The sequence below is a fragment of the Scyliorhinus canicula genome, chromosome 10 (genome assembly GCF_902713615.1).
Source record: "Scyliorhinus canicula chromosome 10, sScyCan1.1, whole genome shotgun sequence".
Classification (NCBI taxonomy): Eukaryota; Metazoa; Chordata; class Chondrichthyes; order Carcharhiniformes; family Scyliorhinidae; genus Scyliorhinus; species Scyliorhinus canicula.
The window spans coordinates 187,442,437-187,514,525 of NC_052155.1; the positions used below are offsets into that span (position 1 = coordinate 187,442,437).

At 46.9% G+C, this 72,089-nt stretch overlaps 1 protein-coding gene across 2 annotated transcripts; it reads left to right on the top strand.

The window, feature by feature from the left end:
* The first annotated feature begins 1,741 nt into the window (after positions 1–1,741).
* Positions 1,742–36,142, top strand: cnot10 (CCR4-NOT transcription complex, subunit 10). 2 transcript variants are annotated; one of them, XM_038810358.1, is made up of 18 exons: positions 1,742–1,891; positions 3,801–3,962; positions 6,079–6,229; positions 8,324–8,469; positions 9,111–9,185; positions 9,455–9,538; positions 12,605–12,722; positions 14,257–14,406; positions 16,124–16,326; positions 16,431–16,552; positions 17,463–17,639; positions 18,523–18,606; positions 19,868–19,981; positions 22,337–22,467; positions 26,148–26,183; positions 27,630–27,757; positions 32,107–32,182; positions 34,638–36,142. In XM_038810358.1, exons 1-18 carry the CDS (start codon positions 1,757–1,759, stop codon positions 34,784–34,786), a joined length of 2,241 nt encoding a protein of 746 aa, XP_038666286.1. In that variant the 5' UTR covers positions 1,742–1,756; the 3' UTR covers positions 34,787–36,142. The 2 variants fall into 2 exon arrangements, with proteins under 2 accessions (XP_038666286.1, XP_038666287.1); XM_038810359.1 differs by having other exon boundaries at positions 8,327–8,469.
* Positions 36,143–72,089: the final 35,947 nt, after the last annotated feature.

The following is a 72,089-nucleotide window of genomic DNA, read 5'->3' on the forward strand; positions in this document are numbered from 1 at the left end:
GGAAGAAGGGATATGGGGGGTTTGAGGGGAGGGGGAAGAAGGGATGAGGGTGGGGGGGAAGAAGGGATGAGGGGAGGGGGGAAGAAGGGATGAGGGGAGGGGGGAAGAAGGGATGAGGGGAGGGCAGGATGAGGGGTGGGCGGGGATGAGGAGTGGGGGAAGAAGGGATGAGGGGTGTGGAGGAAGAAGGGATGAGGGGAGGGGGAAGAAGGGATGAGGGGAGGGGGGGGAAGAAGGGATATGGGGGGGTTGAGGGGAGGGGGAAGAAGGGATGAGGGGTGGGGGGGAAGAAGGGATGAGGGGAGGGAGGGGGGGGAGAAGGGATGAGGGGAGGGGGGAAGAAGGGATGAGGGGAGGCAGGAAAAGGGGGGGAGGAAAGGATGGGGGGAGGGGAGAAGAAATGAGGGGAGGGGGAAAGGATGCGAGGAGGGGGGAAAGGATGAGGGAAGGGGGGAGGGAGGGGAAAGGATGAGGGGAGGGGGGAAAGGATGGGGGGAAGGGATGAGGGGAGGGGGAAAGGATGTGTGGATGGGGGGAAGGGAAGAGGGGGAAGGGAGGGGGCTGGCAGGGATGAGGGGTTGGATACGAGAGGGGGCTGGCGGGGAGGAGGAGGGGGGGCTGTGCTGGCACTGGCAAGGATGGAGGGGCTGGCGGCCCTGTGGTGATTCGGAGGTGCCCACGCAGCATGACTGGATGTTCATGGTGTGGGTGTTCCAGATGGGATGTGAAGCTCTGGGAGGATGTATGCAGCCTCTGAGCCCTGGAGGGGTGTGCAGTTGGGTTGTTTTGCCTCCACAGAACATCACTTAAAACTGGCAGGAATCAGCAACTGAATTAGGAAGACTCGCGTTTTGGGGAGATTTGATTGTCTTTCACTTAGAACCTGGTGTTCACCGTGTGTTCACCCAGGGAGTGGATGGGTCTGGACCTCACTGCCTGAAAGGGTGTTGGAGGCAGAGACCCACAAAACATTTAGAAAGTGCTCAGATATTTGAAGTGCCGGGACCTATAGGGCCACAAACCCAGAGCTGTAAAGTTGGTTAGGCTGGGTAACTCCTCTTGCTGGCACAGACATGACGTACTGTAGATTGTTTGGTGTTGGAATAATTGACTGATGGATCATCAGGGTAATGCTGTTCCATTTGCTCCGTGACGAGAGCAATCAACACTTGATGGTGCATTAAAAATGGGCTGTTGAGGTAGTTTGAGACTTTTAACTGAAATTAAATTTTACACAAAATATGGTTGGATGCACAAGTCGCAATAATTCCATAGAATCCCTACAGTGCAGAAAGAGGCCACTGACCCTCTGAAATAGCACCCTAACTGTTCCCTATCCCCGTAAGCCCACCTACCCTGCACATCTTTGGACTGTGGAAGAAACCGGAGCACCCGGAGGAAACCCACGCAGGCAAGGGGAGAACGTGCAGACTCCACACAGTCACCCGAGGCTGGAATTGAACCTGGGACCCTGGCATTGCGAGGCAGCAGTGCCACCATGTCTCCAGGTAGATGCGGGGGAGTTTAGGACTGGGGGCGCGGACAGAGTGTCAGAGTAAGGATCAGCCATTTACGACTGATGAGGAAAAATACCTTCACTCAGAACAAATCACAGAAGATTCTGGAGGCAATTGCGGCTCTGTGCTTTCCTTTTGTCGAAACGTAAGGCTGATTTAGGTGTATTTCTGTGATTAGTTTTAGAAATCTGCACGTCCGTCTGAATGCGAAGAAAATGCTGCCATGTGAGTGGTACTCGATGGATATGCTGAATAATTGTTTTTGCTTTGTTGTAGACCAAGGTATTGACGGGAAAACAGAGACTAATTCTCTTTCTTCGGGAGTTGCTGACCATGTAAAGGAGCTTGCAAACAATGCCTATCAGGCTTACACAGTACGTATAACCTTGTAGAGAGTGACTGAAATACAGAGCTTACTATAGGACCAGGACAGCTGGGCATTTCTTTTCCTTTTCTTCCATTCCATTCAAATTAATTCTCATTAATTCGGCTCCATGACCAGTTCACGGCTGCTGCTGTGTTGGTTGTGACAATTGGATCTGTCTCCTACTTATTTGTATCAACAGGAAACGTGCAGTTTCCATTTAAAAAAAACTTGTGTCTTCGGTAATCTGAAACATAATGCCTGAAGTGTGTGACATGAAAAGGAATTACACGCCCCAATTATCGTAGTCATGGAGCTTTACAGCAGAGATGGAGGCCCTTCGGTCCATTGTGTGTGCACCAGCCCATTGTGTCTGAGCCGGCCACCAAGCTCCTGTCTATTCTAGTTCCATTTTCCATCACTTGGCCCGTATGCTGTGGTGTTTCAAATGCTCATCTAAATGCTTCTTACATGTTCAGGGTTCCTGCCTCTGCCACCCTTTCAGGCAGTGAGTTCCAGATTCCCACCCCCATCTGGGTGAAAATCCTCTGTCAATCTCCTGCCCCTTACCTTAAATCTATGTCCCCTGGTTATCGACCCCGCTACGAAGGGGAAAAGTTCCTTCCAATCTTTGTCCCTCATAATTTTGCACACCTTGATCAGGTCGCCCCCCCCTCAGACTTCTCTGTTCTAAAGAAAACAACCCCAGCCTAACCAGCCTCTCTGCATAGCTGAAATGCTCCAACCCAGGCAACTCCCTGGTGAATCGCCTCTGCACCCTTTCTAGTGCAATCCTTCCTATCCTTTTCACCATCAAATATCAAGTAGGTTATCGACTGAGTTCCCTCATCTGGTGCAAAACACAGACAGAAACATTTGTGATAAAATCAGCAATGTAATTTATTTAGAAGGCAAATAATACCGAAGGAAATGAGCACACTGTCGTAATAGCACAGGATTTGTAATCAAGTCTTGGAATGCTTATTCAGAATCTTTTAACCAAGGTGAGTATGTTGGGATTTTCCTGCTGTATGTAGTTGCCCTTGTTGCAATAGGGGAAGAGGGGACAGGAAAATACACATTCTCTCTTCTCGTCCATTTTAAATTAACAATATAAGGGCGATTGTTCAAGTTAGCTTAGCCAAAGCTTCAATGGAAAAAGTTACAAGAATTTACAGTTTAAGGTGTGATAGAACTTTCCATCTATCAGAAGGAATGGCAGATGTGTACTGGTTTCTTGTTGTCTCCTGTAAGACCAATTGATGTCCATTCACTCTTTCACTCGGTTGATTTCGGACTTGAGAGGATTGGCTTATGAGGAGAGACTGAGGAGATTGGGGCAAAGTCATTGGAATTTAGAAGTATCTTATAGATACACATCAAATTATGAAGGGAATAGATAAGATAGAAGTAGGGAGGTTGTTTCCACTGGTGGGTTAAACTTAGAACTAGGGGGCATAGCCTCAAAATAAGGGGGAGCAGATTTAGGACTGAGTTGAGGAGGAACGTCTTCACCCAAAGGGTTGTGATCTGTGGAATTCCCTGCCTAGTGAAGCTGTTGAGGCTACCTCGTTAAATATTTTTAAGGCAAAGTTAGATTTGTAAACAGTAAAGGAATAAAGGGTTATGGTGAGTGGGTGGGCAAATGGAGTTGAGTCCACAAAAATATCAGCCACGATCATCTCATTGAATGGCGGTGTGGGCTCGAGGGGCCAGAGGGCCTCTGCTGCTCCTACTTCTTATGTTCTTTTCCCCCCATCTCCTCTGGTACCATTGCTGGTTTGCCTCTCAGTCCTGCGCACTATGTTTTATTAAAACTGCATCAACATCTAATCTGAGTACTTGCTATGAAGTTTCAGAAAATTGGTTGCCACAGACAGCAATTGTGTTGACCTACATTTTCTTACATTTTGCCACAGTCAGGACAGTTTGATACTTGTCTGCAGTATTTGGGTCATCTGCAAGAGCTAAACAAAGATGATTACAAAATATCTCTGAATAAAGCAGTGGTGGAGTTCTACAAAAATGGACAGACTTTGACGGATACCTTGAGGCAGACTCTCAACCTGCTGAAAAATCAGGTAAGAATAAAGAACACAAATAGTGGTTTGTAGCACAAAAATTAGGAACAGGCCATTCTGCCCCTCGGGCCTGCTCTGCATTTATGTGTTCTGTATAAAGTTTTGGGAAAGATTGTGACTTGAGGCAGATCATTGCGACACTTGAAACGCCAGAGGTGAGGTGAGAGTGACTGCCCTTGACATCAAGGCAGCATTTGACCAAGTGTGGTATCAAGGATCCCGAGCAAAACTGGAGTCAATGGGGATCGGGAGAGGGAGAGAGAGAGACCTCCCCGCCGGTTGGAGTCTTGTTTGGCACAAAGGAAGACGGTTGTGGTTGTTGGAGGTCAGTCATTTCAGTCCGGGCATCACTGCAGGAGTTCCTCAGGGTAGTGATTTGGGCCCAACTATCTTCAGCTTCTTCATCAATGACCTTCCTTCCAACATAAGGTCAGATTTGGGGATGTTTGCACAATGTTCAGCACCATCCACGGCTCCTCAGACACTGAAGCAGTCCACGTGCAAATGAAGCAAGACATGGACAATATCCAGGCTTGGGCTGACAAGTGGCAAATAACATTCGTGCCATACAAGTGCCAGGCAATGACCATCTCCAATAAGAGAATCAAACCATCACAACTTGACATTCAATGGCATTACCATCACAAATCACCCATTATCACATCCTGGGGGTTACCATTGACTAGAAACTGAACTGGACCCAGCCATATTACAAGGCACAGGTCAGGAGTGTAATGGAATACTCCCCACGTGACTGTATGAGTGCAGCTCTAACAACACTCAAGAAGCTCGACACCATCCAGGACAAAGCAGCCCACTTGATTGGCACCCCTTCCACAAGCATTCAAACCCTCCACCACCGATGCACCGTAGCAGCCGAGTGTACCACCTACAAGGTGCACTGCAGGAATTCACCAATACTCCTGAGGCAGCACCCTCCAAACTCACCACCATTATCATCTAAAAGGACGAGAGAAGCAGATACCCAAGAACCCCACCACCTGGAGGTTCCCCTCGGAGTCACTCACCACCCTGACTTGGAAATATATCGCCGTTCCTTCACTGTTGTTGGATAAATACCCTGGAACTCCCTCCCTACCAGCACAGTGGGAGTACCTATACCACATGACTGCAGCTCACCACCACCTTCTCGCAGGTAATTAGAGATAGGCAACAAATGCGGCCATCTAGCGATGCCCATATCCTGTAAAAATATATTTGGAAAAAAACCCTTCTCCAGTCACTCTTTCCCTAATGACTGTCGGAAAAACCTTTCACTGGCTGTCCTTTCTGAAGTAGGTTGTAGTTGTTAGCGAGAGAATGAAGGTTCATTGAAAATGAGTTGCATTTATACAGGAAGCTGTACTGCCAATGAAGTCACTGGTAATGTAGGAAATGTGACATCTGATCAGACGGGTGTCACCTCCAACAGCTCAGCATTTTCTCAATACTGCACTGGGGTGGGACTTGGACATTGAACCTTCTGACCCAGAGGTGAGGGTTATAGACCCATATAGACACAGCTGGTATTTATCAAGATTTAAAATGACTTAACCAAAAAATAATTTATTCCATCTGATAAAAACAGAAAATGTTGGAAATATTCAGAAGGTTAGGCAGCATGTATGGAGAGGAAAACTTGAGATAATGTTTCAAGTCTTTTTAAATTTAGAGTGCTCAATTATTTTTTTCCCAATTAAGGGGCAATTTAGCGTGGCCAATCCACCTACCCTGCACATCTTTGTGTTGTGGGGGTGAGACCCATGCAGACACGAGGAGAATGTGCAAACTCCGCACAGACAGTGACCCGGGGCCGGGATCGAACCCGGGTCCTCAGCGCTGTGAGGCAGCAGCGCTAACCACTGCGCCACCGTGCTGCCCTCGAGTTAATGTTTCAAGTCGATGACCTTTCCTCAGAATCAGAAAGGTCATCGCGGAGTGTTGGGCAGGGAGTGGGAGGATGAAGGGAAAGTGGAATGGTGAATGAAGAAGGGAAAAGGATGGTGCAGGAGGTTTTTCAATACGTCAGGATTACTTTCTTTGGAAGCAAGCTGAAAATGGGTGAATTGCCGTTAAATGCCCCATAGGTAACAGCAAACTATTGTCTTTGTTTTAGGTTCATTCCACGGTGGAAGAAATGGATGGACTGGATGATGTTGAGAACAGCATGCTTTATTACAACCAAGCAATCATTCTTTACCATCTCCGCCAGCACACTGAAGCTATATCAATTGGTGAAAAACTCTATCAGTTCATAGAGCCTTTTGGTAGGTAGTTTTTGTTCCACTCTGATTACGTTCTAGTCAATTATCTATTCTATTATATTGATTCATTTGCAGTATTTCAATGTCAGTGCCTGGTCTGTTAAATGCTTTTACTGTTATATGAAAACCTGACGGCTGAACTGTTGGACTGGGAAAAGGCACTACAGTCCCCGTGTTAAAGAAACATTCCCTAATTCCTGTTTCTCCCAAAACAGTATCAGCATGTTCCTGCACCACCCCCCCCCCCCCCCCAACCCCCACCCTGCTCATTCTAAACTAGCTTTTCATCCTCCCTCTTGTAAGTTGCAGCTCATGTCCTTTCTAAATCAAAACTGATTAAAGACATTGAGACATTGATGTTTATCTTGTCTGCTACTTTAGGATCCTCCAGTTTTGTCCTGCCCATTCCTAATAGTCCCAGTTTCTTGGGCGCTTAATCTCTGCCCTCTGATGAGTTGCCCCATCCTGATGCACCCTCTCCAATGATTCGATCTCTATCCTTGTAGGTGACCACAGCATACCAGGTAGGACTGGACCAGACATCTTTACGAAGTCTGCAATTTGTGCTCCAATTCTCTACCTATGCAAACCAAGATGTTATTTTTTACTTACTGCTTTCCACATGCTCCACTGTTGGCTTCAATAATCTATCTGTGCTTCAGCCTCCAAATCCCTTTCTTTTCTGGTGATACCATTTTGCTCACTTTATCCCTTTACTGTTCTTTCCATATGTGACTTTGCACTTCCACTGTTTTTAATGCAGCTCCCCAATCTTTATATAATTGAGCAGGTTGCTTGCTGTCGCTCCCAGTTTGCTATCATTTGGAAAGGCCTGTACTGTGCGCAGGATCCATATAAGAGAACAGATGAGGATGCATGTGGAATTCTGTACAAAAAAATAAATAAAATCAGCCTCAAGTCATTCATTTTCAGTCCAGCATTATTGAGATGTGGAGGGAAAGGAAGTTGCATGGGGCCTGTACGTTGATGTTCCACAACTGGTGCCTTGCCCTCCTTGTGGAACATCAAGTAAATGTTTACTAAACAGTTGTTTGATAGTGAAGAACTTGAATAATGCTGAAAAGGGAGATATGTTGAAGCTTTTCATCTTGCTCTCATTAGAACTAACACAAGAATGCCAAATTTCAAGCAGTCACAATTTATCCGATCAGCATCCTGTTCTCCTGTGGTCTGAATTATTGTGATGGGGCAAAATCTAAATCTTAATTCCAGAGACCCACGGCAGTTGCACAGTAATAGTGACCGTGAAACTATCCTCGATTGTCGTAAAAGCCCGTCTGGTTCACTTAATTTCCTTTAGGAAAGGAAATCTGCCGTCCGTACCCGGTCCCCAGACCCACGCAGCAATATGGTTGGTGGTTGGCAGCACGGTAGCATTGTGGATAGCACAATCGCTTCACAGCTCCAGGGTCCCAGGTTCGATTCCCGGCTTGGGTCACTGTCTGTGCGGAGTCTGCACATCCTCCCCGTGTGTACGTGGGTTTACTCCGGGTGCTCCGGTTTCCTCCCGCAGTCCAAAGATGTGCAGGTTAGGTGGATTGGCCATGATAAATTGCCCTTAGTGTCCAAAATTGCCCTTAGTGTTGGGTGGGGTTACTGGGTTATGGGGATAGGGTGGAGGTGTTAACCTTGGGTGGGGTGCTCTTTCCAGGAGCCGGTGCAGATTCGATGGGCCGAATGGCCTCCTTCTGCACTGTAAATTCTATGTTAACTGCCCTCTGAAATGATCTGGCAAGCCACCCAGTTCAAGGGCAGTTAGGCCTGGGCAACAAATTCTGGCCTTGCCAGCGATGCCTACATCCCGTGGAAGAACAAAGAAAAGATTGTTTGAAATTTGGCATTCTAGTGTTTGTCCTGATGGGTGCAAGATGAAAATATTCAGCAACATGTCTCTCGTTCCAGCTGTATAAATGTGAAACTGAAAATAAACTAACCCAAATCTTTCCTTTCCACAAAATCTGGATACCACAAAAGCACGACTATGTGACTGACAAAGTTGGTCCCATCGATTTAGGCTTAAGATGCTTGGTGTTCAGATCATTAAAATTTGATTTGTTTCTGTCTCCGATCTTTAAGCAGAAGAGAAATTCGCCCACGCTGTGTGTTTCCTGCTTGTCGACCTTTACCTGTTGACGTACCAGCCTGAGAAAGCTTTGTTGCTGCTCGCAGTTCTGGAGAAAATGATTTTGCAAGGAAACAATAAAAATGGCAAGTCCAATGAGGTCAGTATGTTTGAACTGTTTGGAGTTTTGATGGTGGCTCCCTGCGGAGAGACAAACGCCGAGATTTAATGATTAGGAGAGGTCAGAACGGTCTTGTAAAGCAGAGTGAATCCTGACAACCGCCGCCAATCTGGATTGGTGTTTGACTCCAGACGAGGTGTCAATTGCTATTTATTGTATAGTACATTAACTAATGTTGCTAGGGGGGAAATCGTGGCTCACTGATAATGCCACTGGGCTGGCAATCCAGAGGCCGGGGGGTTCAAACCCCACCTGAGCATTTGCTGGAATTTAAAGACATGAAATGTAGTTGCCGGACCGAATGAAGTCCCGTATGTCAGTGATTGGTTTTGCTGTCTATTTGATGGCCTCTTGAGATGTTGAGTGGAGAAATCGGGTGCATTCTGTAACCGATCTCAATGGGGAGATTGATGCAATGCCTTCCACTGTGGAGTAGGTGGCCACAGCATCGCTATCCTGCGATGATTCAGTTCCAGCCACCTGGATAGGATGTTGGATCAGCTGCTGTCTTGCTGAAACTATTCGCATCTTATCCATACTGTGTGTTCATTAAGCTTACGGCGTACAGCAGCGGGAAATGTTAATACTCGAGTAATTTCTCTCTCGTAATTTCGTCAAAGGCTTATAAAGATGCCACAAATCAGAAGGCTGATGCTGGAGTTATGGTGGAAGCTACAAAGTCCAAAATTCATCAGGTATGTGGATAATTTATCTCCACTTGTGTCGCAGTTCTTTGAGCAGAGAAGGTTGAAGCGTGATTTAGTAGAGGTGTTGAAAATGATGAGATGGTTTGATGGAGGAAATGAGGATGTACAGGAATGTAAACAGCTGCACATGGGCTGAAATAAAAAGTAAAATATTAAAACTTTAGGTGTAAATGGATTTCACGGTATTTGCAAGCTTTTTGTTGATGGTATAAATGATCTTGTTCTCTTTGCATGACTTGTCCACGTTATGTTCACAGTGTAAAGTGAGAGCTTATGTCCAGATGAAATCTTTGAAAGCCTGCAAACGGGAAATCAAATCTGTCATGAATACAGCTGGAAATGTAAGTAAAGTACCTGAAAACTGCGCTCCCTCCCATACGAATCAGAACTAAATGTTAGGAACCTCTCGCTCACGCACTCTATCTCCATCTTCTTCCCTTCCCCACCTCACTACCGTCTGACGTTAATGTTTCCGGTGATGATTTTGAAGTATGATACAGCACGAAAGGAGATCATTCGGTTCATCATGCCTGTACTGTGTTGGTGCTCTGAGAGAGCTGGCCGATTACAATGATTTTAATAAAGAAACTAAATTGGCAGTTGAAGGAAATAAACTTGCAGGGCGATGGGGATCGATCGAGCAGGTGGGTGGGTGGGACTTCCCTGGATTGCTCCACCAGGAGCTGGCTGGACTTGACGTGCCGGATAGCCGCTTCCCGAGGTATAAACATAAATCTCTGTCCCAAACCCAGACAATTGTTTTCCTTTTTCAAACATGCCTCCAATCCTTCTTTGAAAGTTGCAGTTAAATCAGCACTCACTGTCCTTTCCAGGCAGCTCTGTGTAACAATAATTCTCCTCCTCTACCCTTTGGTTGTTTAAATCTGTGACCTTGTGTTACCAGGATACCCACTCGTGGACATTCTTTCTCTGCTCATTGCAGCTTCCTCTGAAATTGGGAGATATTGCTGTAATGCAACATATGGAATTCAATTCACCCTATTGCTGGAAAACCATTAATACCTCTTGTTTGCAGAATAATCTGTCTCTCTCACCACAGATGCCTTTAGTTTGTTTGCTCTTTTCGGCACTGTTCCAATCCCCGGGTATTGTTGTAGGACAGCGACCAGAATTGTACCTAGTCCTCCAAATGTTGGCATGCCAGTGCTTTGTGCAGCCTGTGTCGCCTGCTGGAATCTATGCTCTATCAGTCTGGCTTCAGATCAGTTTAAATCTGCCACTGGATTGCAGCTAGGAGTGTTTTGACAGTACCAGTTTGGGAGTGGGGCGGGAGAGGATCGGCAGGTATTCATTCTCAGTGTATTTTCCCCTCAAGTCCGTGATGTGCCCTGTCATCATCTTTGTGTTCAACAAAGACAGGCCCTACATCTCTATAGCACCTTTCACAACCACAACGCCTCGCAACCAATGAAGCACGTTTAAAATGTAATGGCTGTCGTAATATAGGAAAGGCAACAGCCTGTGTGCACAGTAAGATCCCACAAATAACGTAAGAGAAATGATTTGATCATTTAAAAAAATGTTGGGGGAAGAATATTGATCGGGAGACCGAGAAGAACCATGTTATTCTTCTTCGAATAATGTCATGGGATATTTTGCATTCACTTGAGGTCCTCCAGTTTAATGGGGTGCTCCACAGTACTGCATTGGGAGTGTCAGTCTGGAATTTGTGCTGAAGTCTAGAGTGGGACTTAAAACCTATGATCTTCTGACTTGGACAAGAGTGCTACGCACTGAGCCAAGACTGACATTAAACTAGTGCTCCCATAAAGACACATTTTGCACATATATGTAGATTTAAAAAAAATAAATTTAGCGTACCCAATTTTTTTCCCAATGGAGGGGCAATTTAGGGTGGCCATACACCTACCCTGCACATCTTTGGGTTGTGGGGTGAAACCGACGCAGATACGGGGAGAATGTGCAAACTCCACACAGACAGTGTCTGGATCGAACACCAGGTCCTTGGCGCCACGAGGCAGCAATGCTGACCACTGCGTCACCCTGCCGCCCTAACACACATATCTAGATCTGAGGGATATAGTCATTCATCCTTGCGTGAATGAAAATCAATGATCAATTGAGGTTTACCAGAATGGTTTCGCAGAATTGGGGCTTTTGATACAAGGTTAGGCTGAAAAGCTGGGACTGTTCTTGAAGCAAAGGAGACTGAGGGAAGACTTGATCGAGATGTACAAGATTATGATAGGTTTGCATAGATAGAATTTACAGTGCAGAAGGAGGCCATTCGGCCCATTGAGTCTGCACCGGCTCCCGGAAGGAGCACCCTACCCAAGGATAACACCTCCACCCTATCCCCATAACCCAGCAACCCTATCCCCATCTACCCAACACTAAGGGCAATTTTGGACACTAAGGGGAATTTATCACAGCCAATCCACCTAACCTGCACATCTTTGGACTGTGGGAGGATGTGCAGACTCCGCACACACGGGGAGGATGTGCAGACTCCGCACAGACAGTGACCCAAGCCGGAATCGAACCTGGGACCCTGGAGCTGTGAAGCATTTGTGCGATCCACAATGCTACCGTGCTGCCCGTTTAGATAAGGTAGATGAGGAAATCCTGCTCCCTTTATCTGATGGTACAAGGACCAGGGGACACAAGATGTAGAGCAATGTGAGGAAGAACATTTAGTGACCTGGAGCTCGTTCCCCAAGGATGGTGGAAACAGGAACAATCAACGATCTCAAAAAGCAAATTGAATGGACGCTTGAAGGAAATAAACCTGCATGGCTGCAGAGATGGTGGAGGATTTGGACTGATTGGAGAGCCAGAATGGGGTGGGGTTGATGTAGTGGTTTTGTCACTGGATTAGTAAGCCGGAGACCCAGGGTAATGCTCTGGGGGTTCGAATCCCTTCATGGTAGAGGGTGAACTTTGAATTAAATTATTAAAAGATCTGGAATTAAGGGAACTGGTGACCATCAAACCATTGTCAATCGTCTTAAAAACCCATCTGGTTCACTAATATTTTTCAGGGAAGGAAATCTGCCATCCCTACCCGGTCTGGCCTACATGTGACTCCAGATCCACAGCGATGCGGTTGACTCTTAACTGTCCCTCACTGAAATGGCCGAGCGAGACACTCAGTTCAAGGGCAATTGGGGATGGGCAACAAATGCTGGGCCAGCCCAGCGACGCCCACAATGTACTCGAAGGGCCACATGGCCTCCAGGACAATCAATAACTCTGACTCTATGTCTATAATGACTCTTTCATTATAGAACCGTTGTTTTTGCACTCCGATTATAATTTCAGTAAATGATTTTAAATTTTTTGCTGCTGTGAATGGACTTGTCTATCTGTTGTAAATGGTACCTACATGCTCACACCTCTTCACTGTTTTTTTTTTTGTTATGTAGTCTGCTCCCTCACTATTTCTCAAGAGCAATTTTGAGTATTTGAGGGGGAATTATCGGAAAGCGGTGAAGCTATTGAACAGTGCAAACATCACGGATCATCCTGGGTTCCTGAGCACAGGTACGAATCTTTAAAAGATGGCCACGGTTTGTGGTTTACTGCAGACGATTCATTGGAGACCAGTAGATATTTCACCGCGATCAATATATTTTGTAGATCGGAGCGCCAATAAGCATGAGTTTAGTTTGGGGGGGGGGGGGTGGGGGGGGAGTATCCCTTTGTTTATCTGTATTTAAATCTTTGTCTTTCTAATTTCCTTCAAATCACAGCGGTCTTCATTGCAATGCTCTTGTGCCCGTGGCAATATTGTGTCAGTTCCTTGTACCTCTTTCTGCTAAATCGGTTTTGTGTCCACTTTCAGAAGCTTTTCTTTCTCGCCAGTTAATTTTGTATTTTAATTATAGAAAGGATCGATGCTCTAATCATAACTTGCCTCTTCTGGGGCAAAAAACATGGTTTCAGTTTGATTTGCCGGGTGCCAACTGTTGGAGTGGGTTGACAAGCCCCACCCACACTTCCAGTTGAGGGCAATTGAATTTCTTCAGTTCTTGCAAAACTAGTCTTTGCCTTCCATTTGATCAGTGATGCAGAAAGAACATGAGAATAACTCTTTTATTCATTCTTTCTCTTTTTTTACGTAACTGGTCGATGCCATACAAGTTTTTTTGCTGGTTCTGGTCTCTGTACAATGTGCTGGAGTAATTTCCTTGCATGACCTTCTTCCCATGACCAACATTTGCTCATCCAAGTGGGAAAAATCCCCTTACTGGTTACTTATTGCATCTTATTGTCCAGACAGATGTGAAACATTGAAATAAATATTCCGTTTACCGTCAAGTTCCATCTCTCAAATTTTGCACTGGCTGTCGGTCTTCATTTGATTTGACAATGCCGAGTTCCAGTGGGTTTCAGTTAATGCACAATTTTCACAGATCTCACCATGGGAAACACTAATTGATAGAATCCTCCAGTCCAGAAGGCGCCATTCGGCCCAGAGTGCTTGTACTGGCTTTTTTGAACGAACTGTCCCATTATTCCCACTGCCCTGCTCTTCCTCCCATAGCCCTGCAAATGTCTCCCTTTTCAGGTATTTACCCAGTCCTCTTTCGAAATTAACTTTTGAATCTGCTTCCACCACCCTTGCAGGCAGCACCTTCCAGGTCATCGTAACCTGTGCATAAAAACAAATCTTCCATCTCCAAAGTCCCCTTTAAAATGTTGTTGTGCTGTGTGCCCCATTTTGTTTAGTATGGATTTATTTTACTTTTTTTTTGTGTAGCTGTGCGCATGTTTTATTGATCGAGGAGCTGGTTCTGTCTGGGACCTTGCAGATTTCTGCGTGCCTGCACAGCTCAGCAGCAACTCTCCCCTCGTTTTTTTTTTTTAACCAATTGCTGTCAATCTGCGCCCTCTGATTATTGCCTCTCCTGCCAGTGGAGACGGTTTCTCCTTATCTACTCTTATCAAATTAACCACCTTTAGCTTGAAATCAAACCCCCTCAAATCTGAAATCTTGCCGTCTATCACTCTTGGCATTTTCTACGTGGTAATGAAGTTGTTTAAAAATCTTTCTTGACTTTTCTCCTCCAAACAGGTGAATGTATTAGATGTATGTTCTGGAATAACCTTGGGTGCATCCATTTTGCCATGGGGAAACACAATCTTGGAATTTTCTACTTTAAAAAGGCCTTACAGGAGAATGATGCTGCTTGCGTGCAGTTAACGGGAACAAGCACAGACCAAGGTGGGCTGTATGTGGTCAAATACTCAACAGACCTATTGTTGTGATAATGGGGTGAAATTAAATGTTGCTTGAGTGCATGTTGCTTATTGAATTCTTGATTATAAAACGCAGTTGCTAATGTTTCAAGTTCCTATTTTGTGAATTCTGGTAATCAGCTTGGTGGTGTCTGCCTTGGCCCAAGGGGGGGGGGGTATTCTCGCTGGAGAGGGAAAGGTTGTGGATTTGTGTTTTTTGCCCTTGCCCACCCCTTGTCAGCCCACCGCCCTTACTCCAGAGACCTCAGTACAAAATCTGGGCTAACATTGCTGCGGGGGGCGGGGGGTGCTTTTGGAAGTGATGTTAACCAAGGCCCTGCTGGTGTCTCAGGCAGACAAAAAGCACACTGGCACTATTTCAAGGAAAGGCTGGGGGTGCTTTGCCTGGTTTCTGTGGTCAATATTCATTGTTTAGTCAATATCACTAAAACGCTTTGTCCAGTCGTTATTGCATTGCTATTTGTGGGGCCTTGGTGTGTCACATAAGCCAGGTTTTCTACATTGGAACAAGCTATACTTCAAAAAAAAAACGTACCTAATTGCCTGTGCAGCCCTTAGGGACAGTCTGATGTAGCTTCGGCCGTAACTCAATTGTTCTAAAAACACTTCCAAGCACACTTCCCTGAAACTGACTCGCATTTTTCACTTACAGTTTAGTTGCTGCAAAGCAAACGACTGTTTTTTTCATTTAAAAGAAAAGGCATTACTTACATAAATGTTCATGAGGTTTCACTTCAGTCAATTTGTTTGAAAGCTGACATGAAAATGTGTGTCTGATTAACTTCTCTCTGATGTGATAGTCACAGAGTCTACAGCACAGAAAAGGCTCTTTGGCCCATCACGTCTGTACCGGTCAACCACCTCACCATTCTAATCCCATTTCCCAGCACTTGGCCCATAGCCGTGTCTGCCCCGGCATTGTAAGTGCACATCTAAATATTTCTTAAATGTTCTGAGGCCTCCACCTCCCTTTCAGACAGCAAGTTCCAGACTCCCACCACCCTCACCTCACATCCCCTCTAAACCTCCTGCCCCTCACCTTAAACCTCTCGCCCCCTGGTCACTGATCCCTCCACCAAGGTGAAAATTGTCCTCCTGTCTACTCTATCTGTGCCCCTCATAATTTTATACACCTCAATCATGTCCCCCCTCAGTCTCCTCTGCTCCAAGGGAAACAACCTCCGTGTATCCAATCTCTCTTCATAACTAACACTCTCCAGCCCAGGCAACATCCTGGTAAATCTCCTCTGTACCCTTTCCAGCGCTATCACACACTACTCTCACTGTGGCCTATGTATCTTAAGACCTTGTCCATCACTGTCCACCACGGAACAGGGAGGAATATATAATCCCATGGGCATCTGCCATCTGATCAGAGCAGTAGTTCTACAGACCAGATATGTTCTATGCTGCCACAATATATATAGGACCATTTTCAAATAAAGAACCCATATTATTGTCCTTCTAAATCCGTTTTTGATTTGGAATGTTTGCGCTAGACAGAAAAACACAATGCATTTCATTGGATAGTTGGAGGCAGAGACAGGTTGGGTAGACTATTTTCCTCTAATCTGTGGCTTTTTCAAATGGTTTTTAATTGAACAGTTTCAATTTCTGCTTGTCGCTGTTTAAATATTAGGAGTTTTATTAATTTTCCGGCTTTTTTTTAAATGAACCTCTAGGGAAGAGGTTTTCGGGCCGACCTATGAGCACATTGCTCACAAACAAACGGTATGAACTGTTGCACAACTGTGGGATCCAGCTACTGCACATCGGCAGACCACTGGCGGCCTTTGAGTGTCTGATGGAGGCAGTCCAGGTATATCACGCCAACCCACGCCTTTGGTTAAGGCTGGCAGAATGTTGCATTGCCGCCAACAAGGGGGTGAGTGGACTTGTTCCTGCATAGACTCCTTTTCCGTTTGTTCCCAGTTGGTTTTTTTCTCCCCCAGACCCGTCATGTTGAATCTCGGCATTGTTTTCCTTCAGACGTCAGAACAAGAGACCAGAGGGCTGCCAAGCAAAAAAGGGATTGTCCAATCAATTCTGGGTCAAGGCTACCACCAAAAGATAGTCTTGGCATCGCAGTCCATGCAGAACACCGTGTATAAGTGAGTGAGCTCCATGGTGAGGGGGGTGAACAGGACAGGTGCGACTGTAAACGATAGAACAACTGACTATAACACGGTGTGCAAACGCGTGAACTTTTAAAATGTTTAAATGTCAAAAGTGTGAATGTTATCTGTATGGAAACAGTTTATAATTTGGTGGGGTGGTGGAATTGGCTGCTGAACAGAAATTGAGAAGTTATTTGCGATAATTGTTTTTTTAAAAAAAAAACGATTGGGTGTTTGGGGCCAGCAGTGGGTGAAACAGGTTTTATTTTACACAGTTGTAATCTGGAATGCAATGTGCTGCCTGAGAGGAAGCGGGGGGGGGGGGGGGGGCACAGATTAAATAATAACTGCGACCAGACCATGGGGGAAGAGTGGGACTAATTGGATAGCTGTATCAAAGAGCTAGTACAGACATGATGGGTTGAATGGTCCCCTTTTGTGCTGTATGATTCTTCTTTTCCTCAGCTGAGATTGGCTGACTTGCGATCTGTGGGGATTGGAACCTGGGGCCTGACTTGCCTGTCAACCAAGAAAGGCCCAACCGTCAATTGCATTGGAAATGCTGGAACGGTACATTTGAGATTAACCTGTGTTAAAGTTTGGGTTTGGATTTTTTTTTTTAAATTTAGAGTACCCAATTCATTTTTTCCAATTAAGGGGCAATTTAGCGTGGCCAATCCACCTACCCTGCACATCTTTTGGGTTGTGGGGGCGAAACCCATGCAATCACGGGGAGAATGTGCAAACTCCACACGGACAGTGACCCAGAGCCGGGATCGATCCTGGGACCTCGGTGCCGTGAGGCTACAGGGCTAACCCACTGAGCCACCGTGCTGCCCTAGGTTTGGATTTTAAAGCCATGAAGCCTTGAATAAAGTAGGCTTGTTTTCATTTTGTTCCACAGCGATGGGCAGTCTTCAGCCATTCCTGTAGCCAGCATGGAGTTTGCAGCCATCTGCTTAAGAAATGCCTTGCTTCTGCTTCCTGAAGATCAACAGGAGACCAAAAAAGATAATGGTTTAAGAAATTTCAACCAGTCAGGCAGTGGTGAAACCAGCAATGAAAACAGTGAGGCATGCAGGTACAGCACAGCGGGAGACACTTCAGTAACCGTACAAATGTATCATCAATAATTTGTTGTAGTGGAATCTTGTAATAGTCTCTCGAGGATTAAGCGGCTAGTATAGGAAGGCGCAGTTTACGTAGACTAGCCGCAATCTTTTGAATGGTAGAGCTGGCTCGAAGGGCAAAATGATCTACTCCCGTTTCTCATGCGCGCAACTTCTTAATTTACATTCTCGCTAAAATGCTCCGTATTAGCAACTGTTAAATAAGGTGAAATTTTGCTGGCAATGGTTTCTCTTTCCAACTCTGCAGCATCACCTCTGTAATCTCCCATGGATCTGTCTGTGTCCTCTCTCCTCCTCCTCTATCTCCTCCCCTTCCCCCTCTTCCTCCTCCTCCCTCGGCTACATGCTCCTCTTTGGGGATATCACCCAAAGCCACAGGGACACTTTCTGCCTGTGTGATGGTTTACAGCCAACTCTTAATTCCCCACCACCTCTCCCGACTCCCCGCCCCTGCTTCTGCTGCCACAGTGCCTTTCCCAGCAACCAAGTGTCAGGTGAGCCGGCATCTTCCGCCAGCTAAACATCGTTGAGGCCTGAGCCATCATATTGGATCCCTGGTTGTCAGTTCTGGTCTCCCTTCCACCAATCCCACCCTTTCCAGTGAGCAAATAGGACTGTCTGTATGGCTCTGCAGAGAGTTGGCAAGGGCTCGATGGGCTGAATGGCCTACTTCTGTATTACCATGACTCTTAACTTTCCACAGAGGCAACCATAACAGCACTTTAGCATGGATTAGCCAGTCCTTTTGCCCTCCTGAATCCCATGACAAATTGATCAAAATACTCCTTTTGCTGCACTATTATGTGCTTGAATTTATTTTCTCTCGTTCTGCAGTGGTAAACCTCACGAAGGGGATAAGTTCTTAGTTCCAGGCCCGCCATCTTCTCCGTTAAGGAAAGAGGAATTGGACAATCTCCGGTAAGGCTTCATTCCCATTCCTTCTCCACCTACACAACACCCCTGTTCTTTCAGCAGATCTAGCTGTTGCTGGAATTGAAGAAAGTGATTTGGACGACACTTTATAAAGTTCCCCCACCTTTCAGCATCACTTGCAGTTCCCTTCCGAGATGGATGGTTAAATTATTCCGTATTTAATCCCCCCTGCGCGGGTTTCCTTTTCCAATGACCCTCCGTCCAGCCTTTGTGGAATGTGGGCATCACTGACAAGACCAGCATTTGTTGCCCAACCCTATGTTTTTACACCAATCGATGCTTCATGCTCACCATTACAGAGGCTAGCTTTATAATCCAGCTTTATTCATTAAATTAAAATTCAACCATAACTGCCATAGAACATAGAAAATACAGCACAGAACAGGCCTTCGGCCCGCGATGTTGTGCCGAACCTTTGTCCTAGATTAATCATAGATTAACATAGAATTTACAGTGCAGAAGGAGGCCATTCGGCCCACCGAGTCCGCACCGGCTCCTGGAAAGAGCACCCTACCCAAGCTCAACACCTCCACCCTATCCCCATAACCCAGTAACCTCACCCAACACTAAGGGCAATTTTGGACACTAAGGGCAATTTATCATGGCCAATCCACCTAACCTGCACATCTTTGGACTGTGGGAGGAAACCGGAGCACCCGGAGGAAACCCACACACACACGGGGAGGATGTGCAGACTCCGCACAGACAGTGACCCAAGCCGGAATCGAACCTGGGACCTTGGAGCTGTGAAGCAATTGTGCTATCCACAAGCTACCATGCTGCCATGGTGGGATTTGAACCCGTGTCTCTTGAGCATTCGCCTGGGCCTCTAGATTGCTAGTCCACTGACATTACCGCTGTGCCTAATGACTACAGATTATAAGTGCGATGTAATTCCTGACAGGTTTCAACTGTGGGTAGAACAGTTACTTCACAGCTCCAGGGTCCCAGGTTCGATTCCCAGCTTGGATCACTGTCTGTTGTGGAGTCTGCACGTTCTCCCTGTGTCTGCGTGGGTTTGCTCCGGTTTCCTCCCATAAGTCCCAAAAGACGTGCTTGTTAGGTGAATTGGACATTATGAATTCTCCCTGAACAAACACCGGAATGTGGCAACTGGGGGATTTTCACCGTAACTTCTTTGCAGTGTTAATGTAAGCCTACTTGTGACAATAATAAAGATTATTATTAATAATAGAAGATTGAGAATACAGACTGATCACGTCAAAAGTTTTCTCTGTTCTCTCAGATGCTCTATACTGGCTGGCAGTGCATATGTTGCTCTTGCACTTGGTGACAACCTCATGGCCTTAAATCATGCAGAGAATCTTCTACAGCAAACCAAACTGTCTGGGTCGTTAAAGTAAGTAACCAAGTGTTCTATAACCGGTTCTTCTGCATGTGAATCAAGTGCATATTGAAGCTTGGACTATTGAATGTATTCAACGTATTCTTCAAATGGAAAATGGAACTGTGGAGAAGGCCATTCAACCCACTCTGCCTGTGCTAGCTGAAATGATTATCCATTTAGCCCCACTCTGCTCCTTCCCCATTGCTATGCAGATCTTTCATTTTCTGAATTTACTGATGAATGAAAGTTACTGTTGAATCTGAAAGTGAGAAGTTCTCTAATGGAGGGGCAGAGGTAGGGTAGAAGTGGACATTGATACTGGTGATGGACGTGGGTTTAAATGTTCAGCCGGGTCAGAGTGGCTGCTGGCTGGTTTAATCCCGAGAGAGTGTTGAGGGGAGCAATATCCTTGATTTTTGCGACCAATCTCTCATGTGCCCCTTCAGATTTGTGCTGATGACCCATGCGCAGTAATTCCTTTAATTTCGGATTAGTGAAGACAACAGATACTTTAATAAAACACGTTCTCCCCTCCACAAGCCTGTGCTTAATGGCCGTGATTAGACCATGAATGTTCACCAAGTTCATTCTGTATTATGCCCCTAGAATTTCCTCACTTTACCACCTCCCTCTTGAACATGATTGAGCAAGTTTCACCCTTCAATCCGTCAGCGCATTTCTTATTTCCAAAGGAGTTTGAACAAGAGCCATTCTTTTTGTGCCACCTCCACTATCGGTTCACTAAACCCTTCAGTGCACTGGGATTTCTGTCAAAGCTTTACCACCTTTGTAACCCCTTTAGTACAGTTCCCTTTAGAGTAATTATCAGTGGTGGCTGTCCCACATCCTCGGGTACGCCTTTAATTCAATTTTCATCTTCTAAGAACTGAAGGCGGCAAAGTTATTCAAGTTGTTACTTCAGTCTCGGGTTTAGCTTGACATCCTTTGTCTATAAATAGCCCCCTTTGATTATCCTGTTAGTTGTGCGCTTTTACAGACTCCCTTGCTGCTTTCCCCTAGTCATTGCTGGTTTTCGTTCCTAAACACTTTCTATAGGTACTTGCCACATCTTATGCTCTCCTCCAATTTCTGTTTCACAGGGGAACATGTCTTTTTTTGACTATGAAGTGCTTTGGAATGTTTTTTACCCAGGTTTAAAATGCACAGCGGCAGCAGGCAAATTAATCTTGGAAATCTCACAAAAAAGCCCCCATAAAACCCAGCCATAGGGCGAAAAATTCAAGGAAGGTTGCCCCACAGTATTTTAATTGGAGGCGCAGTGAGTGTGGGAGGCAGAATCTGCGAGGAGATGCTTCTCCAATCACAAATTAGGTTTCTGCCCCTGTTGCGCCTCTAGCTCCTCTGGCCACAGGTCCCTCCCTCCCAACCCTTCCTCCCCCCTCCCAACCCTTCCTCCCCCCTCCCAACCCTTCCTCCCCCTCCCGAATCCTTCCTCCCCCGATCTTATCCTTTTACCTTCCTGGGATATCTGTGTTTTTGTGCAGCAGCACAGCCAGGACGTTGGGCAGGACTCCATCCTGGGCTAGGATGAGTCCACTCAGCAGCTTGTTGAGCTCCTCGTTACCAGAGTTGGCAAGGGGATAATGTCCTGAGCCGTGTTTTATTGGAAGACCAAAGCCATTGTTTTTGGTCCCTACTCTAAATTTCATTCACGAGCTACTGACTCCATCCCTCTCCCAGCAACAATCTGAGATTAAGCCAGTCTGTTCGCACCTTGGCTGACCCATTTGATCCTGAGAAGAGATTCTCAACCTCATTCATTCCATTACTGAGCCAGCCCATCTCCGCCTGTGTGACATTACCCCTGTCTCGGGCTGCTGTGCTCGCTGACCTGCATTGACTCCCAACCAAGCAACACCCTGGTTTTATGGCCTCACCCCTCCCTATCTAATTATTTTCCACGCAACACTCCAGGATATCTGAACTTCTCTATTCCAGCCTTGAGTGCATCCCTGATCCTAATCACTGATGGCTGGGCCTTTGTTGTCTAGGCCCTAATCTCTGAAATTCCTTCCCTGTACTCCTCCACCTCACTTTAAAGACACTCCTTAAAACCTACTCCATTGACAAAGCTTTTGGTCATCTGATTTAATATGGCGCCATGTGACTCATTCTGTTTATAATGCTCATCTGAAACACCTTGAGATGCTTTATTATATTAACGTCGTATATAAGCTGTTGGAGGTTAATTTAGGAATTTGTTTTCATATCGTTTTTAAAAAGCTTCATTGAAATATTGGGCTTCTAATGGTACTTTGATCAAACTTATTATTTGCATAGCTTGAAATTATTCCTTAAATGTGTTATTTTAATTTGGTGTTTCTGACCGTCTGTAATTGTGTTTAGGTTTCTGGGCCACTTGTACGCAGCAGAGTCGCTCATCTCCCTGGACAGGATCTCTGATGCTATCACTCATTTGAATCCTGAAAACGTTACCGATGTGTTCCTGGGAGTTTCATCAAATGAACAGGATCAAGGTGAATAATTTAATGTTTGCCTGAATGATCAACACTGTTAGCTGGCATAGTTTTTTAAAAAATAAATTTCGAGTACCCAATTCACTTTTTCCAATTAAGGGGCAATTTAGCCTGGCCAATCCACCTAGCCTGCACATCTTTGGGTTGTGGGGGGAAAACCCACGCAAGCACGGGGAGAATGTGCAAACTCCGCACGGACAGTGACCCGGAGCCGGGATCGAACCTGGGACCTCGGCGCCGTGAGGCAGCAGTGCTAACCACTGCGCCACCGTGCGTTCCTATCTGGCATAGTTTTTAACCCGTATCCGTTTGGAGATTTGTTTTGTCTGAAGGAGCGATCGCTCGGGAATAGTCCAAGTTGGGGGCAATATTTCCATCGACACTCAGAATAATAAAACACAAAAGGCCACCGATCCATTTCGCCTGCGCTGGCTCTTTGAAAGCTCCAATTGTCCCACTTTCCTGCTCTTTCCCCGTAGCCCTGCAAATGTGTATTCCCCCAATTCCCTTTCAAGTTATAGTTGAATCTGCTCCCAATGTCCTTTCAGGCAGCATGTCCCAGATCAATATCACCTCGTGTGTACAGAAGATTCTTTGAATCTCCCCTCTGATTCTTTTACCAATTATCTTGGATCTGTGTTCTCTAGTTACTGTCCTCCCAGTGGAAACAGTTACTCCTCACTTACTGTATCCAAACCCCTCAATCTTAGACACCTCTATTAAATCTCCTCACCTTCTCTGCTCTAAGGAGAACAATCCCAGTATCTCCGATGCCGGGAAGTCCCTCATTCGAACATACAAATTAGGAGCAGGAGTAGATCATGGCCCCATAGAGTCTGCTCCGACATTCAGTGAGATTGTTGCTGATATAATAATAATCTTTATAATTGTCACAAGTAGGCTTACACTAACACTGCAATGAAGTTACTGTGAAAATCCCCTAGTCGCCACACTCCGGCGCCTGTTCGGGTACACTGAGGGAGAATTCAGAATGTCCAATTCACCTAACAGCACGTCTTTCGGGACTTGTGAGAGGAAACCGGAGCACCCGGAGGAAACCCACGCAGACACGGGGAGAACATGCAGACTCCGCACAGACTGTGACCCAAGCCGGAATTTGAACCCAGGTCCCTGGTGCTGTGAAGCAACAGTGCTAACTACTGTGCTACCGTGCAGCCCATTGTAACATCAACTCCGCATTCCTGCCTCACCCCTGTTAGCCTATACAAACACAACACCTTCCCTTGGTCATGCCAAAGACAGTAAGACACTGCTTGGTATTTCAACTCCAGCAGTGACCTGGATTTACAATGATCAAACTCCAACACTTCTGGCCACTTCACAACATCCCAGTTTTTATTGACTTTGATTCTCTTGGTTGAGAATGTGACCCATTAGGGTGACTTTGACATCCCTGGTACTGTTCTGGGAAATCGCCTCTGCTTCCTCTGCAAGACTTTCACATCCTTCCTAAATGGAAGTGCCCAGAATTGGAGTAATTCTGATTTTGTAGAAGCTGAAGCAAGGTGTCAGCATTGCCCAAAGAATGTTCAGCAAATTCTTCTCGTCTTTACCATCTAGGTTTTGTTTTAAAGGAATGGATATAACCAGGTAACCTGTGAAACATTTTTACAAACGGAGAAACGTGTTTTTTTTCCCCACATTAAATTGTCCAAATGTCGTTGGAAATCTATTTAAGTTTACTGCTGAACTTGATTACTGTTGTGGGAGTGGGCACTGGCTTGGGCTAAAGCCCATGTACACGCCTGCACACAGTCACCGATGGCAGCTGCACCTATCCATAGCTAAAAACCAAAACCTACAGACTACAGCCAAGGCACCGTCTGTGGCAGAGGCCTTCCCAGCGTCAGCAAGCACTACATCTACTTCCCCACTGCCCGCAACACTTCATACATTCAAGGGGCAGCAGGGTAGCATGGTGGTTAGCATAAATGCTTCACAGCTCCAGGGTCCCAGGTTCAGTTCCTGGCTGGGTCACTGTCTGTGCGGAGTCTGCACGTTCTCCCCGTGTCTGTGTGGGTTTCCTCCGGGTGCTCCGGTTTCCTCCCACAGTCCAAAGATGTGCGGGTTAGGTGGATTGGCCATGCTAAATTGCCCGTAGTGTCCTAATAAAAGTAAGGTAAGGGGGGGGGTTGTTGGGTTACGGGTATAGGGTGGATACGTGGGTTTGAGTAGGGTGATCATGGCTCGGCACAACATTGAGGGCCGAAGGGCCTGTTCTGTGCTGTACTGTTCTATGTTCTATATCCAGGGCTTTGTCCTCATTTCTGAAACACACTCTCTCTCTCTCTCTCTCACTCTCACTCTCACTCTCACTCTCACTCTCACTCTCACTCTCACTCTCACTCTCTCTCTCTCTCACTCTCACTCGCTTTCCCCCTATCAGTGTGTCACCCCACCCCCACTCAGCAAAAACTCCAAACTTTACATCATCTTCAGGCTCCAGTCTCCTCTGACTGTTCCTGAACTTTGGAATTCCTTCCAGCAATGTTGCCATAGCCCAGAAAGCCCCTCCAGTGGCCACAGCACCTCAGTTTTTTCAAAATGCATTCACAGGATGTGGGCATTGCTGGCAAGGACAGCATTTATTGCCCACCCATCTCTTAATTGCCCTTGCGAAGGTGGTGGTGATCCACCTTCTTGTTCTGTTGCAGTCTATTTAGCACAGGGCTAAATCGCTGGCTTTGAAAGCAGACCAAGGCAGGCCAGCAGCACGGTTCAATTCCCGTACCAGCCTCCCTGAACAGACGCCGGAATGTGGCGACTAGGGGCTTTTCACAGTAACTTCATTGAAGCCTACTCGTGACTTTAAGCGATTTTCAATTCATTTCATTTCCAAGTGGTGTAGCTACACCCATAGTGCTGTTAGGGAGGAAGTTCCAGGATTCTGACCCAGTGACAGTGAAGGAACAGCGATATATTTCCAAGTCATGCTGGTGAGTGATTTGGAGGAGTACCTCCAGGTGGTGGGGTTCCCATGCGTTTGCTGCCCTTGTCCTTCTAGATGGACTGGTCGTGGGTCTGGAAGAAACTAACTAAGGAGCCTTAGTGTGTCCGTGCAGGTGGTATACACGGCTGCCAATGTTCATCGGTGGCAGAGGGTTTGAATGTTTGCGGAAGGGGGAAGCAATCAAGCAGGGCTGCTTTGTCCTGGATGGTGTCGAGCTTCTTGAGTGTTGTTGGAGCTGCGCTCATCCAGGCAAGTGGAGAGTATTCCATCACACTGCTGACTTGTGCCTTATAGATGGTGGACAGGGTTTGTGGGGTCAGGAGGAGAGATACTCGTCACAGGATTCTCAGCCTCTGACGACTGTGCTAACATGATGCCCCCCTCATATTGCAGCCTGTGAAACCGCAGTCCAGGTTATGTGGATTAGCCATGATAAATTGCCCTTGGTGTCCAAAAAAAGGTTAGGTGGGCTTACGGGGGTAGGTTGGAAGTGTGGGCTTAAATGGGGTGCTCTTTCCAAGGGCTTATGCAGACCAGACCCAATGGGCCGAATGGCCTCCTTCTGCACTGTAAATTTTATATCTATGTGGAAGAGAATGAGTGCATTTTCTTTCAGTTCAGAGAGTGATGTAATAAACAGGAGCAATGGAATTTACATGTGTGTCGGTTATGCGGAAAATAAATGCAAATGTTGGCTTTTTCTTTCCAGGATCCGACCGAGGGGAAAATGAACAGATGGAAAGCTGTAAGTATATATACTAGAAAACGGAAATAAAAATAGCAATTTCTGGAAAACACACAGCCAGTCAGGATAGAGTTAATGATTCAGACCGGTGACCTCTCGCTTGAACTGGAAGAAGGGAGAGAATTGATATTATTTTGATCAAAGACAGAGCCAACAAAGAGTCTATTATGGGATGGAGGGAAGGAGTGACTACATGACGAAAAGAGGATGGGGAGTCCGAATATGGCAGATGTCAGCCTGGAAAGTTCATGCAACTTTTTAAAGTTTTGAACTTTGTCTTTTTTTAAACTGTATCTGATCAGCAATATCTTGATGGGAGGCATATACTTCATCTGGGGGGGGGGGGGGGGGGGGGGGGGGGGGGAGGGGGGGGGGGGGGGAGGAGAAGCAATATGGGACAGTTTCCTGTAAAATCATCTATTGTAGATATTTTGGTTTGATTTTCTTGCTTTATGCATCAATATATAACCGGATAATCAAGCTTTTAATGTCCTTTTCATCCTGTGCTCACTGACCTACTTTTATTAGAGGGAATGTTGCAAGGGATCCCTAGACTGATTTGTGGATTCAGAGGATTGTCCTGTAAGGAGATACTGAGTAGACTAGGCCTATTGTCCTGTAAGGAGGTATTGAGTAGACTAGGCCTATTGTCCTGTAAGGAGGTATTGAGTAGACTAGGCCTATTGTCCTGTAAGGAGGTATTGAGTAGACTAGGCCTATTGTCCTGTAAGGAGGTATTGAGTAGAATAGGCCTATTGTCCTGTAAGGAGGTATTGAGTAGACTAGGCCTATATTTCCTGGAGTTTACAAGAATGAGAGGATCCCATTAAAACATAACATTTTTTAAATGTTTGATGAGGTAGATGTTGTGAGGATGTTTTCCCTAGCTGGAGAGTCTTAAAGGTTGAGGTCACAGTCTCAGGATAGGGGATTGGCCATTTAGGACGGAGCTGAGGTGAACCACCTTTACTTTTACTCAAAGGATTGTGAACCATTGAAATTCTTCAGCGACAGAGCTGTCGACGCTCGGTTGTTGAGTATATTCATCAAGGGTTGAGAGATTTTTGGATATTAAGAGAATCAGGATAGTGTGCAAAGGTGTAGTTGACGTGAAAGTTCAAGCATGATCTTATTGCATGGCAGAGTGGGCTCGAGGGGCCGAATGGCCGGCACAACCTCGTTCTTGTGAGAGAGGGGTTTTGTGTAAGGCGTGGTTAGAATTTGGAATGCACTGCCTGTATGTGGTGGTCTCTCGCAACCTTCAAAGGGAAATTGGATAAATCCTTGAGGGAGAAAGAATTACAAGGGTTTGATGAAAAGAGCAGGTGAGTGTCATTAAGTAGATCGCTCGTCAGAAAAGCTGGTGCAGACATGATGGACCAAATGAGTTCCTCTGTGCTGTACTGCTCTGTGATTCTAATTGGTGTTGTTTTATGCCCTTTACAGCTGGCAGACAGATTCTGCAGTGTTACCCCAATTCTGTTTCATCTGCTTGTGCAATGATGCTCTTCAATCTTGGCAGTGCGTATTGCCTCCGCAGTGAATATGACAAGGCACGCAAGTGTCTTCACCAGGTGAGAAAAGCAAGACAGTGGAATTTAGCCCTATCCATGTAGATTGCATCCAGTACCATGGTTGACCCCACTGCCTTTTAATTGGGTCAAGTCTGAACGGTCGGTCGATTGTCCTGCCTCTCTCTTTATACTGTGTCACACCTGGGGGAAGCTTCACAGAATCATAGGCTCCTTAGCTCCTGTCCAAATTACCAATCACATATCGAACTAACTAAGCGTGTAGCAACTAAAATGAGGAAAGGCTCCAGTATGACGATCCGGGACCAGACCCCAACAGTAACTAGGATACTGGACAGAAGCCACAATATTTTGTTTTTGTAAGACGGTGAGGAAAGGATACTTTGTCCCAGGAGTGACTCCACACACAAATAGGTATATTATATTCTTCAGAAACTGATTCTCGGCTTGCCTTCCAGCCAAAAACTAAACCTGAAAACTCCCTACCTGACTGCTTCAGCCCCGGCTCCTCCCAGTAACTACATCATCGTCATCCCAATAACTGGGTTATGACCATCTTACTCGGGCTAAACACTGTCTCTAATTATCTCCTTCCCAGGGGACCTTAAACAAAATTTCATTTGCCCTATTCTGTAAACCGTATACGTGGCTGGAATGAATTCCCTTTTACAACATCTTAGTTGCACGTTCTGCAGCCAAATTGTCTGTCTCTTTTAAACTGGATTTTTAAAAACATTACTGCAGCAGTCACATACAAAACAATATGTATATGAAATTCCTACATTCATTACACCAGACATTTCCTCACAGGAGGAGCCCATCCTTGCTTGTCTGAATTTAGGTTTCACCTTTTAACCTGATTTTGCACTGTGACGAATGGCGGATTTTAGGGCTATTGGATTCTAAATATTGGGCATTTAAGGATTGAAAACCTAGGGTTCGAGTGTGTTTGACTGCAGTGGTCCTGTTTTTAAAAAAGGATTTTGTTTTGCAGGGCCTGGGAGCTTTTAGGAGAATGAAGGTGAAATTGACCAGAGGAATGTGTTTTCGGTCTGGGCTAATGCACTGTGGTTTGACTGGGGAGTTAATGTGCTTTCAACCTGGAGAGTTAATTTGTTAATTCAGTTTGGGGAGATGATGTCATTGCTGGGTGGAGCTAAGAGATTCGGAGAGATTTTGAGAAAGCTTTGGAAAGAAATTGAAGAATTGATTTGTCTGACACCGAGTCCACAATTCTCTCCCAGTAGGATAGTTATAAAAAGAGTAATAATCTTTAAAGCAGAGCAGCCTTGTCTGAGGACAAGGAACAACTTGAAACACGATAGGTGAACCAGCTTTCTGAAGATGTTTAACCAGCATCTGAAGTTTCTAACAGGAGCCAACTCTGTTCTGGAAATCAAGTATTACTCTGTCATGCTGATTTAAGATGCATTGAGAGCTGTACGTTTCTTTTCTTGTTGTCTAACGGGAAATTGAGTTGTTGTGTTTAAGGGGTAATTGTAAGCTGTTCTTTTCGGGTGTAAAGTTAAATAGTTTAATATTGTATTTATAATACAGTCTTGTTTTAAAAATACAAAATCCCTATTTCTTCATGCAGTCACTCCTAGAGCAAAAGAGTCTTCCCGTGCAGTCATACAAAATAAACTAAAATATTGGAGTTTCGGTCCAGTATTCTAGTCTCTGGTCCGGGATGGTAATAGCTTGTGCCATTTTCTGATTTTACTTTCTCTACTCCTGGCCCTAATTATCCAGGTCCAGCCTGAATGCTGTCGATGATTTAACATTGATTGTTGCAAAGACTTGGCGGACTAAATTATGTCTAAACTGCCTCTTCTCCTTCTAATCTTCAAATCCTGTTAAACCTGCATTGTGCTTTCTTCCTCCTTGCTGGAAGCCATTTGACATCTGAATGGGTCTTTTGTTAACCTGTGTACCTCTGGGGACTTGTATATCTGCTACCCTGACAGCCTATCCTTGCTGTTCTATTTCAGCCAGGGTTTTGTTCCTGCTATCTGACAACAGGTATCGCAATCTGAACATTCCAGCCAAAGATCAAAGAATCGTAGCATTCCGCAGCACCAGAAGCCATTTGGCTTCTTGTCCCTTTGCTGGTATCTGAGAGCAAATGACCCTGTCCTTTGTCCATAACATTGAGAAATTATAGCCACTTCCCCTGAAAAAGAGAATTTGTATTCTTGTTCCACCAGTTTCTGGTAGCTCATTCCATGCCCTAACAATCCAGGGTTAAAGAAAATAAATTTTCTAGCCCTTCTTTTTGTGGGCATCCTAAATCTGTGACGCATATTTCCAAGCACCCTGACTAGATTGCCCCCTTCCTCCCAATCCCTCCTGAGATGGTGCCAGATCCCATGTAACCAAGCGGCAGAATTCCCACACTAAATTCCTGGGCTATCTCTGCGTCACCTCAGGCCCAAGATTGAACCAACTGGATTCAAAAAGCTCACGCTCCCTGCCTCATACTGCCAAATGTCAGATTCCTAGCTTGAACTTGCACGTCTTGCATGCTACCTTACTATCCATCCTCCACTTTTAAAAATGGAAAGGAATCCCAACTAAATACGCATTAATGAATCAATGTCGGTAATGTCACTTCTTATATTGTTCACAAAATAATCAGATTCCCAAAGCACCAGCAGAAATCCTGGAATGCCACGCACCAGCCCAGTGGTTAGCACTGCTGCCTCTCAGCACCAGGGATCTGGGTTCAATTCTGGCTTCGGGTGACTATCAGTGTGGAGTTTACACTTTTTCCCTGTGTCTGTGTCGATTTACTCCTAGATGGATTGGCCACGATAAATTGCCCCAAGTGTCAAAAGGGCAGGTGGGGTTATGGGGATCAGGTGGAGGAGTGGGTCAAAGATGGGGTGCTCTTTCGGAGGGTCGGTGCAGATTTGATGGGCTGAATAGCCTCCTTCTACACTGTAGGAATTCTATGATGCTAAATGATGGAACTTGACCTTCGCTCCATATTCAGGATAGTGATCCTGACAATGGAGTGTTTATTGTTCCTGTTAGCCTCTGACCCTGTTCTCTGTGCCTATGTGTATAAGCAAATGTTAAAAAAACATATCCTGGGGAACCCTCATGCCTGCCTCCTCCCAGTCTGACTAAAATCCATTTATCAGAATCCCTTCAGCTTTCAGCCGTTTTCTCTATCCCTACAGTTGTTTTATTGTTTATATCATTGGACTGTCGATACGCCAGCCTGTTTTTTCTGTGCCAGTTTATCATGTGTCCATGCATACCACTCCCTGACCCAACTGTAATTTCCGTCATTCTCTCAAAAGATTTTTTTCTTTAAATTTAGAGTACCCAATTTTTCCAATTAAGGGGCAATTTAGCGTGGCCAATCCACCTACCCTGCACATCTTTTGGGTTGTTGGGGTGAAACCCACGCAAACACAGGGAGAATGTGCAAACTCCACACAGACAGTGACCCAGAGCCGGGATCGAACCTGGGACCTCGGCGCCGTGAGGTTGCAGGACTAGCCACTGCGCCAGCGTGCAGCCCCCTCCGAAAGATTTTAATACGTAGTCAGATAAGGACATAAGAAACAGAAGCAGGGGTAGGCCAAACAGCCCCTTGAGCCTGCTCTGCTATCCGTAAGACCCTGACAGATCTGATTTTGGCCTCGACTCCAGTTTCCTGCCTGCCTCTTGTTGCCCTTGACTGCCTTCTTGATCAAAAAATCTGTCTAACTCGGCCTTGAATATACAATAGATGTGTAGCCTATCTCTGATCAGCCTGTGCCTTGCTTAATGTTTCTTTTATTTAATCTTTAATTGCAGGCTGTTTTGACTGTTGATTGAACGATAACATGTCTGTCCCTGTTTCTGAGCTCGGGCGTAATATTTGCCACCCTCCAATGCTCTGTCTCTAATTAACTCTGAAAAATCAACACCAGTCCTCACTTTGTCCTCTTTCACTATTCTGAGTTGCCCGTCACTTGGACCTGAATTACTTTTAGCACTTCCACTCTCTGAAGCATTCCCTTATGTATATCCCTGCTATGTTGCTCTTACTTCTAATAGACGAAAATGAATGAGTCGTGAGAGGCTTCTGAAACGAGGGAAGTTTTTGAGTGACCGGTGTTTCCTTATTTACCAAAATGAGCTCATTCTTCATTTTGAGTCGTGCAAATCACTTTTATCTTTTTCCTAAAGAGTCCATAAAAACCTTTCCATTTACATTGGCAGCAAGTGATTTTTGTTGTGTGAATAATGCTGACAGGATGTTATGGATGAGGTCTGGATGGGTTTCTAGAAAACATTCTGTAAAATGCTGCAGATGTGTCCTATTCTCCGTAAGCCTTTAACCTCAATGTAACTGCACAATCAGCCATCCTTCTGACTTTGTTTTTAAATTGCAGGCTGCTTCGATGGTTAATCCTAAAGAGATTCCTCCGGAAGGTATCCTACTGGCCGTTTACCTTGAGTTGCAGAACGGTATGTCTTTAAGACAGAGGTAGATAGGTTCCTGATTAATAAGGGGGGATCAGGGGTTCTGGGGAGAAGGCAGGAGAATGGGGATGAGAAAAATATCAGCCATGATTGAATGGCGGAGCAGACTCGATGGGCCGAGTGGCCTAATTCTGCTCCTATGTCTTCTGGTCTTATGTCGCCAATGAAGGTTCCTGCTTCAACTATATTTAAAATATCACCTTGTAACCAAAACATACGGAGGGGAAGATTATTTCCTCCAGGCCTTATTTGAATAAGTCATTAATTTTTATTGATTATGTGGGTGGTTTTCCTGAGGGGTGGGGCAGCAGAGAAATAATTTAGCCCAAATGTTCTGTTTTTATTTTCAACTGGCATAAAAATCCGCATTTCCCCCTACATGGCTGTGCAAGTTAAACAAGATGGCAATCATTCTACCCAGTGGGGAGGTAACAGGGCCCCTTCGAGAGGTATCCTAGCTGGTGTATCGGATCCTGTTCCTGGTTCGTTGCTCCTGTGTCCATGTTCCTTTCATCAGCAGCAGATGCTCTCCTGCACTGGGACGTTCAGCAATCTTCTGATTGAAAGGGGCACGTGCTTGAAGAATCTGTACTACTACTTGCACCTAGAAAGCCTCCTTAATGTAACAAAACAATCCCATGGCGCTTTCCAGGAAGTTTGAAACCGAGCTACATAAGGAGACCTGAGGACAGGGGACTGGAAACCTAGTTGAAGTGGTAGATCCTGAGGAATAAGGCAGAGGGCGGGAGTGCCAAAACTTTAGCCCTTTAGCAACTGAATGTACATCACCATTGATGGGAGTACGGAATGCTCGAGGGGTCAAATTGGAGTGGAAAGATCTCTAAGGTTACAGCAATGGAACGATATATAAAGGCAGATGAGAATTGTAAAATCAAGGCTTTGCTTAGCTAGGATCCATTGCAGGTCACTGAGGATACAACTTTAATTAACCCCTGCTGCCTGCTGGGAGTGTGAATTTGGTGAATTTAATCTGTAAACCCCCTATCTCGTACAACCAAAGTGTTCTAGTATTTGATGATGGTCACAGTACAGAAGGAGGCCATTCAGCCTGCCCAGTCCATGCCAGCTCTCAGCAAGAGCAACTCACCCAGTCCCGCTCCCCTACCTTTTCCCCAGAGCACTGCACATTTTTTACACTTCAGATAATTACCCAGTTCCCTTTTGAGAACCATGATTGAATCTGCTTCCACCACTCTCAAAACAGTGCATGCCAGATCCTAACTGCCCTGCTGCATAAAATGGTTTTCCTCTGCTTTCTGACCCTCCCACCAATGGGGGGGGGGGAACAGTTTCCCTTTTGTCTGCTGTGTCTAGACTCATGACCATTTTGAACGGCGTGATCAAGTCTCCTCTGAGCCTTCACTTTTCGAAGGGGAATAACCCCAGCTTCTCCAATCTCTCCGTGTAGGTGAAACCTGTCACCCATGGAGCCATCGTGGTCAGTCCCTTCTGTATCCTCGGCTGAAGAGTGAAGCATTTTGTTGCCTTTATCTCACGGGGGCTGGGATATGAAGGTTGGGGCGGGGTGGGTACGCAAGGGGGAAATTATGATGCAGTCATACAAAGCACTGGAGTATTGAATTCCGTTAGGATAGCACACCTCACAACAGGTAAATTGCTCTTTGGGCAGGCCACAATGGGAGTGTACTGGAATAATACTGGGGCTAAAAGGGTTAAAATGTGACGACAGGTTGCACAGAACTGGGTCTGTATTTCCTCAAGTATAGAAGATTCGGGGGTGATCAAATTGAGGTGTTTAAGATGAAGGGAGAGCACAGTGGTCAGCGCTATGGCTTTCCAGCACCTGGGCCCCAGGTTCGATTCCCGGCTTGGGTCACTGTCTGTGCTGAGTCTGCGTGTTCCCCCCCCCCCGTGTCTGCATGGGTTTCCTCTGGCTGCTCCGGTTTCCTCCCACAAGTCCCGAAAGACGTGCTGTTAGGTCATTTGGACATTCTGAATTCTCCCTCAGTGTACCCGAACAGGCGCTGGAATGTGGCGACTAGGGGCTTTTCACAGTAACTTCATTGCAGTGGTTTTGAAATTTAGAGTACCCAATTCACTTTTTTTCCAATTAAGGGGCAATTTAGCGTGGCCAATCCACCTACTCTGCACATCTTTGTGTTGTGGGGGTGAAACCCACGCAGACACGGGGAGAATGTGCAAACTCCACACAGACAGTGGCCCAGAGCCGTGAGGCCTCAGTGCTAACCCACTGCGCCACCCTGCTGCCCCTTACTTCATTGCAGTGTTAATGTAAGCCTATTTGTGACAAAGATTATAAAAATAAATAAAGGATTTGATATTTTCTCTTGTGAGAGAGCGCAAGAGAGCTGCTGGCTAATAGTCATTGTCCAGTTATATTTCTCAAACCGCATTCACCTCATTAATTGGTGTGTCTGGGTGTTATTTTTATGGGCAGGGAACACACAGTTGGCGCTTCAGATCATCAAAAGGAACCAGCTGTTGCCCTCGCTGAAAGCCCTGTCCTCTGATGTGAAAAAGAAGCCAGTGTTTCAATCCATCCAGACCATTCAGCCATCGCTGTTCAACACCGGGCAGCGGAAATGAGACCTCGACGCCGCTCGCTGTCCGAGTGCTTTCTTCCGGATGCGCTTGCAGCTGGAAAAGAGGGTCGGAACGGGTGGGGACGATTTTAAATAAAGAAAACCTCATTGTGAATTTTCAGCTAGCTGTCGGGGAATGCAGACTCTACAACCGGTCCTTTGATAAAGCTGCAGATGGCATTTTGTTTTAGGTTTAAACCCCATTTAGACCTCAAACGTATCCTGGCAGTAGTACGAGGCTAGATTCATAATGTTTCTGGAATTTGGAAGTTTATTGAGTTTTTCTAAATGTTTTTCTGGGTAATGATTTGTAATTACAGTATTTATAGCTGTTCTCTGTTAATACTTCCACCTATTAAAGTGATCCAATGAATACTCTCATGTTAACGACACCATTTTATATTGCCCCTTTAGCAAACCACTATGTATGTGTGTGTGTTATAGAACACTTTTATATATTAACTGTCATGGGGATTGCTAGCTGAGTTCTGACACTGGGAGAGCAAGTGAAACATTGGCAAATGGTTCTGTAAATTATATTGCAAATATTTGCCCCTTAGCAGGCCAGACTTACAGGTACCTTTGGTTCAGCTTTGAAGTGTTGGTGACAACATTAACTTGGCTGAGATTGGAACAGGGCGCGGTAATCCACAGCGAGACTGAACCAAATTAAATCTCCAGGAATACAGTTTCTCCAAAGCAACCGTTGCTGAATATTTATGGGAACTTCACTAACCACCGTTTGTAAATAGTCTTTACCAAGCTGGCATATACGGCAGCTTTTCAGGGGCGACGTTTATTTTTTCTTCACGAGATATCCGTTGTGTAAAGAAAGGCCTAGCAAAAGATATTAAGAGTTGAATATACCAAATAAATAAAGAACAAAAGAGTTTTATAGTGGAATTTTAATCAGGGAAGGTGGGAAATGGAAAATGTGATTCTATAGTCCTGATGGTAGGTTCTCACTTTACCAAACTGCAGCTGACCAAAACCTGATTTGCCAAAGGGGTTTGCGATTCCAGTGATCCACTCCCGCAGATGCTGGTTTAGGCTGTTCGAATTGGCCGCTGTGAGCTGTGCCCGGAATCTTCCACCACACTGGGCGGATCCATCAGCAGCAGCTCACAGCCCCGGTTACACCAGGGGATGATTGAATGCAGCTATAATTATTGTCGCCGTGCTCTCTCCACCCCCAGTGAACAGGCCACCAGCTCGGTTAGTGCAGGGCCGTGAGATTCAAATGTATTGTAAAATGTGACCCGTTGAAACAGAGGAATTCGTAAATATAGCAAATAAAATGATATTTTGGAGCAATAGTTATTCTGCAATTGTTAATAAAGTACAAGTGTAGTGAAATGTGCCCTGTGCTGAATTTTCTCTTTTTCAGTTCCAAAGAACAATTGTATTGGACTTGAAATGATTAACTCTGTCTCTCTCTGCAGGCACTGCCAGACCTGCTGGATATTGGCAGCACTCCATCATCTGCAGAATTTTGCATTTGTTTCTCTACTTCTGGCCATTTAGTTTGAGTTCAGCAATAGCAGCTACAACTATGTCTGTGCTCTAGATAAGGGCATTCAATATTTATTGTCCTGTGTTTTTAATTCCACCTCTTGGGTGACGCATTAAGAGGTCAGATCTGTTTGTTCGGGATACCAGGATCAGGAGGAGCAGCTCCCGTTTCATCATTCAGTCAGATCGTGGCTAATGTGTATCTTAACCCCATCGTAACTCTCCCCTGATACCATTATCCAACAGAAATTCCTCCATCAACTCGCAAGTGAATTCAAGCCCACTTTGGTATCGGCCCTCGTAATTTAAAGCTCTAATCCATGGCATCGGCCTTCGCCCCCTGCAAGGTTAATGAATCTTTCCTGAGGTTCAGTGCCCAGAACTGAACACAGTCAGTCCAGACCAACGATTCGCCAACCTTGCTTCTCCCTGCACCCCTCACTCGATTCTCGAGCTCCAAATCTATCTGTCTGAGCAGCAACTCTGAGCACAGCACTGTTCTGCATCATTGTCTGTTTACACTTCTTGTTCGCCTCCATGTTTTTAAAAAAAATCTTTATTGTCACAAGTAGGCTTACTTTAACACTGCAATAATGTTACTGTGAAAAGCCCCTAGTCACCACATTCCAGCCCCTGTTAGGGTACACAGAGGGAGAATTTAGAATGTCCAAATTACCTAGCAGCACGTCTTTAGGGACTTATGGGGTAAACCGGAACACCCGGAGGAAGCCCACGCAGACACGGGGAGAACCTGCAGACTCCACACATAGTGACCCAAGCTGGGAATCGAACCTGGGACCCTGGCGCTGTGAAGCAACAATGCTAACCACTGTGCTACCCTGCCACCAACATCTCTTATGCCTAGCGCCTCAGGGTATTTTAGTCTGTTCTGTGCAGAGGCCTGACTCTTGAATCTAGGCTGGCGCTCGCAGTGCAATACTGAGGGAGTGCTGCACAGCAAGCAGTGTTTTTTTGTTTTCGATGTGATGCCATGTGTGCCCCTCCAGGTGGGTGCAGAGATCCGAGATGCAGTGAGTGGGATCAGAATGCGTGGTCTACAAAAAGAGGCGCAGAATGTGACAGTGAACCTGCCATGCGAAAAGTGCTAGTACAGAGGCGTTGGCCTGAATTGCCTGTTTCTGCGATGAGAAGTCTATGATCCGACGTCATTTAACACCAAATATTCTGTTCCTTACTGATGTCGGGAGATTTAATTGCAGAATCTTGAATTAATTAGCGTGGTCTGTTAGCATTACTTTCAACATCCTGTGTAATTCACCCCGAGAATTCAGCATCTGGCAGCCTCGTCTCTCTTCAGACCTCCGTCCTCTGCAAACCTTCCACATGTTGCAACCCGGCCAAGAGTTAAAGAATTGCATTTCTGTAGCACCTCGGGACATCCCGAAAGCATTTTTGCGGCCAAGGAAGTACTTATAGAAGTGCAGTCAAGTGTTGTAATGTAGGACACGCACAGCCAAACTGGTTAATAGCAATATCCCACAAACAGCACTTTGATGATAAACAGTTAATCTGATGTTTGGGGGATTAGATATCGGTTAGGACACCAGGGTCTTAAAACAGTGTCCCGGGATCTCTTTTTTTCCCCCTTGGAGAGGGTAGACCGAACATCAGTCCACCCCACCCAGACCATGCAGCACTCCTTTTGCCTGCTATGAGCGTCAGTCTGGATTATCTGGCCAAACCTGTGAAACAAAATGAAATGAAAATTGCTTATTGTCACGAGTAGGCTTCAATGAAGTTACTGTGAAAAGCCCCTAGTCGCCACATTCCGGCGCCTGTCCGGGGAGGCTGGTACGGGAATCGAACCGTGCTGCTGGCCTGCTTTAAAAAGCCAGTGATTTAGCCCAGTGAGCTAAACCATCTTACCCAGAGCAGCCTGTGTCAAACTTAAGGCAGGAGACTATGCGAGTGGTTTCTCAACTGCAAATGAAGCAAAGATGTTCTGGCAGTGTGTAAAAGACCCAAGTAATTTTATAAAGAAATATATATTGTTTTTGGGGGGGGGGGGGGGGGGGGGGGGGGTGTAATTTGAAAGTTTGGCTGTCTTCCCTTAAACTCCTGAGGAAACAGAATGAATGCATGTGGGGTACTCTCAGACCAGCTGTGCAGGGGAAGCAATAGTCCTCAAAATAAATTCTCTTCTTGTCCTCTGTTATTATCTCACCTGTTGAGCTGTCAGACCAAAGGGGAATAAGACACCGCTTTTTATTATTGCACTGGCAGAAACTGATTTTGAAAAAGCAGTTTAAATTTATAGACTCACTTAAGAGTTAGTAATTGATTTGCTTTGCAAAATAGTCGGTGTCATCCGATTTGGGACCATAATTTGGCAAAGAACAGTGTTGTTGAATGGGTTTAAACAGTTCAGACAGCTCCTCAGTAAACTGAAACGTCATTTTTATTTCTGTCATGGGAAGTGGTAGTTTATTTTTTTGCTTCTTTCTCCTGTCTCGTTGAACCAGCCCCTAATCACAACCCAAAAATGAGGCCCATTCCGCCAACATTTGTTCTTTTAAATTTATGATGTGGAGATGCCGGCGTTGGACTGGGGTGAGCACAGTAAGAAGTCTTACAACACCAGGTTAAAGTCCAACAGGTTTGTTTCAAACACGAGCTTTCGGAGCACGGCTCCTTCTTCAGGTGAATGGAAAGGCTTGTTCCAGAAATGTTTATATAGACACAGTCAGAGATGCCCCGGAATGCGAGCACCTGCAGGCAATCAAATCATCAAAGATGCAGAGAGAGAGGTAACTCCAGGTTAAAGAGGTGTGAATTGTCCCAAGCCAGTTCAGTCGGTAGGCCTCTGCAAGTCCAGGCTTGTTGGTGGGGGCCGAATGTAATGCGACATGAATCCCAGATCCCGGTTGAGTCCGCATTCATGCGTGCGGAACTTAGCTATAAGTTTTTGCTCAGCAATTTTGCGTTGTCGCGTCTCCTGAAGGCCTCCTTGTAGAATGCTGACCCGGAGATCAGAGGCTGAATGTCCTTGACTGCTGAAGTGTTCCCCAACTGGAAGGGAACAGTCCTGCCTGTTGATAGTCGCACGATGCCCGTTTATTCGTTGTCGCAGTGTCTGCATGGTCTCGCCAATGTACCACGCTTCGGGACATCCAGATGTTCGGGACACTCCGGATGTCCCGAAGCGTGGTACATTGGCGAGACCATGCAGACACTGCGACAACGAATAAACGGGCATCGTGCGACTATCAACAGGCAGGACTGTTCCCTTCCAGTTGGGGAACACTTCAGCAGTCAAGGACATTCAGCCTCTGATCTCCGGGTCAGCATTCTACAAGGAGGCCTTCAGGAGACGCGACAACGCAAAATTGCTGAGCAAAAACTTATAGCTAAGTTCCGCACGCATGAATGCGGACTCAACCGGGATCTGGGATTCATGTCGCATTACATTCGGCCCCCACCAACAAGCCTGGACTTGCAAAGGCCTACCGACTGAACTGGCTTGGGACAATTCACACCTCTTTAACCTGGAGTTACCTCTCTCTCTGCATCTTTGATGATTTGATTGCCTGCAGGTGCTCTCATTCCGGGGCATCTCTGACTGTGTCTATATAAACATTTCTGGAACAAGCCTTTCCATTCACCTGAAGAAGGAGCCGTGCTCCGAAAGCTCGTGTTTGAAACAAACCTGTTGGACTTTAACCTGGTGTTGTAAGACTTCTTACACTACTTTTAAATTTAGAGTACCCAATTCATTTTTTCCAATTAAGGGGCAATTTAGCGTGGCCAATCCACCTACCCTGCACATCTTTGGGTTGTGGGAGTGAAACCCACGCAGACACTGGGAGAATGTGCAAACTCTACACGGACAGTGACCCAGAGCCGGGATCGAACCTGGGACCTCGGCGCCATGAGGCAGCAGTGCCAACCACTGCGCCACTGTGCTGTCCTCATTCCGCCAACATTAAAAAACAAAACTCAAATTTCATGCCGGCCTCATTAGAATTTGTGCGAGCGGGAAATGGATGTGAACTCGTATAATCTGGAGTCGAGAAATTTGCATAGACTCTCGTCGCACAGTCTTCCTCTGAAAATGAAAATTTTGATTTCAGCTAATTGAATCATCATTCACATGCAGCAGGCTCAATTTTAACTACGCGAGTGAATGGGTTTTGAGTGAGATAGAATTGGAGACTGTTAAAGGGGCTACAATGGGGACCCTTTTTTGTAAACGATGATTTGTGCCACCAAACAAACAGGAAATGCGAAGGGGTAAATGCTGAGGATAATAATAATCTTTATTGTCACAAGTAGGCTTACATGAAAAGAAATTAAATGAAAATGGCTTATTGTCACGAGTACGCTTCAAATGAAGTTACTGTGAAAAGCCCCTAGTCGCCACATTCCGGCACCTGTTCGGGGAGGCTGGTATGGGAATTGAACCGTGCTGCTGGCCTACCTTGGTCTGCTTTCAAAGCCAGCGATTTAACACTGTGCTACATTAACACTGCAATGAAGTTACTGTGAAAAGCCCCTAGTCGCCACATTCCGGCACCTGTTCGGGTACACAGAGGGAGAATTCAGAATGTCCAAATTGCCTAACAGCACGGCTTTCGGGATTTGTGGGAGAAAACCCACACAGGCACTGGGAGAGCATGCAGACTCCGCACAGACAGTGACCCAAGCCGGGAATCGAACCTAGGACCCTGGAGCCGTGAAGCAACAGTGTTAACCACTGTGCTACCGTGCTGTTTAAATGTTTAAAGAAAGCAAATAGGTGCAACCAAAACTAATAAAGCACCCAGAGAAAGCCCCAACCCTCTTCCTCACCTCAGACAACCTGATAGTAATTGGAAAAGGCTTTGAGCAAAGTATGCAGGTCATTATAGCTCTGATACTGGATGCAGGGTAGGTGGGGTGGCATTTGGGCAGTGGGATCAACAGTAACGAAAGGTTCAGGAGGCATGGACATACTGTCCTCACGTCTGTAATTTGCTAATGAGCCAAAGGTTTGTGATCTTTTAGGCCATACGACTTATTTATGTCCACCATCACCTTCCTAATGTTAGCTGGAGTGAATTCACAATAAGGTGGAGGGCAGTAATATCACCACATCTTTAATCGTGGCAACGATTGAAGTGCCGCAATGCCTTTGCTGACCAGCCCCAGAATCCAGAGTCCTGACTGCCCATGTTCACTTGAAATCAATGAGGAAATCACTGGACAATGTATACAACAGCGTGACAATGTTTGTAGGTGTCAGTAATTCACACAATAGTGAACTTCTCACAGTAGAGAGAATCACACTGCAAGAATTATAAATCAAAATTGTGACTTTCAGAGTTTACTGAAAGATAGCCAGTCAGTAAGGAGGTTATTGAACCATAGCCTTCTTCACGGCTCTATCCACGTGAGTGGCAACCTTCAGGGATCTGTAGACATGAACCCCAAGATCTCTCTGTTCCTCCACATTCCTCAGAACCCTGCCGTTGACCCTGTAATCCGCATTCAAATTTGTCCTACCAAAATGAATCACCTCACGCTTATCAGGGTTAAACTCCATCTGCCATTTTTCGGCCCAGCTCTGCATCCTATCAATGTCTCTTTGCAGCCTACAACAGCCCTCCACCTCATTCATTACTCCACCAATCTTGGTGTCATCAGCAGATTTACTAACCCACCCTTCAGCCCCCTCCTCCAAGTCATTGATAAAAATCACAAATAGCAGAGGACCCAGCACTGATCCCTGTGGTACACCGCTGGGAACTGGTCTCCAGTCTGAAAAATTTCCATCCACCACCACCCTCTGTCTTCTATGTGATAGCCAGTTACTGGATCATGTGTTTTCAGTTACTGGAGCAGGATGTGAACCCCCAACCTTATGACTGGGAGACGTGAAGGCGTTGGAGAGGGTGCAAAAAAAATTGACACGAATGGTTCCAGGGTGGAGGAACATCAGTTATGTAGATAGATTGGAGAAGTTGAGCTTTATTCCTTGGAGAAGAGAAGATTGAGACCAAATTTGACAACGTTTTCAAAATCATGAGGGGTCTGGATGGAATTCATAGGGAGAACCTGCTCCCATTGGTAGAATGGCCGGCATGGTGGCACAGTGGTTAGCACTATTGCTTCACAGCTCCAGGGTCTCAGGTTCGATTCCAGGCTTGGGTCACTCTGTGCGGAGTCTGCAAGTTCTCCCAGTGTCTGCGTGGGTTTCCTCCGGGCGCTCCGGTTTCCTCCCACAGTCCAAAGATGTCAGGTGGATTGACCATGCTAAATTGCCCCGCAGTGTCCAAAGTTTAGGTGGAGTTACTGGGTTAATTAATGGGTGTCACACCTGGAGTATTGTGTTCAGTTTTGGTCTCCTTACCTGAGAAAGGACGTACTGGCACTGGAGGGTGTGCAGAGGAGATTCACTAGGTTAATCCCAGATCTTAAGGGGTTGGATTATGAGGAGAGGTTGAGTAGACTGGGACTGTACTTGTTGGAATTTAGAAGGATGAGGGGGGATCTTATAGAAACATTTAAAATTATGAAGGGAATAGATAGGATAGATGCGGGCAGGTTGTTTCCACTGGCGGGTGAAAGCAGAACTAGGGGACATAGCCTCAAAATAAGGGGAAGTAGATTTAGGACTGAGTTTAGGAGGAACTTCTTCACCCAAAGGGTTGTGAATCTATGGAATTCCTTGCCCAGTGAAGCAGTTGAGGCTCCTTCATTAAATGTTTTTAAGGTAAAGATAGATAGTTTTTTGAAGAATAATGGGATTAAGGGTTATGGTGTTCGGGCCGGAAAGTGGAGCTGAGTCCACAAAAGATCAGCCATGATCTCATTGAATGGCGGAGCAGGCTCGAGGGGCCAGATGGCCGACTCCTGCTCCTAGTTCTTTTGTTACGGGGATAGGATGGAGGTGTGGGCTTAAGTAGGGTGCTCTTTCAAGGGCTGGTGTAGACTTGATGGGCCGAATTGCCTAATTTTGCACTGTAAATTCTATAATTCTATGAAGTATTAAGAACCAGACGGCACAGATTTAAATTAATTGTTAAAAGAAGCGAAAGCTGGCTGAAAAACCTTTTACACAGCGAGTGGTTAGGATCTGGAATGCACGGCCTGAGAGTGAGGCGGAGGCAGCTTCAATCATGGGATTCAAGAGGGAACTGGATAATCATTTGAAGGGGAAGAGTCAGGGATGACAGCTCAGGTGAGCTGTTCTTTGCAGGGGGCTAGTATGGATATAACTGCCCAAATGACCACCTCCTGTATGATCCTATGAACCCATTTTTTCCACTCCCGTGCTCTCAAGTTTTTGTCAAATTCCCTTTTGAAAATTAGCGTTGAATCTGCTGCCGCCACCCTTTCAGTCAGCGCGTTCCAAATCATAGAGCTGACAGAATAACATTCTCTCCATCTCCTCACTGGTTCTTTGGCAAATATCGTATATCTGTCTCTTCTGCTTATCAAATCCTCCTGCTGGTGGAAACAGCGTCTCTTTACTTCATAGATTACATAGAATTTACAGTGCAGAAGGAGGCCACTCGGCCCATCGAGTCAGCACCGGCTCTTGGAAAGAGCACCCTACCCGAGGTCAACACCTCCTCCCTATCCCCATAGCCCAGTAACCCCACCCAACACTAAGGGCAATTTTGGACACTAAGGGCAATTTAGCATGGCCAGTCCACCTAACCCGCACATCTTTGGACTGTGGGAGGAAACCGGAGCACCCGGAGGGAAACCCACGCACACACGGGGAGGACGTGCAGACTCCGCACAGACAGTGACCCAAGCCGGAATCGAACCTGGGACCCTGTAGCTGTGAAGCAATTGTGCTATCCACAATGCTATCCTTTGTGATTTATATCCCGCCTATTCAATCTCCCCCATCACCATTCCGGCTCGAAAGGAGAACAGTCCCAGAACTGAACTCTGAATCAGTCAGTGAGCAGGAAAACAAACTTGAAGGTTGGGGTGAAGTGGCAAAGAAATGCCGGAACCCCTGCCCCGCCCCGCGGGAGAACATCCACAGCCCGTACAACTGGAGGAACCGAGAAATGGTCTCGACCAGAAAGGAAAAGAGATGATGCCGGAGGAGAACAAAATCCTGATTCTGGATAAACCCAGCTGTTCAGCCAATGAAGTACTTTTTGAAGTGGCCAAATTATGCCCATGAAGATGTGACGAGCGACAATGTGGTAATGATGGTGTTTTCATTGGCAAGGACACCGGGGCGATCTTCACTGCTTATCTTTGAAATGGTGCTACACAAACTTTCACAGCCACCTGACAGCAGAGGGTGCCTCCGTTTAACATCTCACCTGAAAGATGGCACTCCCTCAGAACTCCCTCAGAACTCCCTCAGAACTCCATCAGTACTCCCTCAGAACTCCTTCAGGTGGCACTCCCTCAGTACTCCCACAGAACTCCCTCAGTACTCCCTCAGAACTCCCTCAGATGGCAGTCCCTCAGAACTCCCTCAGGTGGCACTCCCTCAGTACTCCCTCAGATGTCACTCCCTCAGAACTCCCTCAGTACTCCCTCAGAACTCCCTCAGGTGGCACTCCCTCAGTACTCCCTCAGAACTCCCTCAGAACTCCCACAGAACTCCCTCAGAACTCCCTCAGAACTCCCTCAGAACTCCCTCAGATATCACTCCCTCTGAACTCCCACAGAACTCCCTCAGAACTCCCTCAGTACTCCCTCAGAACTCCCTCAGGTGGCACTCCCTCAGTACTCCCTCAGATGGCACTCCCTCAGATGGCACTCCCTCAGTACTCCCTCAGTACTCCCTCAGAACTCCCTCAGTACTCCCTCAGTACTCCCTCAGATGGCACTCCCTCAGTACTCCCTCAGATGTCACTCCCTCAGAACTCCCTCAGTACTCCCACAGAACTCCCTCAGATGTCACTCCCTCAGAACTCCCTCAGATGTCACTCCCTCAGAACTCCCTCAGGTGACACTCCCTCAGAACTCCCTCAGATATCACTCCCTCAGAACTCCCTCAGTCCCTCAGAACTCCCTCAGGTGACACTCCCTCAGAACTCCCTCAGGTGGCAGTCCCTCAGAACTGAGCTCAGAGTGTCAGCCTCTTGACGATGAGACTTGAACCCACAAAACTTCTGATTCAGAGACAAAAGAAGTGGACTCAGCTGAAGGTTGCAATTGATTTTAAATGATTCCCCGGTGTACTGGCCAATTTTCATCCTTCAACCAGCATCACTAAAAACAAATGACCTGCTATTGTCACATTGCTGTCTGTGGGACTGCGCTGTGTGCTTGTCTTACTCACCCTTCAGGTACCAGGCCCTAGGACGGTTTAGGCACCCACAGACCCATGTGTTGATCCATCATTATGCTTGGCAAGGTACTGCAGTGGTTTGCTATTGCCTTTTGCAGATGGCTGACTAGGGGTCTCTCCCACTCTTACTGCCATTGCTGTGTTGGAAAGATTTGCAAGTTGATACTCAATCTGCTTGGCCGAGTTAGGAGCACACCTTCCTTGGCCATCAGGGTGGGGCTTAAACTTGGAGTTTCTGGCTCAGAGGAAGGAATGCTACTCCCTGTGTCACAGACTTCCGTCTGCCTGACAGAAATCATTAATTTGCTGTGAAGCACTTTGGATTGCTCAGAGGAATTGAAAGACGCTGTTCACCCATCACCCGCTACATTCGCTGCTGACCTGCATTGCCTCCCGGTCCAGCAACACAATTCCCATCCTCACTGCCTAGCCTCTCCCTGTCTTTATGATCTCCTCCAGTCCTACAATCCTCCAGCTTCTCATCATTTGTTCAATTCAGGCCTCTTGCTCATCCCTGATTTTAATCAATCCATCATGAATAATAATAATCTTCATTATTGTCTCAAGTAGGCTTATATTAACACTGCAATGAAGTTACTGTGAAAAGCCCCTAGTCGCCACATTCCGACGCCTGTTCGGGTACGCGGAGGGAGAATTCAGAATGGCCAATCCACCTGACCTGCACATCTTTGGACTGTTGGAGGAAACCGGAGCACCCGGAGGGAACCCGCGCAGACACGGGGAGAACGTGCAGACTCCGCGCAGACAGTGACCCAAGCTGGGACCCTGGCGCTATGAAGCAACAGTGCTAACCACTGTGCTGCCCATTAGCGGCCGAGCCTTCAGAAACCTGGGCCCTAAACTCTGGAACACGCTCCCTAAATCTCTCCAGCTCTCTCTCTCACGCGCTCTCTCTCCTTTATAAACCCACCTCTTTGACCAGGCCTATGGTCAGCTAACCTAATATCTCTTTATATGGTATGCCCGTCAAATTGTATTTGCTCTGATGAAGCGTTTTTGAGCGTTTTTCTAAATGAAAGACGGTATATAATTGCAAGTTATATAAATACAAGCTTTTTCTAATACTATCGGGGTAACAATGATACCTGTGATTCCTCGTTTGTACACTGGATGGTGCTGTTACTCTTGCTCCAGAGTTGGAACTGAAATCTGTAATGGCAAACACAGTTGGAAGAGTTAATGAATGGCTGTGGTTGGTGGTGTCTGCAGCCAGTTTTCTGATGGATCCGGGGTGGGCGATGCTGGAACAATTTCCCGGGACACCTCCCACCATGGCCCTGCCTTGCCCTCAGACTCTTAATCACCTGAGGCCAGTGGTTTAGAATGGGTGGGTGCTGAACACCTTGCCAATCAGAGAGAGCGAAAAGCCCAATGGAAGGTTGGTCTTTACCTTGAGTGATCTAAAAAATAAAAAAAAAGTGAAACCTGTGTTCCCGTTTACAGAGTTTCGGTCAGACTCCTTCTGAAGTAACTGCATTCAGTTCTGGCCACAGCATCTCAGGATGGAGCGAGTGGGGCCTGGTGTGCAGATTCAACAGAATGGTATCTGGGATAAGGAGGTGAAATTATGAGGACAGGTTGCGTAGACTTGGCTTGGGTATCATTGCAGGTGGAAGATTGAGGGGTGACCCAATTGAGGTGATGACGATAATTAAGAGGGTTTAATTGGGTAGATAGAAACTGTTTCCTCTGGTGGGGAAGAGTCTCGAGCAAGGGGGCAGGAGATTAAACCTTGAAGCAGGCCATTCAGGAAGGACATCTTCACACAAAGGGGAGGGGAATCTGGTACCCCCTCCCTCAAGATGCTGTCGAGGCTGGAGGGCCAATTGGAGCTTTCAAGGCAGCGATCACCAGGGATTTTTGTTGAGTGTGAATACTGGGGGAGGTGGAACAAACGCAAGTGGATGGAAAATAGGAATCAGACAGGAGCCAAATGAATGTTGTTTTGAAATGAATCTACTGGGTTGTGTGGGAAAGTGAAGCTTCGATCTCTGCAGCACCTTTTGTGACCTCATCATGCCCCAAAATGCTTCACAGCGAATGAAGTACCTTTGCAGGAATCGCCGTTTCAAAGCGGTGGAAAATCAGCAGCAGGTTCCTGCACAGCAAGATCCCACAAACAGCTGTGGAGCCATGATCGGATCATCTGTGGTGTTGGTTGAGGTGCAGGTTTTGGCCAGGGCACTGGGGAGAGTGCCCCACCTCTCCTCTGAAATAGCAGCCATGGGTTCATGATCTCAGGCGGGGGGTCCTCAGTGTAATCTCTGAACGAGAGGTCAGCACGCCCGACAGCACAGCGCTCCCTTGGTGCTGCGCCGGGGGTGTGTCAGCCTGGATTAAATAGACCCAATCCATGGCCAGGGTCTTCAACCCACACGCACCACATGTATGAGCAGCGTGCCCCCCTATCCCCCCTCCCCCCCTCCCAGCATTGTGTTGGGATGTTTGGTTTCATACTCCCGCTGTGTGAAAAACGAATGCCGCCGTGTGTTTAATGGATATTCAGCCGGCAGGAAATTAAAACACTGTGAATAATGGAGCGAGGAAACTTTGATAGACCAGTAAAATCGATTCATGGGATTGTCCAGCTTGATGACCACGGGGTGAAGCAAAAATGATATTTTAGTGAATTGCGTTCTGCCACAAACCTAGAGTCAACTATTTCACCCTCTGAAGCCACTGGATTATTCTCGATGATGATAAGGATTGGGCAGCATGGTAGCACAAGTGGCTAGCACTGTGACTTCACAGCTCCAGGGTCCCAGGTTCGATTCCCGGCTGGGTCACTGTCCGTACGGAGTCTGCACGTTCTCCCCGTGTCTGCGTGGGTTTCCTCCGGGTGCTCCAGTTTCCTCCCACAGTCCAAAGACGGGCAGGTTATCATAGAATTTACAATGCCGAAGGAGGCCATTCAGCCCATCGAGTCTGCACCGGCTCTTGGAAAGAGCACCCTACCCAAGGTCAACACCCCCACCCTATCCCCATAACCTACTAACCCCACCCAACGCTAAGGGCAATTTTGGACACTAAGGGCAATTTATCGTGGCCAATCCACCTAACCGGCACATCTTTGGACTATGACCCAAGCCGGAATCGAACCTGGGACCCTGGAACTGTGAAGCGATTGTGCTAACCACAATGCTACCGTGCTGCCATTAGGTCGATTGGCCCTGATAAATTGCCCTTAGTGACCAAAAAAAGGTTAGAAGGGGTTATTGGGTTATGGTGGAAGTGAGGGCATAAATGGGTCGGTGAGACTCGATGGGCTGATTGGCCACCTTCTGCACTGTATGTTCTAAGTCTAAGGATTTTAGCAAAGAAGACGGCCACATTAACTGGATTGACATGTCTCCCTATCGTGTGGAATATAAAACTGTTCCCATCCACGGACTGGGAGCAGGCCGCATGTACACGGACCGGGAACAGGCCGCATCTGCACGGACCGGGAACAGGCCGCATGTGCACGGACCGGGAACGGGCGCATGTACACGGACCGGGAACGGGCCGCATCTGTACGGACTGGGAACAGGCCGCATGTGCACGGACCGGGAACAGGCCGCATGTACACGGACCGGGAACGGGCCGCATGTACACGGACCGGGAACAGGCCGCATGTACACAGACCAGGAGCAGGCCCCATATACACGGACCAGGAGCAGGCCCCATGTACACGGACCGGGAACAGGCCGCATGTACACGGACCGGTAACGGGCCGCATGTACACGGACCGGGAACAGGCCGCATGTACACGGACCAGGAGCAGGCCCCATGTACACGGACCGGGATCAGGCCGCATGTGCAACCTGACAATGTGCATCGAGAAGATGAAACGGTGTTTTTGTGTTTTAATCCCAAAGTGAAAGGTGTCAATGTCAGAAATTCGAACACCTCCTGACCGGCATTGAGAGTCATTGGCTTTTGTGACATAAGACCATAAGACATAGGAGCAGAATTAGGCCGCTCGGCCCATCGAGTCTGCTCCACCATTCAATCATGGCTGATATGTTTCTCATCCCCATTCTCCTGCCTTCTCCCCATAACCCCTGATCCCCTTATTAATCATGAACCTATCTCTGTCTTACAGACACTCAGCGATTTGGCCTCCACAGCCTTCTGCGGCAAAGAGTTCCACAGATTCACCACCCTCTGGCTGACGAAATTCCTCCTCATCTCTGTTTTAAAGGATCGTCCCTTTAGTCTGATATTGTGCCCTCTGCTTCTAGTTTTTCCTGCAAGTGGAAACATCCTCTCCACGTCCACTCTATCCAGGCCTCGCAGTATCCTGTAAGTTTCAATAAGATCCCCCCTCATCCTTCTGAACTCCAACGAGTGCAGACCCAGAGTCCTCAACCGTTCCTCATACAACAAGTTCTTGAAAATGAAATGAAAATGAAAATCGCTTATTGTCACGAGTAGGCTTCAATGAAGTTACTGTGAAAAGCCCCTAGTCGCCACTTTCCGGCGCCTGTCCGGGGAGGCTGGTACGGGTTCTTCATTCCAGGGATCATTCTTGTGAACCTCCTCTGGACCCTTTCCAAGGCCAGCACATCGTCCCTTAGATACGGGGCCCAAAACTGCTCACAATACTCCAAATGGGGTCTGACCAGAGCCTTATTCAGCCACAGAAGTACATCCCCCCTCTTGTATTCTAGCCCTCTCGACGTGAATGCTAACATTGCATTTGCCTGTTATCCGTGACTGAGTGGGCCGCATCCTCCCCCTGAGGCAGCAAGTTGTGGGTTCAACTCCCACTCCAGAGACATGAGCTCAAAATTCAAGCATGCAGCACCGAGGGACTGCTGCGCTGTCAGCAGTGTCTGCTTTCAGATGAGATATTGAATTAGGGTGCCAGTCAGTCCTCTCGGGTGACTATGACGGGTTTGGTAGTACGTTTTGAAGAGGAGCAGTGGAGGTCTCTCTGGTGCCCTGGCCTATGTTGATCATTGAGACAGGTGACGTTGTCATTAACACATTGCTGTTTGGGATCTTGCTGTGTGCAAATTGACTGCCACCTTTCCCGCATTGGAAAAGTGTCCGCACACCGTAGGCTGGATCGTTCTTTGGGACATTGTAAAGGGGGATATTGAAACACAAACCATTCTTTACTCGGGCTCCCTGTAACCCGTTCCAGACTTGGTTCTACGTTCCACAGCTGCCCCACAGATAGTCCAACACCCCCCCCCCGTCACTGAGACAGAATCAGGTCGGAGCTGTTAGTTGGGCTGTTTGAGTGATCCATTTGGTGAAAGACCAAAATAATAATCACATTAAATTCTCCTGCCCCATTGTTTGACCATTCATTTTCCCCTCCCCGTAGCCGGGTGATGTTTATTTATGAAACCAAAATGTAATAATTGCAGAGTCTTTACTATTTAAGATTAAATAAAGTGCTGTATGGGAATTGGGTCAGAACTACGGTGCTTAATAAATCACTGGATAGCTATTTAGATTGTCTTACATTCTAATCACACTTCAATGTCAGGACCGAGGGCCAGAATATTTCAGCCCTCAAAGGACTGATGGGCGAATGAACTAGCTGAACAAGTTCCGTGTCCGTGGCTCAGAAAGAAAATGGGAGGAGCGATAGAGTGTGAGAGAAACTGCTGACTAATTATATCTGGAATTAACTCTGTTCAGCAGGAGGGGAGAGAATCAGACAGTTAGGGGCTGCTTTAGGGATCGTCAGAAAGGGCAGTGCCATCGATAAGCCTGATATAACCGCCTCACGTCACGGGAACACAAGAGCTAGGAGCAGGAGTGGACCACGCAGGAGTCCTGTTTGCCCCACCATTCACTACAATCATGGCTGATCTGTCTGTGTTTCGAGTTCCACATTCCCATCTATCTCCGATAACCTTTGACCCCCTTGCTCAACATGAATCCATCCACACCCCCGGGCAGATTCGCTGCCCCTTCCCGCCAGTGGGATTTTCCAATCCTGTCAAAGCTGGCCCCCGCCACGGACTGCCCACCCCCACCCGCCACGGACTGCCCCCCCCCGCCACGGACTGCCCCCACCCCCCCCGCCACAGACTGCCCACCCCCCCCGCCACGGACTGCCCCCCCCCCGCCACGGACTGCCCCCCCTGCCACGGACTGCCCCCCCGCCACGGACTGCCCCCCCGCCACGGACTGCCCCCCCGCCACGGATTGCCCCACCCCGCCACGGACTGCCCCCACCCCCCCGCCACGGACTGCCCCCACCCCCCCCGCCACGGACTGCCCCCCCGCCACGGACTGCCCCCCCCCCACCACGGACAGCCCTCCCCGCCACGGACTGCGCCCCCCCCCCCCCCCGCCTGGGTCTGTTGTAGACTCATTGGTACGGATTGATCACTGTGATTGGTCAGTAACCACAACATCACCCCATCATTCAAATCCTACCACACTGTGGGCCATATAATAGAAAATAGGAACCGTGACCAATTATTACGGAGTATTATAATCTGCGGGGAAAACAGAGGAAAAGACGGAAAAGCCACAGTTACCATTGGGGGAAATGAATTATCCCGTTTCATTTTTGTATGCATGGAATTTATGGGCCCCTTAAGGATGTGTAAGCTGAAATAGTAACGGAAACGCCTAAACCTTTAGGTTTTGTTTCACTGATTCTTTCAGAATAGAAAATATAAACACTGTCGTTCACCTTGTGTCCAAGATGGCGGAAAGTGTGAAAGGAATGATACGCCAGTGTACAGCGAGTCCGAAAGCGATGGGCTCATTGAGATATTGGATTTAACTGTTGGATTTGCAAAGCATCGGGTTTCAATTGAATCCAGCCACGAATACTGAACAGAATTGCACCAGAAATAAGGGATGTGTGGTGAAATATTCCACAAAATAATCTTTGGATGCTGGGGAAAAGTCCTCAATTTTCTTTTACAAAACCTGAATTGTGATCTTGGAAATTTTAGATCAGCCAGTTCTGCGAAGGGAAATGATTGATACAAGATCAGTCCAAGAGTATCTGTTAGACGGCAGATTTCTGACGAAGGCGGAATGCACAATAGAATGGAGTTTGTCTTTGACAGGAGAGGGACAAGGCTAAGCAATGAAAATATCACTGATATGTAACTTAACGTTCGAAATGTATCTGTTCCCACAAGAAAGGCTGGCTCAGCAGAACACTCCAGAGATCAAGAAGGAAGTTGCTAACGGGACAAGAAGTTGATGAGGTAAGTGGAAATGGAGACTTGCTCTTGGCTGTGTTGGTTACAGTTGACTTGCCAGTTATGCAGGGATTAATCCTGGGACTTGCTGATCTTATATTGTAATAATTTGGATGAAGTTATTGCAAGTAGGACATCTTTCAAACCCAATTTTGGGGAAAGCACACAGGTGTGAGCTGGAGCTCAGTGGGTGGCCCTCATTACCTCAGAGGAAGAGTAAAAAGGGTGGCAGAAGCTTGGAACTCTCTTCAACAAATGGCAAAGTTGTTCATTTAAAGCTGAGACTGATGGATTTTAGTTAGCCGAAGCTATCAAAGGATGTGAGGCAAAGACGGGTCTATTGAATTAGGCTGCTGATCATGGGTGATCTCATTGAATAGAGGAGCAGGTTTGAGGGGCTGAATGGCCTTCTCCTGCAAACATAGAATGGTTAGAGCTTGGAAGGAGGCCATTCAGCTCATCGAGCCGACACCAGCTGTTGTTCCTGGGGGAGGTAAACGTAATGGCAATAGAACTGTCGCTACCAATAGGGATAAATTATTCATCAGATAACAAGATTTTTATTGTACAAGAATTCAAGAGGGAGGTGATGGAAGAGAGTATCTCAATCTGGGAGTAGAACTGAAATCTCATGAGCTTTACACTTACTGGTTGTTGAATTTCTCTATCATTGCAGCTAATCTAATCCTGAATAATTACCCAATCAATCATTTCAACTTGGCCCCTCATAGTTTCAACATTCCTATTGCCCAGCGTCGATTAATTTTATTATCTCTTCCTTGAAATTAAATCTTCTAACTCTCTGATCACTTGAGTTCAAATGTTGCCAAATCTTCTCACCATCTGACCAGCCATAAACATTTCCCGAGTCTGAATTGACTTAATGAATTTACCTTCTCTTGTTAAAAGATATCCACTCTCTAACTTATGGTAATTAAAATCCCACTGAGTTATTAGCCCGCCTTTCTCCCCTGAAAGAGAAATCTTTATTTGTTCAAATAATTTCACCTCAATTTCCTCCATTCTCCCTGATGAACTGTATATTTTCCCATCATTAATTTCTCTTCCCTTAAATTTCCGTCTCATCCAAAGTTGAATCCACTTGGCTGCAGATGCTGATTCTTCGGTTATCACAATGGGCGTACTCCACAAAACCCTTCGTAAGCTTTGGCCAGCTGTCTTTGAATGCAATCCACTGGGCTCCTGAGAAAACGGCCAGAATCAAAATACTAGGTTTTCAAATCCCCGGGACTTCCTGTAGCTCTTTGCAGCCTGTGAGTGCAGTCACCGTTGATGTGAAAAAAGTGCACTGAAGTCAAATTGCCGCACAGTAAGATCCCACAAAGAACGGATAACCGATTTTTGTTTTTGGTGGTCACGTTTTGGGGAGGAATGTTGACTTGGGACATCAGGAGCATTCCTTTCTCCCCTTTCAACGGCAGCAGGGTAATTTATGTCCATGCGTGCAAGCTGACTGGGCCCCAGATGAACACTGTCTCGGTCAACTGGGCCTCCGATTATGCAGCTGTTCCTTGGCAAAAGAAATGAGCTAAATCAAATTAAAACATTTACATTTCACCTGATTGCCACAATAACACTGAAACAAACCCGCTGCCTGGCTCAATTCCCCGTCGCGGGTTATGCTGAACATTTTTTTCATAAGGATGCTACGCTGTGCACAAAGCCACGACTGGGAGATGAACTGGCATCTTTCAAACGTGCAGTGGCATCAATCCAAACAACTGTACACAAGAGAACGGTTAACACAGGCCAATAGAATACTTCAGAGTTTGATTCCCACGCTCGGAGGAGAATCAGAAACCTCAGCAGAAAGGGTAGATGGAGCAGATCATCGACCAATGACTTAGCAATGAGCAGGATGTAATATGAATAACCTGGGTAACAAACCAATTATGGAAGGTTCTATTTGGGATGACCATTGACACCAGACGTTGTAGCTCCCAGATTAAGTGAGCAGTTGGAATATGACATCGAATGAGGAAGGAACAAATCAATATCAGTCACACAAACTGCATTTATATAGCATCTTTAATGTAGGCACTTTGCAGGAGTGTTATCAGTTAAAATTGACCCTGAGCCACATTAAAATGGAGGATGCTCAAGTGACTGGGACTGTACTCGTTGGAATTTAGAAGGATGAGGGGGGATCTTATCGAAACATTAAAAATTATGAAGGGAATAGATAGGATAGATGCGGGCAGGTTGTTTCCACTGGCGGGTGAAAGCAGAACTAGGGGGAATAGCCTCAAAATAAGGGGAAGTAGATTTAGGACTGGGTTTAGGAGAACCTTCTTCACCCAAAGGGTTGTGAATCTATGGAATTCCTTGCCCAGTGAAGCAGTTGAGGCTCCTTCATTAAATGTTTTTAAGGTAAAGATAGATAGTTTTTTGAAGAGAAAAGGGATTAAGGGTTATGGTGTTTGGGCCGGAAAGTGGAGCTGAGTCCACAAAAGATCAGCCATGATCTCATTGAATGGCGGAGCAGGCTCGAGGGGCCAGATGGCCTACTCCTGCTCCTAGTTCTTATGTTCTTATGTGACCAGAATTAGAGGAGCATTGTGAAGCTTGGAGGAGATTACAGAGATATTCGGACAGGTGACCAAACGCTCTGTCACATGTCTAGATCTGGCGGAGTGGTGTAAAAGAGGGGAGAGAGGTCGAGAGATGGGGAGGTGTTGGGAAGGAATTCCAGAGTTTAGGGGAGCGGAAGGCACGCCCACCGATGGTGGAGCGAGTAACATCGGGACTGTTCAAGAAGCTTGAATTAGAGGAATGCAGAACTCTCAAAGGGTTGTAGGGCTGGGGGAGATGGACGAGGCCACGGAGGGATTTGAGAACGAGGATGAGATTGAATCGCATTGACTCTGTGTGGGTCTGAAATACAGGGAAATGGTTGGGTTTAGTGTCAGATAACCAGGTCAAGGTACCGACCGACACCAGCAGTTGAAAGGTGTGAGGTTACCTGAAGTAGAGATGTTGAAAGGGGATGTACAAGGGTGGTCCTCCAAATGAAACTCAGACATCAGAGTAAATTCCTTGATCTCTCTGTCACAGCACTGATATAACGTATTTGGGAGTAAAGTGGAAACATTGCTTAAACACATGCAAATGGGGGGGGGGGGGCAGACTGGATCTGGGAGGGAATGGGAAGGAAGAGCAGTTAAAATGGAGCTCATGCGTAAACTTTAATTGGGGTTACTTGAGATCGATTTTGAAGTGGGTTTGATGTGGCGGGGGGTGGAGGGTGGGAAGCAGGTAGGCAGCTGGTCTGAAAATAGAAGAAGTTCTATTTTATGTAGCACAGAAAGAGGCCATTTGGCCAATCATACTAGTGCCAGTTTACTGAAAGAAACTATTCAATTAGTCTCACTGCACTGGCTCCTTCCTACCTGCAAAATTTCCTACTCCACATAATTATCCGGTTCCTTCCTGAAAGTTGCTATTGAATCTGCTTCCATCGCCCTTTCCATCAGCGCCTTCCAGATCACAACTCACTGTGTAGAAACAATTATCCTCATCTCCTTCTCTGGCTCTTTTGTCGATTCTCTTCAATCTGTTACTCAGGCTACCGATCTGCCTTTCAGAGGAAACATGTTCTCCTCATTTACTCTATCAAAACACTCCACGATTCTGAACGCCCCGACTAAACCTCTCACTGAATCTTCTGTGCTCGGAGGAGAACGATTCCTGCTTCTGCAGTCCCTCCAGATAATCCTTATCTGTGGTCCCATTCTGTTAAACCTCCTCCACATTTTCACCTTGACGTCCTTCCCAAAGCGTGGAGCCCAGAATTGAGCATCGTTCTGTAGCTGGGGTTGATTACAAAATGTTTTGTGATCGTGTCCTGGTTTTGAATCAATAATAATGAAGCTTGTTTCAGAGGGGAGCTTTCAAAATGCCAGAGGGGGAAATGGGGGAAGACCCCACACTCGACATCGACAGGTGTCTCACCTTTTTGCCAGATGTCATAGATCGGAATGTCTCAAATCGATGGGCTGAACTGGGCACGGCAACAATTACAGAATCAGATCACAGAATCTCACAGTGCAGAAGAGGCCCTTCAGCCCATCGAGTCTGTACTGATGCATGAAAAACACCTGACCTGCCCACCTAATCCCCATTTCCCAGCACTTGGCCCATTGCCTCGAATGTTGTGACGTGCCAAGTGTTCATCCAGGTACTTTTTAAAGGATGTGAGGCAACCCACCTCTACCCCCCTCCCAGGCAGTGCGTTCCAGACCGTCACCCCGCCTCTACCACCCTCCCAGGCAGTGGGTTCCAGACCGTCACCATCCTCTGGGTAAAAAAGCTTTTCCTCAAATCCCCCCTGAACCTCCTGCCCCTCACCTTGAACTTGTGTCCCTTCGTAACTGACCCTTCAACTAAGGGGAACAGCTGCCCCTCATAATCTTGTCCACCTCGATCAGGTCGCCCCTCAGTCTTCTCTGCTCCAGTGAAAACAAACCCAAGCCTATCCAACCATTCCTCATAACTTAAACGCTCCAACCCAGGCAACATCCTGGTGTATTTCCTCCGAGTCCACTGCAGTGCAGTCACATCCTTCCTATAATGTGGCGATTGATCCCAAAGGAGCAGCCCCTCCCCCTCACCCGCACCCAGTGAATAGATCAACCCCACAATCCTACAGAAGCAAAAATCTGAAATCAAAGTGGAAAATGCTGGATGAACTCAGCAGACCCGGCCAGCATCTGTGGAGAGAGAGAGAGAGACAGAGTTAACGTTTCGGGTCAGTGACCTAATATCTGAACGGTTCTGATGGGGGAAACAGAGGGCCAGCATGAGGCCATTCAGCCCCTCCACCTGCTCCGTCACCTGCGACAGATGATGGTCGATCTGTAGTTTAACACCCATTCGCCCACTCTTTTCCCATAACTCTTAATATCCTAACCTCACAAAATTCGACCAACCTTCATTTTGAAATTTGCAATCAACCCCTTAGCCTCTGCAGCTTGTTGGAAAGACGTCCAGATCCCCACTGTCCTTTGAACAGAAACAAAGAGGAGATTCCTCAGCAGAGAGAGAGTGCTACCTTCCACTGAGCAGATTAGCGTCTAATTAGTGAGCACAGGGTGACAGCCCACTTACAATTAGTGAATTATTCAGGGACTATCTATCTTAAACAAAGACCAATATGCGATAATGGTTCAGTATTTGAGGATGTGTCACAATAACGAAGCCCCAGAAAGCCAAAAAATTTTCTTGTTTTTTGCGTGAGTTATGTGAAATTTGAGAATAGAAGATGAAAAATGAGGGTGAGGTCGCTCAGGGTTGTGTTAGTTTAAGCACATGTTTAACTTCAGCGTAAACTCTATTGATGCAACATTCGGCAGAAATGTGGAAGCAGATTGCTGCAGCTTCTCTGTGGTTATTTGCCGGAACGGCACTTGTCATATTGCTCAGTTCTTTCTGAAGGAAAAATGTAATCATATATTCCTATATGAAAATGGCTTATTGTCACGAGTAGGCTTCAAATGAAGTTACTGTGAAAAGCCCCTAGTCGCCACATTCCGGCGCCTGTTCGGGGAGGCTGGTACGGGAATTGAACCTGCGCTGCTGGCCTGCCTTGGTCTGCTTTCAAAGCCAGTGATTTAGCCCAGTGTGCTAAACCAGCCCCCCTATCGCAGAAAGAGGCCATTCGGCCCATTGGTTCTGTGCTAACTCTTTGAAAGAGCTATCCCATTTGTCCCATAGCCCTGCTCTTTCCCCAAATGGCTGAAAATTTCCCTTCTCCGCATATTTATCCAATTTCCCTTAGAAAGCTCCTATTGAATCTGCTTCCACCGCCCTTTCAGGTGATCCCAACAACCCACTGTGTAAAATAATGCTTTCCCATCTCTCCCTCTGGTTCATTTTCCGATCACCTTCAATCTGCGTCCCTCTGGTGACCAACCTCTTGTCACTGGAAACAGCAGTTCTTTAATCTACTCTATCAAAAGCCTTTTATGATTTGCACACATTTATTAAAGTTCCCCTTAACCTTCTTTGCTGCGAGGACTTGCTCCTGCTGTTTAACAGGAATGCCTTACCCACTTTGGCAATGAGATTGCGACTCGGTCAGCAGCTGCTTCATACCAGAGCTGGTGCTGTGTTCCCTGGTGGCTTCCTGTCTGAATGTTGCCCCCCCCCCCCCCCCCCACCCACACCCCAACCCAGAGCTCCAGGCTAATAATCTCTGGACATTGGGTCAAATCTTATCACGGCAGCTGGTGGCATTTAAATTAAATTAATAAATCTGCAATATGAAGCTAGTCTCAATAACGATGACCACAAAACTATCACCGATTGTTGTAAAATCCCATCTGGTTCACTAATGTCCTTTAGGGAAGGAAATCTGCCGTCCTTACCCGGTCTGACCTACATGTGACTCCAGACCCACAATAATGTGGTTGACTCTTAACTACCCCCTTCTCAAATGGCCGAGCGAGCCACTCAGTTCAAGGGGCAATTAGGGACAGGCAACAAATGCTGGCCCAGCCCAGTGACGCCCACAATCAATGATAAAGTAAAGAACACCCCACTCCTGCCATTGATGTTGGTGAATCTGACTCTTTGCAGCCTACAAACTATTGCAACAAAGGGAGGATTCGGCCCATGTTTAACCATCTCAAGAGGTGTGAGCTTTCGTGTTTCTCGTGGGGTTCGCCGGACATCCCTCGTGGTGACATCACCTGATTTCATTGGCTACATCCGGGATGATGACGGAGCTGGAGGTGGTTGCACCACATCTGGAGGTGGACCAATATCCCAGTTTCGCCATCATCTTCATGTTCCTTCTCAAAGCAGCAGTCCGATGTTGTGTCTCTGCCTCTCCCCCAGCCTCTCAGTCCTGACCCCAGCCCTATTGTCACTCACGGAACAACCAGTAAAATCAGGAAGTGTCACCACAATTCAAGTGGGCAATTACTGGACAGAGGGCAGTGGGTGTTGTCTACATGGACTTCAGTAAGGCCTTTGACAAGGTCCCTCATGGCAGACTGGTACAAAAGGTGAAATTGCACAGGATCAGAGCTGGCAAGATGGATAGGTCATGGAAGACAGAGGGTAGCAGTGGAAGGGTGCTTTTCTGAATGGAGGGCTGCGACTAGTGGCATTCCTCAGGGATCAGTGCTGGGACCTTTTCTGTTTGTAATATATATAAATGATTTGGAGGAAAATGTAACTGATTTGATGAGTAAGTTTGTGGATGACATAAAGGTTGGTGGAATTGCGGATAGCGATGAGGACCATCAGAAGATAAGCAGGTTATAGATCAGTTGGAGACGTGGGCGGAGAGATGGCAGATGGAGTTTAATCCAGACAAATGTGAGGTAATGCATTTTCTGAAGGTGGGAAATATAAAGTAAATAGCAGAACCCTTAATGAACAAAAATGAAATGAAATGAAAATCGCTTATTGTCACGAGTAGGCTTCAATGAAGTTACTGTGAAAAGCCCCTAGTCGCCACATTCCGGCGCCTGTCCGGGGAGGCTGGTACAGGAATCGAACCGTGCTGCTGGCCTGCTTGGGCTGCTTTAAAAGCTAGCGATTTAGCCCAGTGAGCTAAACCAGCCCCTTGTTGAGCTAAACCAGCCCCTTGTATTGACAGAGTATTGACAGGCAGAGGGATCTAGGTGTACAGGTCCACAGGTCACTGAAAGGGGCAACACAGGTGGAGAAGGAAGTCAAGAAGGCATATGGCATGCTTGCCTTCATTGGCCGGGGCATTGAGTATAAGAATTGGCAACTCATGTTGCAGCTGTATAGAACCTTAGTTAGGCCACACTTGGAGTATAGTGTTCAATTCTGGTCGCCACACTACCAGAAGGATGTTGCCTGGTATGGAGGGCATTAGCTGTGAGGAGCAGTTGAATAAACTCGGTTTGTTCTCACTGGAACGACGGAGGTTGAGGGGCGACCTGATAGAGGTCTACAAAATTATGAGGGGCATAGGCAGCGTGGATAGTCAGAGACTTTTTCCCAGGGTAGAGGGATCAATTACTCGGGGGCATAGGTTTACGGTGCGAGAGGCAAGGTTTAGAGGAGATGTACGAGGCAGGTTTTTTTACAGAGGGTGGTGGAAGCCTGGAACTCGTTGCCGGGGGAGATAGTGGAATCAGATATGATACGGGCAGCCCAGAGCATAGTGGTTAGCCAGGTTCCCAGGTTCGATTCCCGGCTTGGGCACTGTCTGTGCGGAGTCTGCACGTTCTACCCGTGTCTGCGTGTGTTTCCTCCGGGTGCTCCGGTTTCCTCCAATAAGTCCTGAAAGACGTGCTTGTTAGGTGAATTGGACATACTGAATTCTCCCTCTGTGTACCCAAACAGGTGCCAGAATGTGGCGACTAGGGGCTTTTCTCAGTAACTTCATTGCAGTGTTAATGTAAGCCTACTTGTGACAATAAAGATTATTATTATCTTATTATGATAGTGACTTTTAAAGGGCATCTTGCCAAATGCTTGAATAGGATGGGATGAGAGGGATATGATCCCTGGAAGAGTAGGGTGTTTTAGTTCAGATGGACAGCACGGTTGGTGCAGGCTTGGAGGGCCGAAGGGCCTGTTCTTGTTCTGTAACTTTCTTTCTTCTTTGTAGATATAAATGGACAACTGAACACCAAAGCTCACACCCGCTGTAGCTGCTCAAACATGAACCAAATCCTCCCTTGGTTGAACAGTTTGTAGAACCCTGGAAGCTGTAAAGGCTCTGATTCACCAACATCAATCGTGGGTGTGGACTGTTCTTTATTCTTTTCTGGGATGTGGGCTTTGTTGGCAATGCCCAGCGTTTGTTGCCCATCCCTAAATTGCCTTTGAACTGAGTGTCGTGTTAGGCTTTCAGACGGAATATGATTTCATGGAATGGGATTGATTGAAATCAGACAGATGGGGATTTTGGAGTCAGGCTGAGAAGCTGTACATCACACGACTGCATGGACATCGAGGATTTAAATGGGTTTTCTTACAGACCCAGCCTGATTTTCCAACACAAAGGCACACTGGGATAATCTAACGCTTATCCCCAAGAAAATCTAGATTGGTTTTGATCTAAAGTCTATGATAAAGTCGATGGGATATGTTTGATTGCCTGATGCTCGAGTCCACTCAACATAGTGAACAATGAGCTCATCGACATTCTGTGATGGGGCCGTTTCTAACTCCTGGATTATGGCTTCACAGAGATGCCGAAGGTGACGTGTGGATGGTTTTTGGTTGCAATGTCTGAAAGATTCTGCATTTCTGTAGCACCTTTCGTATCCTGAGAAAATCACGAAGCACTTCTCAGCCTATGAAGTACTTTTGAAGTGAAGTGACTGTTGTAATGTGAAAAATGCAGCAGCCAGTTCATGCCCAGTAAGATCCCCACAAACAGCAACGTGACGATGACCAGATCAATCTGTAACAGACGTCTGCCCATTTTTCGTTTCACATCACCCATTTTATCTCGGGACCTGATCTCTGCGTGCAAAGTGTCAGGCGGCGGCCTGTGGGAGGGGGGGGTCCGACCCCGGGGGTGGCCTCCGATGTGGCCTGGCCCGCGATCGGGACCCACCGATCGGCGGGCGGGCCTCTGTGGCTCGGGCCTCCTTTCCTACGCGCCAGCCCCTGTAGACCTGCGCCGTGTTGCATCGGGGCTGGCGTGTTGAAGGAGGCCACTGCGCATGCGCGGATCCCGCGGCGCATAGTTCGCGCTGGGATCGGCAGCTGGAGTGGTGCGAACCTCTCCAGCACCGTGCTGGCCCCCTGTAGGGGCCAGAATTATTCCTGGGAGCGGCCAGTTCATACCGTTGTAAAATGCGACGGCATTTACCTCGGCGCGAACACTCTGCCGCGGGATTGGAGAATCCTGCCCGGGGTCTTTGACTTAGAAACCATAGAAACATCACAGCACAGGAGGCCATTCAGCCCATCTTGGTCATGCCAGCCCGAGGTCACCGTGGTGCCCTTTCTAATCCCACCTTCCTGCACCCAATCCATAGCCATGTATATTACAAAACTTAAGGTGCAGATCTAGGTACTTTTTAAGACTTTAGGGTCTCTGCCTCCCCACCAATTCGGGCAGCGAATTCCAGATTCCCAATACCCTCTGCGTTAAAGATTCTTCCTCGTGTCCCCTCTACACCCTCTGCCACTTATCTTGAATCTAACGGGCAGCACGGTGGTCTAGTGGTTAGCACAACCGCCTCACGGCGCTGAGGTCCCAGGTTCGATCCCGGCCCTGGGTCACTGTCCGTGTGGAGTTTGCACGTTCTCCCCGTGTCTGCGTGGGTTTCACCCCCACAACCCAAAAATGTGCAGAGTAGGTGGATTGGCCACGCTAAATTCCCCCTTAATTGGAAAAAATAATTGGGTAATCTAAATTTAAAAAAAAAAAATCTATGTCCTCTGGTTCTAAAATCCTCCACCAAGGGAAACAATTTTATCCTGTCCTCTCTATCTCTTCCCCTCATTATTTTGTGCACCTCAATTAAGTCACCCCTGAGCCTTCTGTGATCCAAGGAAAATAACCCCAACCTATCCAATCCCTTCTCGTAGCTACACTTTCCAATCCCTGGCAACATTCTTGTCGATCTTTTCCAGAGCAAGACGTCCTCTCCGTAATGCGGTGACCAGAATTGCACACAAAACTCTTTCATCCCACTGAAGGTCGAACACGCCACGGGCTCCAAACCTTTCTGGTTTGGTGCTGCTGGGCTGAAGGAACGGAAAGGTTTTGGTAGCCCATCGCCCAGAGGCTGTGGGCCCTCAGCTTGGGGGGGGGGGGGGGGGGGGGGGGGGTTCTGCACACTCGTGTTGTAACTGCAGAAACCAGTCTTCCCAAAGAGGTCTCCAGCCCAACACGTGCCTGATTGATGATCTAACGAGAGTAGCGTATTGATTTAGTTGTGTGGTTTTGTTTTTTGCAAATCATTGCAGTTGACAGCAGTACTTCCCTAATTGCCTTTCAACAAGCATAACAATACATAATTATTGCTAATTTGTAGTCAGAATCCATGGCTGCGTTTGTAAAGTTCAAGAAATTCCTTTTGATTAATGTCCCAGGAGAGCGATAATAGTCAGTGCTGAGAAAGTATATTAAGTTAAATCTGGTGACAAGCAGTCCAGCAAAGGGGAAGCTGGTTCATGCCTTTAGATTCCAGTTGTGTTTACATATTCCTAAAGTGTCCATTCCCTGGAGGATGTGCACATTTTGAAGAAGACCAGACTCGAAATGGGACTAAAATGCTGAGGGATGGTAATTGGCTATTGGGCCTGCTTGCTCGAGGTTTGGTGGGTGGAGACTGTGAGGCCCAGAGCCCCGGTCCTCAGGCTCTCGTTTGCTTTATTTGGGCTGGCACGTTCGGATCAGCAAGTGTCCGATGCTGACTCCGCTCAGTGTGGAAGAGAAGGATCTGCCTTGCTATTTACTGGTTGTAGGCCATGACTCAATGGATGACCCTCTAACCGCGGAGTCAGAAGGTTTTGAGTTCAGTCCCACTCCAGGGCCTGAGCACAAGAATCTAGGCTGACTCCCATTGCAGCCCTGAGGGAGTGCTGTATCGTAGGAGGGGCCGTTTTTCAGATGAGACCTTAAACCGAGGCCACATCTCAGGTGGATGTAAAAGATCCCACAGCACTCTTTTGAAAAAGAGCGGGGAGTTCTATATTGGGCAGCATGGTAGCACAGTGGTTTGCACTGTTGGTTCACAGCGCCAGGGTCCCGGGTTTGATTCCCGGCTTGGGTCACTGTCTGTGCGGAGTCTGCACATTCTCCCCGTGTCTCTGTGGGTTTCCTCCGGGTGCTCCGGTTTCCTCCCACAGTCCCGAAAGACGTGCTGTTAGGTGATTTGGACATTCTGAATTCTCCCTCAGTGTACCCGAACAGGCACCGGAGTGTCGTGACTAGGGAATTTTCACAGTAACCTCATTGCAGTGTTAATGTAAGCCTACTTGTGACACTAATAAAGATTATATCCAGAGTCCTGGCCAATCAACCCCGCCAAAAATCAATGACCTGGTCAGTGACAACATTTCAAAAATATCTCTTTGGCCGGAGGTTTCTTTGACTCATCCTGAAGTTGTGAAAGACGCTATAAAGTTTGCTTGTCCAAGAGAGGCCGAGGGTGTGTTACCTACAGCTGAAGGACTACAACGGTTCAAGAAGGCAACTCATCACCACCTTCTGAAGGGCAACTAGGGATGGGCAATAAATGCTGGACTAACCAGCGACGCCCCCATCCCAGAAATGAATTTTTAAAAACCTTGGAGCCTCTCTGGCTTCAGATACTGTAACTTTGCCGAAAGTGCAGTTTAATCCTCACTTACGTTCTTACTAAGATGAAGTTACAAAAGTGCAATGGAATCAAATACGATGAAATTCCTGGCTGTAATAACCCCCACGAGGCCCATGTGGATACTCTGATTGATCTTCCCATGGGACTAGTGGAATATAAACTTCAACGCTAGTGGGTGGAGGCCCACCCAGCTGGGCCTCATAAGAACTCAGTATAAAGGCCGACCCTGGCAGGGCCTGGCATGTTGGTCATCCCAACAGGGCTGTACTCTTTGTGATTATTTACTGCCGTGGGCAGAATTCTGGCGACTGGGAATAAACCAGCGATCACCTAACCGTTCAGCTTCCTGGGTCTTTGTACCAGCCATTATCATCACTAGTAACACTTGTCCTGACTGAGGAACTCTCCCTCTTCACCTCTCTCTCCTCCTTCAGTCCAACCTCTTTAATCACCGTTTTGGTCACCGCTCCTCACATCACCTCACTCAGCTCAGTGCCAAACTTTCTTTGAACGCTACCATGAATCATCTTGGGATGTTTTACTATATAACAGAGGGCTGGTTTAGCTCAGTGGGCTAGACAGCTGTAATGCAGAACAAGGCCAGCAGCGCAGGTTCAATTCCCGTACCAGCTGAGAATTCTGAATTCTCCCTCTGTGTACCCGAACAGGCGCCGGAATGTGGCGACTAGGGGCTTTTCACAGTAACTTCATTGCAGTGTTAATGTAAGCCTACTTGTGACAATAAAAGAGTATTACTATTATACTATATCGATGCAAGTTGTTGTTGTATGTATTTGAACATCACAGAATTGTAGTTACGGGAAGAAGAATATATTTATAGAGACATAGAGGTTTTCAGCATGGAAACAGGCCCTTCAGCCCAACTTGTTCATACCACCCAGTTTTACCACTTATCTAGTCCCAATTGCCCACATTGGGCCCATATCCCTCTATACCCAGCTTTCCCATATAATTGTCTAAACGCTTGTTAAAAGACAGAATTGTCCGGCCCTTGTTTTCTACCGGAAAACAAGCAGGACATGGTGGGAGTTGACCATAATGACTGAGCAACGAACTGGAAATCAATAAAAAAAAACTTTAGCCCTGATATCAAAAGTTCTCCTCTGCAAAGTGATAAAAAATAAATTACACTTCCGCACTGAATTAGTCTTTAGTGCTACTGCCACAACTTCCGCGTTTATTTCTGGCGCCCTTTATATAACACGCCGTAAAATCCCGAGGGACTGCATAGGAGCGGAAATCAAACAAAATATAATTGTGTGGCAACAGGTCATTGAAAGCTTGGTCAGAAAGCTGGGTCTTAACGAGCATCTGGATGAAGGTGAGAGAGGGATAGAGAGGCAGAGAGGTTTAAGGAGAGGATTGCCGAGCTCAGAGACCAGGCTGCCAAAGGCACGCAGGGGCAGAGGGAAAAGGGATAGAGAGGCAGAGAGGTTTAAGGAGAGGATTGCCGAGCTCAGAGACCAGGCTGCCAAAGGCACGCAGGGGCAGAGGGAAAAGGGATAGAGAGGCAGAGAGGTTTAAGGAGAGGATTGCCGAGCTCAGAGACCAGGCTGCCAAAGGCACGCAGGGGCAGAGGGAAAAGGGATAGAGAGGCAGAGAGGTTTAAGGAGAGGATTGCCGAGCTCAGAGACCAGGCTGCCAAAGGCACGCAGGGGCAGAGGGAAAAGGGATAGAGAGGCAGAGAGGTTTAAGGAGAGGATTGCCGAGCTCAGAGACCAGGCTGCCAAAGGCACGCAGGGGCAGAGGGAAAAGATAACCTGGGATTATTTCGATTTTCTTTTTTGTTGCTGATTCATCTCCACAAGTGGAAAGGTGTCAGTTTGATATTTAAAACCCGCAATCTCTTGCATTCTATTAATGCCACGTTAATTATACCGAGGCCTTCTGGTTCATTCCGCACATTGACTGGGTGGGATTGAGATACAGCAGGGTGGGAGGTGAAGGTGTGTATCGCACAGCAGCTGGAGAGGCCGACCTTTAACCCTGACTTGTGGTTAAGATGATAATGGTCACTTTTTAATTAGGCGGCTATGGAGGTGGCCACTGGCAGAAAGCAGCTGTTGTACACACTTCCTCCACAGGGCAGTCCCTCCCCAGTCACATACTGATCCCTAAAGCAGGATCCATCTGAAGTGCACCCACCCTGACGAACACTCTCCCCCACCAAGTTATTCTTTCCTGTTGACTTCAGCGGAGGGGAGAAGTTGCCAAGGCATCACGAGGGCAGTCGATCCACCTCCCCAACGGGCCCGAACAGTTAACCTTGACCCCAGCGTGGGTGATGTGTCGCTGTGCCAGTGTATCATCATTTTGCCATCGGGGTGCCTTCACCTCGCCAATGCCAGTGGAATAGAACTTCACACTGGGAACCAGCCCCCACACCCCTTCCACTGCCCTAATCCTTGTCGATTCCCGGGCTTGTAGAGGTGCTCTCACCTCACGGTCAGAAGGTTGTGCGTACGAGAGCCACTTCAGAGGTCTGAACACGTAATGGGGGCTGGCAGTCCCAGTGCAGGGCTGAGGGTGGGTGCTGCATTGTTGGGGGTGCACTGAAACCATGACTGCCATCAGGCGGATGTTAAAGACCCCACAGCCCTGTGCCCTGTGTACACCTCAACTAACATCACTAAAACAAGATGATGTGACCACGATGACATTTCTGAACTTGCTGTGCACACCTTGATTGCTGCATTTCCTACAACATTGGCTACACTTCAAAAAAAAGGTGCCTCGCTGGAAGTGGTACCCTGCGACCCAATAGGAATGCATATCTTTGCTCTGTGTAAAATCACTTGTTGCAATCTCTGTTTACCCGTGGACCCAGATTGGAAACAGAACATGGACCTCCGCCGAGGAGGTTCAAGCCGGCCATTCATAAATATTCTGCAGCGTTAAATGACAACTCTTCGCAAAAGAATGGGTTGTGTGTTGTTGAATGGACGCTGTGGTGATCAGACAGAGCGCTCAGGCTGATTATGCTGTGCGCTGGTCAGAACTCACAACTCACCAAAGAGGAGACCAAAAACAAAACCACAGCATTAATTTATCTTTGATGTGAAACCCATTTATCACGCAAATTATTCCTCAGATTTCGAGGGCAGGATCATCACTGACAGACACGAGGTAGGGTGGAGAGATTTTCCTCCTCCTAGATTATGTTCTCATTTCTGGAGAGTTTGAATGAACTGCCCGATGGTACCAAATTTCTCACCCTCTGAATCACCTTCCTGAAGTGTTGGCTGGTGTAGACTTGAGAGATGAACAGACACTTCCAACACTGATGAAGGTTCAACTCAATTTTATTAACTACTTCTAACTAACTAACACACGATGACTGTGGCTCTAAATGATGCTAACTTAAACTAGAGACCTAAGCCTTGTCTGAACCAGTTGATTCTCTCAGCACGTGGTGTGAGTCTGTGCTGGGCTGGATGAGTTCCTGTTACACTGAGAGGCAGCACCCAGAATGAGCGGGAACCGTGGTGCCCTCTGCCTTTATAGTGTGTGTATTCTAACTGGTGATTCGCTGCGGTGTTTGTACATGTTGATTGGTCCCCGTGTGTGTCCATCAGTGTGTGCCTGCACCATGATATACTGGTGTATATTATGACACTTCCTTTACTCATAACCCTCAGGTTTAAAACAGCTTTTCACAAGAGGTGCTTGGGAACAGTTTGCACTTTGCACCCGCCTGTCCACCCCAGCAATTGCATTTGTATAGCGCCTTTCCTGACCTCAGGACGGCCTGAGCAATTTTAAAGCACTGAAGAGCTTTTGAAAAGTAGTCGCTGTTACAATGTGGGAAACTCTAAGAGACAGGCTGTGGCATTTCTGCATTAAAACACTGACTACACCAGAGGGCAGCACGGTAGCACAGTGGTTAGCACTGTTGCTTCACAGCGCCAGGGACCCGGGTTCGATTCCTGGCTTGGGTCACTGTCTGTGTGGAGTCTGCACGTTCTCCCCGTGTCTGCGTGGGTTTCCTCCGGGTGCTCCAGTTTCCTCCCACAAGTCCTGAAAGACGTGCTGTTAGGTGAATTGGACATTCTGAATTCTCCCTCTGTGTACCCGAACAGGCGCCAGAATGTGGCGACTAGGGGATTTACACAGTAACTTCATTGCAGTGTTTGTGGAAGCCTACTTGTGACAATAATACAGATTATATTATAAAATATTCCATTGGCTGCAAGGCGCTTTGCAACAGCCCGAAACTGTGACAGGCGCTATCGAAATGCACCCCTTTATCTCTTATTTGAGCAGCAACATTAACACACGATTTCAGGATAAAACTCCCCACATAATATTCCTCCCTTGATTCATATTTAAGATCAGCACTTTCTCACAGGTTGGATGGATCTGGATGGAGGGCTGCTTTCCAAACTCTCTTACTCAATTTAATTTCAGGTTTAATTGTTCCTTGTCGCGTTGGGAAATGTCAAAAGATCTCAACTAGCCCCGGTAACCTTCAGATGCCGTGAATTGGTGTCAGTGACACAATTAGTCCAGCCGCTTGCTGCTGTCAATCTCTTATCTGCACTCCCAAAGCCAGCCCTGAATTCCAGGACGGTCAGATCTCGATATGTGTTTACTCCTCTCTCTGCCTCCCTGGCACCCAGTCCTAGTTAGTGTCACTCACTCTCTCTCGCCTTCCCTCAGCTATTGCTTTCTTTCCAGCCCTGACACAACTTTACTGAGCTTTCCTTTTATTCCTGATTCTCAATTTCATTGTGAATGCAAAGCCTGTGCTTCACACCCAGCTTTGCACTTGACATTCCCAATGCTCCCCTGGCCGATGTCCCACCTTTGTAAACCAGACTAAACCCCGGCTGCCCTGTGTGCTGACTCGCATCAAGTCCCATTCATTCATCAGCCACCACTGTGCTCACTGACCAGCATCGATTTCCTGTCCGACAGCCCCTCAATTTTAAAATTCTCAGCCTAGTTTTCGAATCCCACTCTGGCCTGGCCCCTTCCCATCTCTGCGATCTCCTCCAGCCCCACAACCCTCCAGGATCACTACATCACTCCAATTCTGGTCCCCTGCACTCCTAATTTAAACGCTCTGCTATTGCGGACCATTCCCTTAAGCTGCCTATTCTCTACACTCTGGAATTCCCTCTCTAAACCTGCCAAACTCTTTCTCCTCCTCTAAGACTTTCCTTGAAACCTTCCTCCTTGTCCAGCACGGTGGCACAGTGGTTAGCACTGTTGCTTCACAGCTCCAGGGTCCCAGGTTCGATTCCCGGCTGGGTCACTGTCTGTGTGGAGTCTGCACGTTCTCCCCTTGTCTGTGTGGGTTTCCTCCGGGTGCTCCGGTTTCCTCCCACAGTCCAAAGATGTGCAGGTTATGTGGATTGGACATTCTGAATTCTCCCTCCGTGTACCCGAACAGGTGCCGGAATGTGGCGACTAGGGGATTTTCACAGTAACTTCATTGCAGTGTTAATGTAAGCTTACTTGTGACACTAATAGAACATACAGTGCAGAAGGAGGCCATTTGGCCCATCGCGTCCACACCGACCCACTTAAGCCCTCACTTCCACCCTATCCCCCTAACCCAATAACCTCTCCTGACCTTTTTTGGACACTAGGGGCAATTTAGCACGGCCAATCCACCTAACCTGCACATCTTTGGACTGTGGGAGGAAACCGGAGCACCCGGAGGAAACCCACGCAGACACGGGGAGAACGTGCAGACTCCGCACAGAGAGTGACCCAAGCCGGGAATCGAACCCGGGACCCTGGCGCTGTGAAGCCACAGTGCTAACCACTGTGCTACCGTGCTGCCACCGTATTATAAAAGCTATGGGGTTACCTGTCCCGATAGTGCGTTTTGTGACTCAGTGTTAAATTCTGTTTTACAATCACTCCCGTGAAACACGTGGCGATGTTTGGTTACATTGAATGTGCTTCAAGACAGAAGTCTTTTACGGGATACTTTTAACCATGGTTGGGAAAGGTGACTGAGCTCCGGTATAATTGAACACACCATGGAGAGAAGCTAATTGTCCTCTCAACTAGACAAACAATCACCTGAACATGTCACTGTGTCGCTGAGCACCGCTGGTTACCTGGGGTCACCCCCATCTTGATGGGATCCTGAGATTGGCACCTCGAGCCCTTTCCTGGCCTCAGATAAGGTTTGAACGCGATGGTCTCGGGATTATTCGTTCAGAGCACTGGAACTGTACTTGGGATATAGTCCCCTGGATAGAAAGGATGCTAGAATACTGCAAACGTGCACTTTTAAAATGGCAGCGAGCTGGAAACAAATCTTCTTCATCAATGTTGAAGTTTTTGTTATGTTTCTCGAAACTGAAGGTGTGAATTAGGGAAAGCCAATGTTAATGTGATTACAATATTTAAATTCAAGCCCCTGACGTAATATCATGGCCAAAAGTAAAGGTGTGTGTGCATGTGGTGTAACTCGGTAACTCGGAATTCACTAAACAGAGTGATGATATCAATACAAGGGTCATAGGAACATGTGGGAATTAGGAGAGGAATTGGGCCATTCAGCCCCTCGAGCCTGCTCCGCTATCCAATCAGATTCTGGCTGATCTCTTCCTGGTCTCAAATCCACCTCCCCACCTGTTCCCCATAGCCCTTTATCAGTTACAATTTTTAACAGTCGTAACTTCTAAACATCATATCATTTTTAAAAAAGGAAAACATGTGTCAGGGGGCAAACAAGATTTCCAAGGACGATGTCAGAAGTGCAAGGTTATATCTGTGGTAGTCACCACTAACTGTATTAGATGTGATGTGGAGATGCCGGCGTTGGACTGGGGTGAGCACAGTAAGAAGTCTTACAACACCAGGTTGCAGAGGCCTACCGACTGAACTGGCTTGGGACAATTCACACCTCTTTAACCTGGAGTTACCTCTCTCTCTGCATCTTTGATGATTTGATTGCCTGCAGGTGCTCGCATTCCGGGGCATCTCTGACTGTGTCTATATAAACATTTCTGGAACAAGCCTTTCCATTCACCTGAAGAAGGAGCCGTGCTCCGAAAG

What these genes read in the sequence shown, in the direction of transcription:
- cnot10 (XM_038810358.1), top strand. Translation starts at nt 1,757, where the DNA reads ATGGATATGCTGAATAATTGTTTTTGCTTTGTTGTAGACCAAGGTATT. An exon ending in AAAATGGCAAGTCCAATGAG is followed by an intron (nt 8,470 to 9,110) that starts GTCAGTATGTTT and finishes ATTTCGTCAAAG; the next exon opens with GCTTATAAAGATGCCACAAA. An exon ending in GAAAACAGTGAGGCATGCAG is followed by an intron (nt 17,640 to 18,522) that starts GTACAGCACAGC and finishes CTCGTTCTGCAG; the next exon opens with TGGTAAACCTCACGAAGGGG.